Raw genomic sequence first — 72089 nt, 5'->3', positions numbered from 1 at the left:
GAGGCCATATCTGCATATGCTAGGCTCGTCAAGTTTAACCCGAGTATTCTGCGTGTGCAAAACTGGCTTGCACCCGTTGTAGATGGACGTAGAGCTTATCACACCCGATCATCACGTGGTGTCTGGGCACGACGAACTTTGGCAATGGTGCATACTCAGGGAGAACACTTCTTGATAATTAGTGAGAGATCATCTTAAAATGCTACCGTCAATCAAAGCAAGATAAGATGCATAAAGGATAAACATCACATGCAATCAATATAAGTGATATGATATGGCCATCATCATCTTGTGCTTGTGATCTCCATCTTCGAAGCACCGTCGTGATCACCATCGTCACCGGCGTGACACCTTGATCTCCATTGTAGCATCGTTGTCGTTACGCCATCTATTGCTTCTACGACTATCGCTACCGCTTAGTGATAAAGTAAAGCAATTACAGGGCGTTTGCATTTCATACAATAAAGCGACAACCATATGGCTCCTGCCAGTTGCCGATAACTTCGGTTACAAAACATGATCATCTCATACAATAAAATATAGCATCACGTCTTGACCATATCACATCACAACATGCCCTGCAAAAACAAGTTAGACGTCCTCTACTTTGTTGTTGCAAATTTTACGTGGCTGCTACGGGCTTAGCAAGAACCGTTCTTACCTACGCATCAAAAACCACAACGATAGTTCGTCAAGTTGGTGCTGTTTTAACCTTCGCAAGGACCGGGCGTAGCCACACTCGATTCAGCTAAAGTGAGAGAGACAGACACCCGCCAGTCACCTTTAAGCACGAGTGCTCGTAACGGTGAAACCAGTCTCGCGTAAGCGTACGCGTAATGTCGGTCCGGGCCGCTTCATCTCACAATACCGCTGAGCCAAAGTATGACATGCTGGTAAGCAGTATGACTTGTATCGCCCACAACTCACTTGTGTTCTACTCGTGCATATGACATCTACGCATAAAACCAGGCTCGGATGCCACTGTTGGGGAACGTAGTAATTTCAAAAAAATTCCTACGCACACGCAAGATCATGGTGATGGCATAGCAACGAGAGGGGAGAGTGTTCGTCCACGTACCCTCGTAGACCGTAAGCGGAAGCGTTATGACAACGCGGTTGATGTAGTCGTACGTCTTCACGATCCGACCGATCCAAGCACCGAACGTACGGCACCTCCGAGTTCAGCACACGTTCAGCTCGATGACGATCCCGGGCTCCGATCCAGCAAAGCTTCGGGGATGAGTTCCTTCAGCACGACGGCGTGGTGACGATGATGATGTTCTACCGGCGCAGGGCTTCGCCTAAACTCCGCGACGATATGACCGAGGTGGAATATGGTGGAGGGGGGCACCGCACACGGCTAAGGAACGATCCGTAGATCAACTTGTGTTGTCGTGCCTAGAGGTGCCCCCCTGCCCCCGTATATAAAGGAGCAAGGGGGAGGGGGCGGCCGGCCAGGAGGAGGCGCGCCAAGGGGAGTCCTACTCCCACCGGGAGTAGGACTCCCTCCTTCCTTGTTGGAGTAGGAGAAGGGGGAAAGAGGGGGAGAGGAGGAAGGAAAAGGGGGCCGCACCCCTTGTCCAATTCGGACCAGAGGGGGGCTGCGCGCCTCCTTCCTTTCGGCCTCTCTCCTCTATTCCCGTATGGCCCAATAAGGCCCATATACTCCCCGGCGAATTCCCGTAACTCTCCGGTACTCCGAAAAATACCCGAATCACTCGGAACCTTTCCGAACTCCGAATATAGTCGTCCAATATATCGATCTTTACGTCTCGACCATTTCGAGACTCCTCGTCATGTCCCCGATCTCATCCGGGACTCCGAACTCCTTCGGTACATCAAAACTCATAAACTCATAATATAACTGTCATCGAAACCTTAAGCGTGCGGACCCTACGGGTTCGAGAACTATGTAGACATGACCTAGAACTATTCTTGGTCAATAACCAATAGCGGAACCTGGATGCCCATATTGGCTCCTACATATTCTACGAAGATCTTTATCGGTCAAACCGCATAACAACATACGTTGTTCCCTTTGTCATCGGTATGTTACTTGCCCGAGATTCGATCGTCGGTATCCAATACCTAGTTCAATCTCGTTACCGGCAAGTCTCTTTACTCGTTACGTAATGCATCATCTCACAACTAACTCATTAGTCACATTGCTTGCAAGGCTTATAGTGATGTGCATTACCGAGAGGGCCCAGAGATACCTCTCCGACAATCGGAGTGACAAAACCTAATCTCGAAATACGCCAACCCAACATGTACCTTTGGAGACACCTGTAGTACTCCTTTATAATTACCCAGTTACGTTGTGACGTTTGGTAGCACCCAAAGTGTTCCTCCGGTAAATGGGAGTTGCATAATCTCATAGTTACAGGAACATGTATAAGTCATGAAGATAGCAACATACTAAACGATCATGTGCTAAGCTAACGGAATGGGTCAAGTCAATCACATCATTCTCCCAATGATGTGATCCCGTTAATCAAATGACAACTCTTTTGTCCATGGCTAGGAAACATAACCATCTTTGATAAACGAGCTAGTCAAGTAGAGGCATACTAGTGACACTATGTTTGTCTATGTATTCACACATGTATTATGTTTCCGGTTAATACAATTCTAGCATGAATAATAAACATTTATCATGATATAAGGAAATAAATAATAACTTTATTATTGCCTCTAGGGTATATTTCCTTCAAAAAGCTAGCTCTCCAATTTCATCTAGGATGGGTGCTATCACCGAGTGTTCGGTGTAGCGAGAGTTCCAGAGGTTAACTGCCTCTAGACAGTCGGTCTCCATGATCACATGTGTATAGCCTCAAAGTGTTGCCAGTAAAACTCCTTCCTTGAGTTCTAGAGCCTCAGCGATGACAGGATCTGTCACCCCCGGGATCGGCTTGCACCATGCGCCCTTGAAGCCCGATGTCGAACGAGCGATGCCACCCGCCCCTGCGTTGCCAACATCGAGATGAGTAGCTGCATCAGTTTTGATTTTGATGTATCCATCATTGGGAGGTCGCCAACCAAAACCAGGCAACATAGAAACTTGCTGCTTCAGGAGCTCGAGTAGAGCAAGATCCTCACGAATCCGTTTCACTGAAAAGACAGGATCTATGCCATCCCGCTCATGTGTTAGTCGATTTCGGGATGTCCAAATAGCCCACATGACCGTAACAAGGATCGCTCGTTCCTTATCAGAAAATTGTTGATCACATAAAATGTCCTTGGTCCAAGTCTGTGGATGAAGCCTTGGCAAGTTGATGTCGAAGAGCAGCCGGGTTTCCTCCCAGAACCGGCGAGCATGTGAGCAATGCATGAGTGCATGCTCCAAATCTTCTTCCCTTGCCAAGCAAACCTTGCATATGCTAATCTGTTTCATATGACGATGTTTGAGAGTGCACTCATCCGGTAATATCCCTCTCATCACACGCCACCAAAACACCTTGACTTTAGGAACTACTTTGAGCTTCCAAATGTCATTCCACACATGTTGTTGATCCACTGAAGTGCGGGTAACATGCCCCTCATCTCGAGCCTGTCGCTCTTTTTAATTCACGAGAGCATGATACGCCAATTTAACAGAGTAAATACCTGATTTCTCAAAGGCCCATGCATAGATATCTTCGCCCCCACCATTTCGCAGTGGAATGTTCAGAATGGTTGCAGCATCCGGCGCGATGAAGATATCCCGAATCAGCTCCGTCCTCCATGTCCAGTTCAAAGGATCTATCGGTTCATTCACGGTTTGCACCGTGGCGTTAGCTGGACGTAGCATAGGATGTTGGGGAACATTGCAGAAAATAAAAAATTTCCTACGGTTTCACCAAGATCCATCTATGAGTTCATCTAAGCAACGAGTGATAGGAGAGAGATTGCATCTACATACCACTTGTAGATCGCGTGCGGAAGCATTCAAGAGAATGGGGATGATGGAGTCATACTCGCCGTGATCCAAATCACCGATGACCAAGTGCCAAACGGACAACACCTCCGCGTTCAACACACGTACGGAGCGGATGACGTCTCCTCCTTCTTGATCCAGCAAGGGGGAAGGAGAGGTTCAGGAAGAAGGCTCCAACAGCAGCACGACGGCGTGGTGATGGTGGAGAGGCAGTACTCCGACAGGGCTTCGCCAAGCACTTAACGGAGGAGGAGAGGTGTTGGGGAGGGGAGGGGCTGCGCCTTGGATGTTGTGTGCAGCCCTCCCCTCGCCCCTCTATTTATAGGGGAAGGGGGAAGGGGGCCGGCCCCCTCTAGATGAGATCTAGAGGGGGGGCGGCGGCCAAGGGAGGGGGCTTGCCCCCCAAGCAAGGGGGGCGCCCCCACTAGGGTTTCTCCCCCAACCCTAGGCGCATGGGCCCAAGGGGGGGGGCTCGCCCAGTCCTCCAGGGGCTGGTTCCCTGCCCCCTACAGCCCATGAGGCCCTCCGAGAGGGGTGGCCCCTCCCGGTGGACCCCCGGAACCCCTACGGTGGCCCCGGTACAATACCGATATGCCCCCGAAACTTTCCGGTGACCGTATGACAACTTCCCATATATAAATCTTTACCTCCGGACCATTCCGGAACTCCTCGTGACGTCCGGGATCTCATCTGGGACTCCGAACAACATTCGATAATCACATACAAGTCTTCCTAATAACCCTAGCGTCACCGAGCCTTAAGTGTGTAGACCCTACGGGTTCGGGAGACATGCAGACATGACCAAGACGGCTCTCCGGTCAATAACCAACAGCGGGATCTGGATACCCATGTTGGCTCCCATATTCTCCTCGATGATCTCATCGGATGAACCACAATGTCGAGGATTCAATCAACCCCGCATACAATTCCCTTTGTCAAACGGTACGTTACTTGCCCGAGACTCGATCGTCGGTATCCCAATACCTCGTTCAGTCTCGTTACCGGCAAGTCACTTTTACTCGTACCGTAATGCATGATCCCGTGACCAAACACTTGGTCACTTTGAGCTCATTATGATGATGCATTACCGAGTGGGCCCAGAGATACCTCTCCGTCATACGAAGTGACAAATCCCAGTCTCGATCCGTGTCAACCCAACAGACACTTTCGGAGATACCTGTAGTACACCTTTATAGTCACCCAGTTACGTTGTGATGTTTGGTACACCCAAAGCACTCCTACGGTATCCGGGAGTTACACGATCTCATGGTCTAAGGAAAAGATACTTGACATTGGAAAAGCTCTAGCAAAACGAACTACACGATCTTGTGCTATGCTTAGGATTGGGTCTTGTCCATCACATCATTCTCCTAATGATGTGATCTCGTTGTCAACGACATCTAATGTCCATAGTCAGGAAACCATGACTATCTGTTGACCAACGAGCTAGTCAACTAGAGGCTTACTAGGGACATATTGTGGTCTATGTATTCACACGTGTATTACGATTTCCGGATAATACAATTATAGCATGAATAAAAGACAATTATCATGAACAAGGAAATATAATAATAATCCTTTTATTATTGCCTCTAGGGCATATTTCCAACAGTCTCCCACTTGCACTAGAGTCAATAATCTAGTTACATTGTGATGAATCGAACACCCATAGAGTTCTGGTCTTGATCATGTTTTGCTCGCGGAAGAGGTTTAGTCAACGGATCTGCGACATTCAGATCCGTATGTACTTTGCAAATATCTATGTCTCCATCTTGAACATTTTCACGGATGGAGTTGAAACGACGCTTGATGTGCCTGGTCTTCTTGTGAAACCTGGGCTCCTTGGCAAGGGCAATAGCTCCAGTGTTGTCACAGAAGAGTTTGATCGGCCCCGACGCATTGGGTATGACTCCTAGGTCGGTGATGAACTCCTTCACCCAAATTGCTTCATGCGCTGCCTCTGAGGCTGCCATGTACTCCGCTTCACATGTAGATCCCACCACGACGCTCTGCTTGCAGCTGCACAAGCTTACTACCCCACCATTCAACATATACACATATCCGGTTTGTGACTTAGAGTCATCCAGATCTGTGTCGAAGCTAGCGTCGACGTAACCCTTTACGACGAGCTCTTCGTCACCTCCATAAACGAGAAACATGTCCTTTGTCCTTTTCAGGTATTTCGGGATATTCTTGACCGCTGTCCACTGTTCCTTGCCGGGATTACTTTGGTACCTTCCTACCAAACTTACGACAAGGTTTACATCAGGTCTGGTACATAGCATGGCATACATAATAGATCCTATGGCTGAGGCATAGGGGATGACACTCATCTCTTCTTTATCTTTTGCCGTGGTCGGGCATTGAGCCGAGCTCAATCTCACACCTTGCAATACAGGCAAGAACCCTTTCTTGGACTGATCCATTTTGAACTTCTTCAAAATCTTATCAAGGTATGTGCTTTGTGAAAGACCTATGAGGCGTCTTGATCTATCCCTATAGATTTTGATGCCTAATATGTAAGCAGCTTCTCCAAGGTCCTTCATTGAAAAACACTTATTCAAGTAGGCCTTAATGTTGTCCAAGAATTCTATATCATTTCCCATCAAAAGTATGTCATCTACATATAATATGAGAAATGCTACAGAGCTCCCACTCACTTTCTTGTAAACGCAGGCTTCTCCATAAGTCTGCATAAACCCAAACGCTTTGATCATCTCATCAAAGCGAATGTTCCAACTCCGAGATGCTTGCACCAGCCCATAAATGGATCGCTGGAGCTTGCATACTTTGTTAGCATTCTTAGGATCGACAAAACCTTCTGGCTGCATCATATACAGCTCTTCCTTAAGATAACCATTAAGGAATGCCGTTTTGACGTCCATCTGCCATATCTCATAATCATAGTATGCGGCAATTGCTAACATGATTCGGACGGACTTCAGCTTCGCTGGAAGGCTCTCGTAGTCACCCTGAAGCTTCTCGATAACCCTTGGACAAGTCGAGCTTTATAAGGTAAATACATCGGGTCTCTCTTAAAGATCCATTTGTTTAATCGCTGGCATCTGGCAAGTCTTCAAGTCATACTTGTTTTGGATTCTCTCGGTGCATGGCTTCCTTTGTTTGAATCTGGCCCATCGCTTCTTCATAGTTCGAAGGTTCACCGTTGTCTAGCAACCATGATTTCCAGGAAGGGTTGCCATAACCACTCGGGTTGTGGACACGTGTCCTTGTGGACCTACCGAAGTTTCAGTAGCACTTGAATCCGAAGTACCTTGATCATCATCATTATTTCCTCTCCAGTCGGTGTAGGCACCACAGGCCACATTTTCCTGAGCTGCACTACTTTTCAGTTCAAGAGTAGTACTTCATCGAGTCTACTTTCCTCTCCACTTATCCTTTCGAAGAAACTCTTTTTCCAGAAAGGATCCGTTCTTTGGCAACAAAGATTTGTCTTCGGATCTAAGGTAGAAGGTATACCCAATGGTTTCCTTAGGGGTATCCTATGAAGACGCATTTTCCGACTTGGGTTCGAGCTTTTCAGGTTGAAGTTTCTTGACATAAGCATCGCATCCCCAAACTTTTAGAAACGACAGCTTAGGTTTCTTCCCAAACCATAATTCATACGGTGTCGTCTCAACGGATTTAGACGGTGCCCTATTTAAAGTGAATGTAGCTGTCTCTAGAGCGTATCCCCAAAATGATAGCGGTAAATCGGTAAGAGACATCATAGATCGCACCATATCCAATAGAGTGCGATTACGACGTTCGGACACACCGTTACGCTGAGGTGTTCCAGGCGGCGTGAGTTGTGAAACGATTCCACATTTTCTTAAGTGTGTACCAAATTCGTGACTTAAATATTCTCCTCCACGATCCGATCGTAAGAATTTTATCTTTCGGTCACGTTGATTCTCTACTTCATTCTGAAATTCCTTGAACTTTTCAAAGGTCTCAGACTTGTGTTTCATCAAGTAGACATACCCATATCTACTTAAGTCATCAGTGAGAGTGAGAACATAACGATATCCTCCGCGAGCCTCAACGCTCATTGGACCACACACATCAGTATGTATGATTTCCAATAAGTTGGTTGCTCGCTCCATTGTTCCGGAGAACGGAGTCTTGGTCATTTTGCCCATGAGGCATGGTTCGCATGTGTCAAATGATTCATAATCGAGAGACTCTAAAAGTCCATCAGCATGGAGCTTCTTCATGCGCTTGACACCAATGTGACCAAGGCGGCAGTGCCACAAGTATGTGGGACTATCGTTATCAACTTTACATCTTTTGGTATTCACACTATGAATATGTGTAACATTACGTTCGAGATTCATTAAGAATAAACCATTGACCATCGGGGCATGACCATAAAACATATCTCTCATATAAATAGAACAACCATTATTCTCGGATTTAAATGAGTAGCCATCTCGCATCAAACGAGATCCAGATACAATGTTCATGCTCAAACTTGGCACTAAATAACAATTATTGAGGTTTAAAACTAATCCCGTAGGTAAATGTAGAGGTAGCGTGCCGACGGCGATCACATCGACCTTGGAACCATTCCCGACGCGCATCGTCACCTCGTCCTTCGCCAGTCTCCGCTTATTCCGCAGCTCCTGCTGTGAGTTACAAATATGAGCAACGGCACCGGTATCAAATACCCAGGAGTTACTACGAGTACTGGTAAGGTACACATCAATTACATGTATATCAAATATACCTTTAGTGTTGCCGGCCTTCTTGTCCGCTAAGTATTTGGGGCAGTTCCGCTTCCAGTGACCCTTCCCTTTGCAATAAAAGCACTCAGTCTCAGGCTTGGGTCCATTCTTTGACTTCTTCCCGGCAACTGGCTTACCGGGCGCGGCAACATCTTTGCCGTCCTTCTTGAAGTTCTTCTTACCCTTGCCCTTCTTGAACTTAGTGGTCTTATTGACCATCAACACTTGATGTTCTTTCTTGATTTCAACCTCTGCTGACTTCAGCATTGAAAATACTTCAGGAATGGTCTTCACCATCCCCTGCATATTGTAGTTCAGCACAAAGCTCTTGTAGCTCGGTGGGAGCGACTGAAGGATTCTGTCAATGACCGCCTCGTCCGGGAGGTTGATCTCCAGCTGGGACAGGCGGTTGTGCAACCCAGACATTTTGAGTATGTGCTCACTGACAGAACTATTTTCCTCCATCTTACAACTATAGAACTTGTCGGAGACTTCATATCTCTCGACCCGGGCATGAGCTTGAAAAACCATTTTCAGCTCCTCGAACATCTCATATGCTCCGTGTCGCTCAAAAGGCTTTTGGAGCCCCGGTTCTAAGCTGTAAAGCATGCCGCACTGAACGAGGGAGTAATCATCAGCATGTGACTGTCAAGCGTTCATAACGTCTTGGTTCTCTGGGATGGGTGCTTCACCTAGCGGTGCTTCTAGGACATAATCTTTCTTGGCTGCTATGAGGATGATCCTCAGGTTCCGGACCCAGTCCGAATAGTTGCTGCCATCATCTTTCAGCTTGGTTTTCTCTAGGAACGCATTGAAGTTCATGTTGACATGAGCGTTGGCCATTTGATCTACAAGACATATTTTGCAAAGATTTTAGACTAAGTTCATGATAATTAAGTTCATCTAATCAAATTATTTAATGAACTCCCACTCAGATTGACATCCCTCTAGTCATCTAAGTGTTACACGATCCGAGTCGACTAGGCCGTGTCCGATCATCACGTGAGACGGACTAGTCATCATCGGTGAACATCTCCATGTTGATCGTATCTTCCATACGACTCATGTTCGACCTTTCGGTCTCTTGTGTTCCGAGGCCATGTCTGTACATGCTAGGCTCGTCAAGTTAACCCTAAGTGTTTTGCATGTGTAAAACTGTCTTACACCCGTTGTATGTGAACGTAAGGATCTATCACACCCGATCATCACGTGGTGCTTCGAAACGACGAACTTTAGCAACGGCGCACAGTTAGGGGGAACACTTTCTTGAAATTATTATAAGGGATCATCTTATTTACTACCGTCGTTCTAAGTAAACAAGATGCATAAACATAATAAACATCACATGCAATTATATAATAGTGACATGATATGGCCAATATCATATAGCTCCTTTGATCTCCATCTTCGGGGCTCCATGATCATCTTCCTCACCGGCATGACACCATGATCTCCATCGTCGTGTCTTCATGAAGTTGTCATGCCAACTACTACTTCTACTTCTATGGCTAACGCGTTTAGCAATAAAGTAAAGTAATTTACATGGCGTTCTTCAATGACACGCAGGTCATACAAAAATAAAGACAACTCCTATGGCTCCTGCCGGTTGTCATACTCATCGACATGCAAGTCGTGATTCCTGCTACAAGAACATGATCTCATACATCACAATATATCATTCATCATTCATCACAACTTCTGGCCATATCACATCACATGACAATTGCTGCAAAAACAAGTTAGACGTCCTCTAATTGTTGTTGCATCTTTTACGTGGCTGCAATTGGGTTCTAGCAAGAACGTTTTCTTACCTACGAATAACCACAACGTGATATTGTCAACTTCTATTTACCCTTCATAAGGACCCTTTTCGTCGAATCCGCTCCAACTAAAGTGGGAGAGACAGATACCCGCTAGCCACCTTATGCAACTAGTGCATGTCAGTCGGTGGAACCAGTCTCACGTAAGCGTACGTGTAAGGTCGGTCCGGGCCGCTTCATCCCACAATACCGCTGAAGAAAAATAAGACTAGTAGCGGCAAGCAAGTTGACAAGATCTACGCCCACAACAAAATTGTGTTCTACTCGTGCAATAGAGAACTACGCATAAACCTGGCTCATGATGCCACTGTTGGGGAACGTTGCAGAAAATAAAAAATTTCCTACGGTTTCACCAAGATCCATCTATGAGTTCATCTAAGCAACGAGTGATAGGAGAGAGATTGCATCTACATACCACTTGTAGATCGCGCGCGGAAGCGTTCAAGAGAACGGGGATGATGGAGTCGTACTCGCCGTGATCCAAATCACCGATGACCAAGTGCCGAACGGACAGCACCTCCGCGTTCAACACACATACGGTCAGCGTGACGTCCCTCCTTCTTGATCCAGCAAGGGGAAAGGAGAGGTTGATGAAGATCCAGCAGCACGACGGCGTGGTGGTGGATGCAGCAGGATTCGGCTGGGCTTCGCCAAGTGCTTGTGGGAGGGAGAGGTGTAGCAAAGGGGAGGGAGGCGCCAGTGTCAGGGTGCGGCTGCCCTCCCACCCCCTGTTTATATAGGGACCCGGGGCGGCGGCCCTAGGAGATGGGATCTCCTAGGGGGCGGCGGCCAAGGGGGAAGACTTGCCCCCAAGGCAAGTGGAGGCGCCCCCTCCCTAGGGTTCCCAACCCCAGGCGTAGAGGGGCCCCAGGGGGGGGGGGCGCACCAGCCCACCAGGGGCTGGTTCCCCTCCCACTTCAGCCATAGGGCCTCCAGGATAGGTGGCCCCCACCCGGGTGGACCCCCGGGACCCTTCCGGTGGTCCCGGTACAATACCGATATGCCCCCGAAACTTTCCGGATGACCGTATGACAACTTCCCATATATAAATCTTTACCTCCGGACCATTCCGGAACTCCTCGTGACGTCCGGGATCTCATCCGGGACTCCGAACAACATTCGATAATCACATACAAGTCTTCCTAATAACCCTAGCGTCACCGAACCTTAAGTGTGTAGACCCTACGGGTTCGGGAGACATGCAGACATGACCGAGACGGCTCTCCGGTCAATAACCAACAGCGGGATCTGGATACCCATGTTGGCTCCCACATGCTCCTCGATGATCTCATCGGATGAACCACGATGTCGAGGATTCAATCAACCCCGCATACAATTCCCTTTGTCAAACGGTACGTTACTTGCCCGAGACTCGATCGTCGGTATCCCAATACCTCGTTCAGTCTCGTTACCGGCAAGTCACTTTTACTCGTACTGTAATGCATGATCCCGTGACCAAACACTTGGTCACTTTGAGCTCATTATGATGATGCATTACCGAGTGGGCCCAGAGATACCTCTCCGTCATACGGAGTGACAAATCCCAGTCTCGATCCGTGTCAACCCAACAGACACTTTCGGAGATACCTGTAGTACACCTTTATAGTCACCCAGTTACGTTGTGACGTTTGGTACACCCAAAGCACTCCTACGGTATCCGGGAGTTACACGATCTCATGGTCTAAGGAAAAGATACTTGACATTGGAAAAGCTCTAGCAAAACGAACTGCACGATCTTGTGCTATGCTTAGGATTGGGTCTTGTCCATCACATCATTCTCCTAATGATGTGATCTCGTTGTCAACGACATCTAATGTCCATAGTCAGGAAACCATGACTATCCGTTGACCAACGAGCTAGTCAACTAGAGGCTTTCTAGGGACGTATTGTGGTCTATGTATTCACACGTGTATTACGATTTCCGGATAATACAATTATAGCATGAATAAAAGACAATTATCATGAAGAAGGAAATATAATAATAATCCTTTTATTATTGCCTCTAGGGCATTTCCAACATAGGAGACATCTTGATAGTGGAAGGAATCCATTTATCCTCCCATATTGATATGGACGAGCCGTCGCCCACTCGCTTCACCAGACCAGCCTGCAATGCTTCACGGCCCGCCACAATTGCCCTCCAATTGGCAGATGAGGACTTGGGAACCGAAGCGTGTAGGAAATCTGTGTCCGGGATATCGCCCTTTCATCACCTTGGCACATAGGGAGTTAGGGTCATCATAAAGCGCCACCCGTGCTTCCCTAGTAAGGCCAAGTTGAACATACAAAGATCGCGGAAACCCATTCCGCCCTTGCACTTGGGCGTGGCCAGCTCATCCCATGCGATCCAATGCGAAGATCGTTTGTCTAGGGAGCTCCCCCACCAGAATTTCGCCATGCTGCAAGTTAGACCTTTGCACACCTTCTTTGTCAAAAGAAAACAACTCATGCTGAAGGTAGGAATCGCCTGAACAATGGACTTGATAAGTGCTTCCCGGCCGGCGCATGAAAATAGACGTTTGGACCAGCTTTGCATTTTCCCTCTTGCTCGATCGCCCAAGTGTTCAAACATTCCACCGTTAATCTTACCAACGGTTGTAGGTAGGCCAAGATATCACTCTGAAAACGCCTTGACTTGGACACCCATCAGTTGCTTCAAAGTTTGCCTGAGATCTGTGGGGGTGTTCGGACTGAAGTAGAAGGCACTTTTACTTCTGTTTACACATTGTCCAGAAGCATCGCCATAGATCTCAAGAATCTGATTAAGCCTTGTTGCACTTTCCGTATTCACCTTGATGAAGATGAGGCTATCATCAGCGAACAAGAGATGATTCACCCATGGAGCTCTGAAGTTTACACGAATACCTCTGTCAACGTAGTTGCCATAGTTCTTCAAGAGAGAGGAGAAACCCTCGGCACAAAGAAGGAACAAGTAGGGAGATATTGGACATCCTTGCCAAAGCCCTCTGGATGGTGAAAAATATGGTAGCAGCTCTCCATTCACCCGGACTGCAAAGCAAACTGAAGTGACACATTTCATGACCAACCTCACCAGATTGACCCCAAAACCAAGTTTCAAAAGGATTAACTCCAAGAAATGCCATTCCACCCTATCATAGGCTTTCATCATGTCAAGCTTGACTGCACAGGTGAAATTTTTCCCTTTCTTTCATCTCTTCATCGTATAAACACTTTCAAAGGCAACTAGGACATTGTCAGTGATCAAATGGCCCGGGACGAAGGCACTTTGTTCTTCACTTATTATATCATCCATGCACATACGAAAGCGGTTAGCGGTCACCTTGACAGCCACCTTGTATAAGACAGGACAGAGTGCAATGGGACGATACTGTGAAATATTTTGGGGATGACGTATGATACGTCCATTTTGCATCATGCTTTTATATCAATATTTATTGCATTATGGGCTGTTATTTCACATTATGTCACAATACTTATGGCTATTCTCTCTTATTTTACAAGGTTTACATGAAGAGGGAGAATGCCGGCAACTGGAATTCTGGGCTGGAAAAGGAGCAAATATTGAAGGCCTATTCTGCGCAACTCCAAAAGTCATGAACCTCCACAGAATATCTTAAAATAAATAAAGAAAAATCGTCGCCAAAGATGAAGGCCCTGGGCGCGTGCCCCTACCTCGTGGGCCCCCTGGTGGCTCTCTGACGCCCATCTTCTCCTATATGAAGTCTTTCGATGAGAAAAAAATAGAAGGCAACCTTTCGAGACGAGACTCCGCCGCCACGAGGCGGAACCTTGGCGGAACCAATCTAGGGCTCCGACAGAGCTGTTCTGCCGGGGACACTTCCCTCCGGGAGGGGAAATCATCACCATCACCATCACCAACGCTCCTCTCATCGGGAGAGGGCAATCTCCATCAACATCTTCACCAGCACCACCTCATCTCCAAACCCTAGTCCATCTCTTGTATCCAATTCTTGTCTCCATGTCAGGGATTGGTGCTAGTAGGTTGCTAGTAGTATTGATTACTCCTTGTAGTTGATGCTAGTTGGTTTAATTGGTGGAACATCATATGTTCAGATCCTTTATGCACATTATTACCCCTCTGATTATGAACATGAATATGCTTTGTGAGTAGTTACGTTTGTTCCTGAGGACAAGGGAGAAGTCTTGCTATTAGTAGTCATGTGAATTTGGTATTCGTTCGATATTTTGATAAGATGTATGTTGTCTAGCCTCTAGTGGTGTTATGTGAACGTCGACTACATAACACTTCACCATTATTTGGGCCTAGAGGAAGGCATTGAGAAGTAATAAGTAGATGATGGGTTGCTAGAGTGACAGAAGCTTAAACCCTAGTTTATGCGTTGCTTCGTAAGGGGCTGATTTGGATCCATATGTTTCATGCTATGGTTAGGTTTACCTTAATACTTTTGTTGTAGTTGTGGATGCTTGCAATAGAGGTTAATCATAAGTGGGATGCTTGTTCAAGTAAGAACAACACCCAAGCACCGGTCCACCCACATATCAAATTATCAAAGTACCGAACGCGAATCATATGAGCGTGATGAAAACTAGTTTGACGATATTCCCATGTGTCCTCGAGACCGCTTTTCGTATCATAAGAGTTTGTCCAAGCTTGTCCTTCGCTACAAAAAGGATTGGGCCACCTTGCTGCACTTTATTTACTTTTGTTACTTGTTGCTTGTTACAATTTATCCTATCACAAAATTATCTGTTACCACTTATTTCAGTACTTGCAGAGAATACCTAGCTGAAAACCGCTTATCATTTCCTTCTGCTCCTCGTTGGGTTCGACACTCTTACTTATCGAAAGGACTACGATAGATCCCCTATACTTGTGGGTCATCAAGTGTGACGCCCCCAATTCAATCGTACACTAATCATGCACGCAAACGTGTACGATCAAGATCAGGGACTCACGGGAAGATATCACAACACAACTCTAAAAATAAAATAAGTCATACAAGCATCATAATACAAGCCAGGGGCCTTGAGGGCTCGAATACAATGCTCGATCATAGACGAGTCAGCGGAAGCAACAATATCTGAGTACAGACATAACTAAACAAGTTTGCCTTAAGAAGGCTAGCACAAACTGGGATACAGATCGAAAGAGGCGAAGGCCTCCTGACTGGGATCCTCCTAAACTACTCCTGGTCATCGTCGGCGGCCTGCACGTAGTAGTAGGCACCCCCAGTGTAGTAAGAGTCGTCGTGGACGGTGGCGTCTGGCTCCTGGGCTCCGGCATCTGGTTGCGACAACCAGGTAGAAGGGAAAGGGGGAAAAGAGAGAGAAAAGCAACCGTGAGTACTCATCCAAAGTACTCGCAAGCAAGGATCTACACTACATATGCATGGGTATATGTGTAAAGAGGCAATTCGGTGGACCGAACTGCAGAATGCCAGAATAAGAGGGGGATAGCTAGTCCTATCAAAGACTACGCTTCTGGTAGCCTCCGTCTTGCAGCATGTAGAAGAGAGTAGATTGAAGTCCTCCAAGTAGCATCGCATAGCATAATCCTACCCGACGATCTTCCCCTTGTCGCCCTGTGGAAAAGCGATCACCGGGTTGTGTGTGGAACTTGTCTGGGTGTGTTTTATTAAGTATCCGGTTCTAGTTGTCATAAGTTCAAGGTACAACTCTGGGTCGTCCTTTTACCGAGAAACATGGCTATTCGAATAGATAAACTTCCCTGCAGGGGTGCACCACATAACCCAACACACTCGATCCCATTTGGCCGGACACACTTTCCTGGGTCATGCCCGGCCTCGAAAGATCAACACGTCGCAACCCCACCTAGGCACAACAGAGAGGTCAGCACGCCGGTCTAAATCCTATGCGCGTAGGGGTCTGGGCCCATCGCCCATTGCACACCTACACGTTGCGTACGCGGCCGGAACCAGAACTAGCCCCCGTAATACAAGAGCGGGCTTACGCTCCAATCCGGCGCGCGCCGCTCAGTCGCTGACGTCACGAAGGCTTCGGCTGATACCACGACATTGAGTGCCCATATCTGTCCCGTGTAGTTGGTTAGTGCGTATAGGCCAGTGGCCAGACTCAGATCAAATATCAAGATCTCGTTAAACGTGTTATTATGAAGTAACCGCGAACGCCGACCAGGGCCAGGCCCACCTCTCGCCTAGGTGGTCTCAACCTGCCCTGTCGCTCCGCCTCAAGGTAACAGTCGGGGGCCGTCGGGAACCCAGGCCCACCTCTACCGGGATGGAGCCACCTGTCCTTCCAGCCCCCCCACATCGGAATCACTTGCGGGTACTCAACGAGTTGACCCGACTTTAGTCATCATCTGTATAGTATATGTATAGTATATACCCGTGATCACCTCCCGAGTGATCACGGCTCAATAGTATAGCAAGGCAGACTGACAAGAATGTAAAGCCAACGATGATAAAGTAGCATCCTATACTAAGCATTTAGGATTGCGGGTAAGGTATCAATGACTGTAGCAACAATGACAGGCTATGCAACAGAATAGGAGTAACCGAACAGTAACATGCTACACTACTCTAATGCAAGCAGTATAGAGAAGAATAGGCGATATCTGGTGATCAAGGGGGGCTTGCCTGGTTGCTCTGGTAAGAAGGAGGGGTCGTCAACTCCGTAGTTGAACTGGGCAGCAGTAGCGTCGGTCTCATAGTCTACCAGAGAGAAAAGGGGGAAGAAATAATGAATACAATGCAAACAGATGCATAACAATGCATGACATAACAAGTAACGGTGACGGGTGTGCCCTAACGCAATAGGAGGTGATACCAGTGAAGGGGGGAAACATCCGGGAAAGTATCCCCGATGTTTCGCGTTTTCGAACAGATGAAACGAAGGGGAGAAAGTTGTGTGTTTGCTATGCTAGGGATGTGTGGCGGTCGAACGGACTACGTATCCGGATTTGTCTCGTCTTTCGGAGCAACTTTCATGTAGAAAGTTTTTTCATCCGAGTTACAGATTATTTTATATGATTTATTGAAGTTTAAATGTTTTCTAGATTTTATTTAATTCGAAAATAAAATAGTAAATACTTTTGTCACCTAGTGTTACACTAGCCTATGAGTATGCCAGTGGGGCCACTGCGGTGGGTTGACCCAGTCAAAGGTTGAATGGTCAAATGATGAACAGTGAAGGCGGGTCCCACATGTCATTGTCTAGGGTTAACTAGACTCTAGGTAAATTACATTAACTAATAGTGGGGGCCACTATCATTGGTTAGCAGTTAACCTAACTAGTAATCAGCCCCTAAGCTAATTTGCACCGGCCGGCTGTTGGGGCTTTGCACAAACACGCACACAAGCATGTGCCCGGCCATGGCCATTAGTATCAGCGTAATAGCAGGCAGCTAGCAAAGCAGAGCAACAGTAGCAAAACATCAGCAGAAGCAGCGGCTAGGTAGCAGCAGGAACAAGCAGTAGAGTAAGAGAAGCAGCAACGCACAAGGCAGCCGCAAGAGCAGCAAGCAGCGGCAGCTAGTAGAAGAAGCACCTAGCGGCAACAGCAATCAGCAGTAGCAGCGGTCGCGGTGCAACGCGGGAGCACGCATGGGGGCGAGGCCACGCGAAGGCGGGCACGCGCGTAGGCGTGGCCGGGCGCAACCGGTCGTGGCCAGAGGCCAGCGAGCGCGGGCACGGCGTGACGGCGCGAGCAGCGGCAAGCAGCAGTAGGTAGAAAGCAGCAGCAACACGCATCAGGAACAGAGGAGCAGCAGTGTGCATGTACGCGGACACTAAACTTTTGCCATGGTGGACAAAGCTCACGGAACAGATCGAGCCGGAGAAGAGGGGGAATCGGACCAGGAGCTCACCGCGGAGGCACACGGAGGCCCGTTGGTGGCTTAGGAGCTGCAGAGGCGACGGACCGATGAAGAGCAGCGACGACGACCGAGGAAGAAGATGGCGTCGATCCGGTCGATGAGGTGGCTCCGGGCTTGAACGCGCCCCCGTAGCCAAAGAGGACGACGGCGGCGGTCCTCCAAGGCGCCTTGGCTGGCCGTGGGGAGGCCAGAGCAGTGGGAATCGACAACGACGGTCGGCGGTGTACGTGACAAAGATGATTGCGTTGGCGTGCGCACGGGCCGCTCCGGCTTGAGCTGGTGCCCGGGACGGATTAAGCTGACAGCGAAGGATGTCCTGGACTCCTTCTCCTACGACGGCGACGGCGGTGGCCACGACAACAGTGACGACGAGCACGGTCACTGCATGAGCTTTTGAGCTCGATTTCGAGCAGATGGGGAGGGGGCACGATGGGGAAACATGGGGGGAATCGGATGAGAGAGGGCTAGGGTTTCGGGAGGACGCCTTATAGGTCGAGGGGAGGCTACGTGAAGGCCATCCATGGCCAAGACGACATGGATGCACGCCACGCCCTCCCTTCCTCCTGTAGCGGAAGGATGGGGATGACTAGGTGGGTTGGGCTATTTTTCTGGCTAATGGGCCACAGGGCCCAGTAGATTAGTTTTGGGTTTATTTTTCTTTTGTCTCGGCCTTTTGTTTTCTATTTCTTTACCATTTTATTTTTAGTTCCGTTTTATTTTAGTTTTATAAAATTACCACTAGCACCTAAACTATTATTTATAAATATACTAGTGCCACATTAATTCTTATCCCTAAATAAAATAGTTTAACTATTTTATAATTTATAAAAGGCATTTTTTAATTGTTTTGCTACGGTTTTATTAAATTTTAGGACACTCAAACACTCTTAAAGATGTTGATTTCTCCACCATTATTACTTATGCAATATTTGGCACAACCTGAACATTTTAGTTTTTAATATTCAAAAACCATTACCGTTTTACTTGATTTTGAATTTGAATTTGAATCGGTTTGGAATCAGCGCAAGTTTATCAACAGTAACCAAAGTGACGTGGCATCATTAGCAGAGGTTCACTGTAGCTCAATTATCCGGGCGTCACAATTCTCCTCCACTACAAGAAATCTCGTCCTGAGATTTAAGAGGTGGTTAAGGGGGAAGGTGCTGGCTACGAAATTCTTGCGAGTGTTCCTAGTCTTGGTTGCTCTTCTCGAAGAGGTCGATACATTATGTTGATGTTTTCGTTTCTCTGCTTCAGGTCATCATGATGAAGTCGGCATCCTTTCTTCGGGATCTCCATCATCCTACGATCGCGACCAAGGGGAAAAACTCCGGAAGAACACATCTCCACAAAGTTGGGCATCAGACGGTGAACTCAATGGGAAATACATAAGGTACCCCACGAGTTGTATTTCTGTGAATTCGCTGAGTGCAATATATGATGGTACCAAAGTTTCAAACGGGTAGGCAACCATTCGATGACTAGACAGAAGCTGGAATTGGGGTTTGAACAACGAGAATAACATGTTATTTGATTCCAGGATGAATAATGGTATAGCAGTTAGCTCGTGAATCACATACGAAGCCAGGTGCAAAGGATACATTAGAATCTGGGTTGTAAAGAAGAGTCAGGTTTCGATCCAGTGGACATGTGGGTTATGGGCCCACCATGTGGGTTGAAAGTAGGAAGGGTGGTGACATCTTTCACAGCCGCGACAAGGAGGCATGTCAGCGAACAGCTTGTCAGCTATGCCGGCAACAATGTCGGTACCAAGGACGGGGAACGAAGAGAGCAATTTTTCTCGCTTGTTGAACGAGGTGAACCAATTGGCAAAGTTATCACCCATCCGTGGTCACCGGAATGTCATCAACAATAGTAACAGGATCTTACAGACAGAGTGGTACAGCAAGGTGCCTACCTAAACAGGGAATTATATCTGCTTAGTTAAGTCAGATTCAGAAAAAGTTAATCAAAAGAATGGAAAGGAAAACGCGATTATCAGATTAAACAGAACAATGGAAAGGAAAATTGTGATTACACACAATTATTAGGAGTATATCCTTCTCATGTACAAGCAGAACATGGCATACATGGTAGGAGAGCAAGTACCCAACCATTCCGATAAGAGGCAAGGATTAATCAAGATGTTACCCATACAATGGTGTTTGGATAACAGACCAAGAAACATTTAGCATTGCGCCTCCAATGTTCTTGTTAAAGATCGGGGTATCATAGTCATGCTTCGAGGTAGCAATGATATGGTGTTTCAATCAAGGGCCAGACTTTGGATACACAAATGATCCATCAGGAGCAACTTATAAAATAAGTCTTACAATTTCCTCCAGAAAGAAATGGATATCCTTGCAAAAGAAATTATAATGATAGGTCCTCCAGCCAGGGGGGTGCTAGGAAATGACATCATATTACTGGGTCATCTAAGAACCAACATCATAAATCCTGGAAAGTTGTCCCAACCATCATATCTGACCAAGATTCAGATCTGATTGGTGTCATGATACCTCAAACTCAGGATGTCCGAGAAGAAAAGGTGCAACACAAATTGATGAGAAGACATTGTAAGATTCTCGGGAAATGAATTATGGAAGCAAGTTCCTGAAACAATAGTTCATCATTAAACCAAGGAGAGGATGAGGAGGTGGCTGATGGACTCAGCGACATAGCATCAAGATTTCCAAAAAGATGGATTTCCACAATTATGTGAACAAGGAGATAACATTTGTCATATCAAATAATATAATGATGTATGCTCGAGGAAAAACATACACACTTAAACATTGATTGAAAGTTTCACCCGAAATATGGGCTTAGGGTGCATGATCAAGTTAGAATGGTGATCCAATAAACAAAGTCTAAGAATTAACGGTTGACCATTTACTTGAAAGCAATAGGGTCGCTAGAAGTTTTGAATTCACACATCATAGTTCAATTGTCGGGTTTCCGGTTAGAAACAACACGGGGACCAAGGAATGAACGGAGATGGCAGGAAGTATCACTTGTACCAAGAGTGCATAAGAGGTGGTGAAATTCTCATGACATTATTGACACAAAAGATGGTAATACTTCAAGGTAAAGAAGAACAATTGCTGGATAGCATGGATCTCAAGGTATAACACAAAACTAGAAGAACTTTTGTGTTGGGAGGGAAATCAATAATGTTGTCAATGTTAACACAAATCATCGAGGGGGCAAGCATGGAATTTCTCAGTGGGAACTCATGGTACGTCTCGGAAGAAGTGAAAATGTTGACGATGATCAGGACACATTTATGAAGTGGTTTCAAGAAGATGTAATCGATCGGCAATGACATCAAGTTGAAGGAATGATGAAGCGAAAGGTTATTGGAACCATGGGTACGACACAAACTCGAAATCAAGTTTGTTGTTTAAGGAGAAATGATATGACGAGGAAGATCAACATAAGATTAGCTCACCGTCGAAATTTGTGCTCCGGGAAGAACTAGATAGCACAGTTAAATTTAGCACGATAATGATGTAGCCTATAAGGCTAGGAATGACCGGATTGAGTTTAGAATTTCCTAGTAAAAATATTAGGGGTATTTGATTTGTAGTGCGGAATAATTTCACTAGTCGGTGTCCTCGGTTGATAACAACCCAGAACCCGTAGAGTGACTACAACAAGGAAAGACGTTACTTCAACAAAATTAGTAAGATGTGATGCAATGACAAGACATGTTCGAGATACCAGGGGGTAATACTCGAAGGTAGAACATGATAGAAGTATAACCGGGTCATTGACTCGTGACAGTAGATACTTTAACCTCGCTAAAAATAGATGAGGCACTGGAATGAATTCCCATCAGATATATCAGATCAGGACAGCATGGTCGGAACCATAACTGTAAGGAATCAATTCAAGAATACCGAAAGAATCATACAGCTAGATAATCATTTTGCAAGAAGCTTCCGAGATGGTCTACATCATTTGCATGGGCATGAACACAAAGTTCAAGGTCGACTCCCACTTCTTTAATGCATATCATTTCATTCACCTCTCGCTTTGATATAACTGTAGTGTTGGAATTTTATCTGGTAGAACACCAGAAGAGTATGACTTGTGAAAACTTTCGGGTTCTCACGGATTAGGGGAAAGCATAGGTTCAACCCATCGGGCATCTTAGTAACATATACCACAAGTTTCAAAAGTAAATACACAAGCTCGAAAGCAGAGCATGGTTGGCCAAGCAGAGGATACAATTTACAAAAGGCATTATATACCCGTGGAAAGGCTCACAAGGTTATAGAATATGAAGGACGATGTCGGATGAAATCCAACAATGGATCGCGCGATCCACAACGGAGCTGATGTGAGTATCGGTACTCAATCAGAGGAAGAAAGAATGCACGGGCATCAGATTATAGAACATCTGAATAATTCGATGCTTACATAACAAAGGAATTATGATTTCCAAAACAAGGGTTCAGAAGCAGACGCTCTGATCAAGGATGGATAAGTTGGATAGACCAGAGGCACAATTGACGACAAATAGTTTGGTCCAGAACCAGCTCATGTTCAGAATGACGTCTGAGCCAGAAAGATAATTTAGAAGGGTCGATTGATGATTGTGTGCATTCGCACACATGTTGAATCAATAGGATCAAAATGACAGTGTCAAAAGATACTAGTGAATATTGCTAGTGATATGGGAGCATCCATAATGTAAGCATACAAGTATTTGCGGAGGAATAGTTTGAAGAGGATGCTCAGAAGGTCGGATAGTATTTCAGAGTATCTTATGAAGCATACGAACAACTGGGGATAAACGGATACTCAATAAGTGCGAGGAAATTTCAATAGGGGTATTCATGTGGTAAAGAACTGCATCGCAGTAAGCTTAAAGGATTTTCGGAACAACGGAGAGCAATTTAAGGCATCTTGTAATAACAAGAGCAACTGAGGATGAAGGTATGAACGACAATTGTAGGTAGTTATCCATAAGGGTTTATCGGTGGTAGGGGGTTGTAAAGTCGATGGGCACAAGGGTCTCGGAAAAACCTTGAAGAGTATCTTCGGAATCTTCTGGTGCAGCAAGCGATCATCTGGAGTGAGGGGCTCTCCGGGAGAAAGTATTTTCGAGAACCTAAAGTTAGTATTTTTAGCAAAATCATTTAACCCAAATAGAGGAAAGATTAGAGTCCCAGAGTATAGGTCAAGGAATAAAAGATCCTAATACCACCCAATGGCGACGTGGGTTTGTAAGACACACAGCCATGTTAGTAAAAGTTTTGCAATGACTAGACTCAACTTCGGCCAAGGAGTTTGGAAGGGGGATTTCTACAGGCAGTCGGCTCTGATACCAACTTGTGACGCCCCCGATTCAATCGTACACTAATCATACACGCAAACGTGTACGATCAAGATCAGGGACTCACGGGAAGATATCACAACACAACTCTAAAAATAAAATAAGTCATACAAGCATCATAATACAAGCCAGGGGCCTCGAGGGCTCGAATACAAGTGCTCGATCATAGACGAGTCGACGAAAGCAACAATATCTGAGTACAAACATAAGTAAAGAAGTTTGCCTTAAGAAGGCTAGCACAAACTGGGATACAGATCGAAAGAGGCGCAGGCCTCCTGCCTGGGATCCTCCTAAACTACTCCTGGTCGTCGTCAGCGGCCTGCACATAGTAGTAGGCACCCCCAGTGTAGTAAGAGTCGTCGTCGACGGTGGCGTCTGGCTCCTGGGCTCCGGCATCTGGTTGCGACAACCAGGTAGAAGGGAAAGGGGGAAAAGAGGGAGAAAAGCAACCGTGAGTACTCATCCAAAGTACTCGCAAGCAAGGATCTACACTACATATGCATGGGTATATGTGTAAAGAGGCAATATCGGTGGACTGAACTGCAGAATGCCAGAATAAGAGGGGGATAGCTAGTCCTATCAAAGACTACGCTTCTGGCAGCCTCCGTCTTGCAGCATGTAGAAGAGAGTAGATTGAAGTCCTCCAAGTAGCATCGGATAGCATAATCCTACTCGACGATCCTCCCCTCATTGCCCTGAGGAAAAGCGATCACCGGGTTATCTGTGGAACTTGTCTAGGTGTGTTTTATCAAGTATCCAGTTCTAGTTGTCATAAGGTCAAGGTACAACTCCGGGTCATCCTTTTACCGAGGGACACGGCTATTCGAATAGATAAACTTCCATGCAGGGGTGCACCACATAACCCAACACGCTCGATCCCATTTGGCCGGACACACTTTTCTAGGTCATGCCCGGCCTTGGAAGATCAACACATCGCAGCCCCACCTAGGCACAACAGAGAGGTCAGCACGCCGGTCTAAATCCTATGCGCACAGGGGTCTGGGCCCATCGCCCACTGCACACCTGCACGTTGCGTACGCGGCCGGAAGCAGAACTAGCCCCCTTAATACAAGAGCGGGCTTATGTTCCAATCCGGCGCACGCCGCTCAGTCGCTGACATCATGAAGGCTTCGGCTGATACCACGACGTCGAGTGCCCATATCTTTCCCGTGTAGTTGGTTAGTGCGTATAGGCCAGTGGCCAGACTCAGATCAAATACCAAGATCTCGTTAAGCGTGTTATTATGAAGTAACCGCGAACGCCGACCAGGGCTAGGCCCACCTCTCGCCTAGGTGGTCTCAACCTGCCCTGTCGCTCCACCTCAAGGTAACAGTCGGGGGCCGTCGGGAACCCAGGCCCACCTCTACCGGGATGGAGCCACATGTCCTTCCAGCCCCCCCCCCCCCCCACCCCCACATCGGAACCACTTGCGGGTACTCAACGAGCTGACCCCACTTTGGTCATCATCTGTATAGTATATGTATAGTATATACCCATGATCACCTCCCGAGTGATCACGGCCGAATAGTATAGCAAGGCAGACTGACAAGAATGTAAGGCCAATGATGATAAACTAGCATCCTATACTAAGCATTATTGCGAGTAAGGTATCAATGACTGTAGCAACAATGACAGGCTATGCAACAAAATAGGAGTAACCGAACAGTAACATGCTACACTACTCTAATGCAAGCAGTATAGAGAAGAATAGGCGATATCTGGTGATCAAGGGGGGGGGGGCTTGCCTAGTTGCTCTGGCAAGAAGGAGGGGTCGTCAACTCCGTAGTTGAACTGGGCAGCAGTAGCGTCGGTCTCATAGTCTACCAGAGAGAAAAGGGGGAAGAAACAATGAATACAATGCAAACAGATGCATAACAATGCATGACATAACAAGTAACGGTGACGGGTGTGCCCTAACGCAATAGGAGGTGATACCAGTGAAGGGGGAAACATCCGGGAAAGTATCCCCGGTGTTTCGCGTTTTCGAACAGATGAAACGAAGGGGAGAAAGTTGTGTGTTTGCTATGCTAGGGATGTGTGGCGGTCGAACGGACTACGTATCCGGATTTGTCTCGTCTTTCGGAGCAACTTTCATGTAGAAAGTTTTTTCATCTGAGTTACAGATTATTTTATATGATTTATTGAAGTTTAAATGTTTTCTAGATTTTATTTAATTCGAAAATAAAATAGTAAATACTTTTGTCACCTAGTGTTACACTAGCCTATGAGTATGCCAGTGGGGCCACTGCGGTGGGTTGACCCAGTCAAAGGTTGAATGGTCAAATGATGAACAGTGAAAGCGGGTCCCACATGTCATTGTCTAAGGTTAACTAGACTCTAGGTAAATTACATTAACTAATAGTGGGGGCCACTATCATTGGTTAGCAGTTAACCTAACTAGTAATCAGCCCCTAAGCTAATTTGCACCGGCCGGCTGTTGGGGCTTTGCACAAACACGCACACAAGCATGTGCCCGGCCATGGCCATTAGCATCAGCTTAATAGCAGGCAACTAGCAAAGCAGAGCAACAGTAGCAAAACATCAGCAGAAGCAGCGGCTAGGTAGCAGCAGGAACAAGCAGTAGAGTAAGAGAAGCAGCAACGCACAAGGCAGCCGCAAGAGCAGCAAGCAGCGGCAGCTAGTAGAAGAAGCACCTAGCGGCAACAACAATCAACAGTAGCAGCGGTCGCGGTGCGACGCGGGAGCACGCATGGGGGCGAGGCCACGCGAAGGCAGGCATGCGCGTAGGCGCGGCCGGGCGCAACCGGTCGTGGCGAGAGGCCAACGAACGCGGGCACGGCGTGACGACGCGAGCAGCGGCAAGCAGCAGTAGGTAGAAAGCAGCAGCAACACGCATCAGGAACAGAGGAGCAGCAGCGTGCATGTACGCGGACACTAAACTTTTGCCATGGTGGACAAAGCTCACGGAACAGATCGAGCCGGAGAAGAGGGGGAATCGGACCAGGAGCTCACTGCGGAGGCACACGGAGGCCCGTTGGTGGCTTAGGAGCTGCAGAGGCGACGGATCGATGAAGAGCAGCGGCGACGACCGAGGAAGAAGATGGCGTCGATCCGGTCGATGAGGTGGCTCCGGGCTTGAACGCGCCCCCGTAGCCAAAGAGGACGACGGCGGCGGTCCTCCTGGGCGCCTTGGCTGGCCGTGGGGAGGCTGGAGCAGTGGGAATCGACGACGACGGTCGGCGGTGTACGTGACGAAGATGATGGCGTTGGCGTGCGCACGGGCCGCTCTGGCTTGAGCTGGTGCCCGGGGCGGATGAAGCTGACAGTGGCGGATGTCCTGAACTCCTTCTCCTACGACGGCGACGGTGGTGGCCACGGCAACAGTGACGATGAGCACGGTCACTGCACGAGCTTTTGAGCTCGATTTCAAGCAGATGGGGAGGGGGCACGATGGGGAAACATGGGGGGAATCGGATGAGAGAGGGCTAGGGTTTCGGGAGGACGCCTTATAGGTCGAGGGGAGGCTACGTGGAGGCCATCCATGGCCAAGACGACATGGATGCACGCCACGCCCTCTCTGCCTCCTGTAGCGGAAGGATGGGGATGACTAGGTGGGTTGGGCTGTTTTTCTGGCTAATGGGCCACAGGGCCCAGTAGATTAGTTTTGGGTTTATTTTTCTTTTGTCTCGGCCTTTTGTTTTCTATTTCTTTACCATTTTATTTTTAGTTCCGTTTTATTTTAGTTTTATAAAATTACCACTAGCACCTAAACTATTGTTTATAAATATACTAGTGCCACATTAATTCTTATCCCTAAATAAAATAGTTTAACTATTTTATAATTTATTAAAGGCATTTTTTTAATTGTTTTGCTACGGTTTTATTAAATTTTAGGACATTCAAAAACTCTTAAAGATGTTGATTTCTCCACCATTATTACTTATGCAATATTTGGCGCAACCTGAACATTTTAGTTTTTAATATTCAAAAACCGTTACCGTTTTACTTGATTTTGAATTTGAATTTGAATCGGTTTGGAATCAGCGCAAGTTTATCAACAGTAACCGAAGTGACGTGGCATCATTAGCTGAGGTTCACTGTAGCTCAATTATCCGGGCGTCACATCAAGACTCTTTTCTGGCGTCGTTGCCGAGGAGTGAAGCGCCTTTGTTAGGTGGAATTTGGTAAGGAAAAATTTATTTAGTGTGCTGAAATTTTCTGTCACTTGTTACTATGGAAAGTAATTGTCTGAGGGACTTGTTCGGGATATCTTCACCCCATCCGGTAGAGCAAAGAGTTGCTCCTCAACCTACTCAACCTACTGAACCTATTGAAAATGAAACTCCTTTTGAGATTCCTTCGGGTATGATGGAAAAACTGCTAGCTAACACTTTTACAGGAGATGGAACAAAGCATCCTGATGAACATCTATGCTATGTGGATGATGTTTATGGACTATTTAAGCTTGCAGGTATACCCGATGATGTTGTTAAGAAGAAGGCCTTCCCTTTATCTTTGAAGGGAGACGCATTGACATGGTATAGGCTATGTGATGATATGAGATCATGGAACTATAAAAGATTGAAATTAGAATTTCATCAAAAGTATTACCCTATGCATCTTGTTCATCATGATCGCAATTATATATATAATTTTTGGCCTCACGAAGGAGAAAGCATCGCTCAAGCTTGGGGGAGGCTTAAATCAATGTTATATTCATGCCCCAATCATGAGCTCTCAGGAGAAGTAATTATGCAAAGTTTTTATGCTTGGCTTTCTGATAACAATCGCACCATGCTCGATACTTTTTGTGCTGGCTATTTTATGATGAAGACTATTGAATTTAGATGGAATTTATTGGATAGAATTAAACACAACTCTAAAGATTGGGACCTCGACGAAGGTAAGGAGTCAGGTATGACATCTAAGTTTGATTGTGTTAAATCTTTTATGGATACCGATATTTTTCGTAAGTTTAGCACTAAATATGGACTTGACTCTGAGATAGTAGCTTCTTTCTGTGAATCTTTTGCTACTTATGTTGATCTCCCCAAGGAGAAGTGGTTTAAATATCATCCTCCCATAGAAGTAAAAGTAGCTACACCTATTAAAGTTGAAGAAAAGACTGTCACTTATAATGATCCTATCGTTCCCACTGTTGGAAATATGCCCTAGAGGCAATAATAAATGGATTATTATTATATTTCCTTGTTCATGATAATTGTCTTTTATTCATGCTATAATTGTATTATCCGGAAATCGTAATACACGTGTGAATACATAGACCACAATACGTCCCTAGTAAGCCTCTAGTTGACTAGCTCGTTGGTCAACAGATAGTCATGTTTTCCTGACTATGGACATTAGATGTCATTGACAACGGGATCACGTCATTAGGAGAATGACGTGATGGACAAGACCCAATCCTAAGCATAGCACAAGATTGTGTAGTTCGTTTTGCTAGAGCTTTTCCAATGTCAAGTATCTCTTCCTTAGACCATGAGATCGTGTAACTCCCGGATACCGTAGAAGTGCTTTGGGTGTACCAAACGTAACAATGTAACTGGGTGACTATAAAGGTGCACTACAGGTATCTCCGAAAGTGTCTGTTGGGTTGACACGGATCGAGACTGGGATTTGTCACTCCGGATTACGGAGAGGTATCAATGGGCCCACTCGGTAGTGCATCATCATAATGAGCTCAAAGTGACCAAGTGTCTGGTCACGGGATCATGCATTACGGTACAAGTAAAGTGACTTGCCGGTAACGAGACTGAACGAGGTATTGGGATACCGACGATTGAGTCTCGGGCAAGTAACATACCGTCTGACAAAGGGAATAGTATATAGGGTTGTTTGAATCCTCGAAATCGTGGTTCATCCGATGAGATCATCGAGGAGCATGTGGGAGCCAACATGGGTATCCAGATCCCGCTGTTGGTTATTGACCAGAGAACCGTCTCGGTCATGTCTGCATGTCTCCCGAACCCGTAGGGTCTACACACTTAAGGTTCGGTGACGCTAGGGTTATAAGGAAGACTTGTATGTGATTACCGAATGTTGTTCGGAGTCCCGGATGAGATCCCGGACGTCATGAGGAGTTCCGGAAGGGTCCGGAGGTGAAGATTTATATATGAGAAGTTGTCATACGGACACCGGAAAGTTTTGGGGACATATCGGTATTGTACCGGGGCCACCGGAAGGGTTCCGGGGGTCCACCCCTCTTGGTGGGCCACATGGGCCGCGTGGGGCAGGGCACCAGCCCCTGGAGGGTTGGGCACCCCCCCCTTGGGCCCATGCGCCTAGGGTTGGGGGGAACCCTAGTGGGGGCGCACCCCCCTTGCTTAGGGGGCAAGCCCCCCTCCCTGGCCGCCGCCCCCCTCTAGATCTCATCTAGAGGGGGCCGGCCCCCTTCCCCCTTCCCCTATAAATAGAGGGGCGAGGGGAGGGCTGAACACCTGATCCAAGGCGCAGCTCCTCCCCTCCCCAACACCTCTCCTCCTCTGTTGAGCGCTTGGCGAAGCCCTGTCGGAGTACTGCCTCTCCACCATCATCACGCCGTCGTGCTGCTGCTGGAGCCTTCTTCCTCAACCTCTCCTTCCCCCTTGCTGGATCAAGAAGGAGGAGACGTCGTCCGTACCATACGTGTGTTGAACGCGGAGGTGTTGTCCGTTCAGCACTTGGTCATCGGTGATCTGAATCACGGCGAGTACGACTCCATCATCACCGTTCCCTCGAACGCTTCCGTACGCGATCTACAAAGTGGTATGTAGATGCAATCTCTCTTCCATGACTTGTTGCTTAGATGAACTCATAGATGGATCTTGGTGAAACCGTAGGAAATTTTTTAATTTTCTGCAACGTTCCCCAACAGTGGCATCAGAGCTAGGTCTATGCGTAGTTCTCTATTGCACGAGTAGAACACAATTTTGTTGTGGGCGTAGATCTTGTCAACTTGCTTGCTGCTACTAGTGTTTTCTTGCTTCAGCGGTATTGTGGGATGAAGTGGCCCGGACCGACCTTACACGTACACTTACGTGAGACAGGTTCCACCGACTGACATGCACTAGTTGCATAAGGTGGCTAGCGGGTGTCTGTCTCTCCTACTTTAGTTGGAGCAGATTAGATGAAAAGGGTCCTTATGAAGGGTAAATAGAAGTTGACAAAATCACATTGTGGTTATTCGTAGGTAAGAAAACGTTCTTGCTAGAACCCAATTGCAGCCACGTAAAAGATGCAACAACAATTAGAGGACGTCTAACTTGTTTTTGCAGCAATTGTCATGTGATGTGATATGGCCAGAAGTTGTGATGAATGATGAATGATATATTGTGATGTATGAGATCATGTTCTTGTAATAGGAATCACGACTTGCATGTCGATGAGTATGACAACCGGCAGGAGCCATAGGAGTTGTCTTTATTTTTTGTATGACCTGCGTGTCATTGAAGAACGCCATGTAAATTACTTTACTTTATTGCTAAACGCGTTAGCCATAGAAGTAGAAGTAGTCGTTGGCGTGACAACTTCATGAAGACACAATGATGGAGATCATGGTGTCATGCCGGTGACGAAGATGATCATGGAGCCCCGAAGATGGAGATCAAAGGAGCTATATGATATTGGCCATATCATGTCACTACTATATAATTGCATGTGATGTTTATTATGTTTTATGCATCTTGTTTACTTAGAACGGCGGTAGTAAATAAGATGATCCCTTATAATAATTTCAAGAAAGTGTTCCCCCTAACTATGCACCGTTGCTAAAGTTCGTCGTTTCGAAGCACCACGTGATGATCGGGTGTGATAGATCCTTACGTTCACATACAACGGGTGTAAGACAGATTTACACATGCAGAACACTTAGGGTTAACTTGACGAGCCTAGCATGTACAGACATGGCCTCGGAACACAGAGACCGAAAGGTCGAACATGAGTCGTATGGAAGATACGATCAACATGGAGATGTTCACCGATGATGACTAGTCCGTCTCACGTGATGATCGGACACGGCCTAGTCGACTCGAGGGATGTCTAATCTGAGTGGGAGTTCATTAAATAATTTGATTAGATGAACTTAATTATCATGAACTTAGTCTAAAACTTTTGCAAAATATGTCTTGTAGATCAAATGGACAACGCTCATGTCAACATGAACTTCAATGCGTTCCTAGAGAAAACCAAGCTGAAAGATGATGGCAGCAACTATTCGGACTGGGTCCGGAACCTGAGGATCATCCTCATAGCAGCCAAGAAAGACTATGTCCTAGATGCACCGCTAGGTGAAGCACCCATCCCAGAGAACCAAGACGTTATGAACACTTGGCAATCATGTGCTGATGATTACTCCCTCGTTCAGTGCGGCATGCTTTACAGCTTAGAACCGGGGCTCCAAAAGCGTTTTGAGAAGCACGGAGCATATGAGATGTTCGAGGAGCTGAAAATGGTTTTCCAAGCTCATGCCCGGGTCGAGAGATATGAAGTCTCCGACAAGTTCTATAGTTGTAAGATGGAGGAAAACAGTTCTGTCAGTGAGCACATACTCAAAATGTCTGGGTTGCACAACCGCATGTCACAGTTGGAGATCAACCTCCCAGAAGAGGCGGTCATTGACAGAATCCTTCAGTCGCTCCCACCGAGCTACAAGAGCTTTGTGTTGAACTACAATATGCAAGAGATGGTGAAGACCATTCCTGAAGTATTCTCAATGCTGAAGTCAGCGGAGGTTGAAATCAAGAAAGAACATGAAGTGTTGATGGTCAATAAGACCACTAAGTTCAAAAAGGGCAAGGGTAAGAAGAACTTCAAGAAGGACGGCAAAGATGTTGCCGCGCCCGGTAAGCCAGTTGCCGGGAAGAAGTCAAAGAATGGACCCAAGCCTAAAACTGAGTGCTTTTATTGCAAGGGGAAGGGTCACTGGAAGCGGAACTGCCCCAAATACTTAGCGAACAAGAAGGCCGGCAACACTAAAGGTATATTTGATATACATGTAATTGATGTGTACCTTACCAGAACTCGTAGTAACTCCTGGGTATTTGATACCGGTGCCGTTGCTTACATTTGTAACTCACAGCAGGAGCTGCAGAATAAGCGGAGACTGGCGAAGGACGAGGTGATGATGCGCGTCGGGAATGGTTCCAAGGTCGATGTGATCGCCGTCGGCACGCTACCTCTACATTTACCTACGAGATTAGTTTTAAACCTCAATAATTGTTATTTAGTGCCAAGTTTGAGCATGAACATTGTATCTGGATCTCGTTTGATACGAGATGGCTACTCATTTAAATCCGAGAATAATGGTTGTTCTATTTATATGAGAGATATGTTTTATGGTCATGCCCCGATGGTCAATGGTTTATTCTTAATGAATCTTGAACGTAATGTTACACATATTCATAGTGTGAATACCAAAAGATGTAAAGTTGATAACGATAGTCCCACATACTTGTGGCACTGACGCCTTGGTCACATTGGTGTCAAGCGCATGAAGAAGCTCCATGCTGATGGACTTTTAGAGTCTCTAGATTATGAATCATTTGACACATGCGAACCATGCATCATGGGCAAAATGACCAAGACCCCGTTCTCCGGAACAATGGAGCGAGCAGCCAACTTGTTGGAAATCATACATACCGATGTGTGCGGTCCAATGAGCGTTGAGGCTCGCGGAGGATATCATTATGTTCTCACTCTCACTGATGACTTGAGTAGATATGGGTATGTCTACTTGATGAAACACAAGTCCGAGACCTTTGAAAAGTTCAAGGAATTTCAGAATGAAGTAGAGAATCAACGTGACCGAAAGATAAAGTTCTTACGATTGGATCGTGGAGGAGAATATTTAAGTCACGAATTTGGTACACACTTAAGAAAATGTGGAATCGTTTCACAACTCACGCCGCATGGAACACCTCAGCGTAACGGTGTGTCCGAATGTCGTAATCGCACTCTATTGGATATGGTGCGATCTATGATGTCTCTTACCGATTTACCGCTATCATTTTGGGGATACGCTCTAGAGACAGCTACATTCACTTTAAATAGGGCACCGTCTAAATCCGTTGAGACGACACCGTATGAATTATGGTTTGGGAAGAAACCTAAGTTGTCGTTTATAAAAGTTTGGGGATGCGATGCTTATGTCAAGAAACTTCAACCTGAAAAGCTCGAACCCAAGTTGGAAAAATGCGTCTTCATAGGATACCCTAAGGGAACCATTGGGTATACCTTCTACTTAAGATCCGAGGGCAAGATCTTTGTTGCCAAGAACGGATCCTTTCTGGAAAAAGAGTTTCTCTCGAAAGGAGTAAGTGGGAGGAAAGTAGAACTCGATGAAGTACTACCTCCTGAACCGGAAAGTAGTGCAGCTCAGGAAAACGTTCCTGTGGTGCCTACATCGACTGGAGAGGAAATTAATGATGATGATCAAGGTACTTCTGATCAAGTTGCTACTGAACTTCGTAGGTCCACAAGGACACGTTCCACACCAGAGTGGTATGGCAACCCTGTCCTGGAAATCATATTGTTAGACAACGGTGAACCTTTGAACTATGAAGAAGCGATGGCGGGCCCAGATTCCAACAAATGGCTAGAAGCCATGAAATCCGAGATAGGATCCATGTATGAAAACAAAGTATGGACTTTGACTGACTTGCCCGATGATCGGCGAGTGATAGAAAACAAATGGATCTTTAAAAAGAAGATGGACGCGGATGGTAATGTCACCATCTATAAAGCTCGACTTGTCGCTAAGGGTTATCGGGAAGTTCAAGGGATTGACTACAATGAGACTTTCTCTCCCGTAGCGAAGCTTAAGTCTGTCCGAATCATGTTAGCAATTACCGCATACTATGATTATGAGATATGGCAGATGGACGTCAAAACGGCATTCCTTAACGGGCATCTTAAGGAAGAACTGTATATGATGCAGCCGGAGGGTTTTGTCGATCCTAAGAATGCTAACAAAGTGTGCAAGCTCCAGCGATCCATTTATGGGCTGGTGCAAGCATCTCAGAGTTGGAACATTCGTTTTGATGAGATGATCAAAGCGTTTGGGTTTATGCAGACTTACGGAGAAGCCTGCGTTTACAAGAAAGTGAGTGGGAGCTCTGTAGCATTTCTTATATTATATGTAGATGACATACTTTTGATGGGAAATGATATAGAATTCTTGGATAGCATTAAGGCCTACTTGAATAAGTGTTTTTCAATGAAGGACCTTGGAGAAGCTGCTTACATATTAGGCATCAAGATCTATAGGGATAGATCGAGACGCCTCATAGGTCTTTCACAAAGCACATACCTTGATAAGATTTTGAAGAAGTTCAAAATGGATCAGTCCAAGAAAGGGTTCTTGACTATACTGCAAGGTGTGAGATTGAGCTCGGCTCAATGCCCGACCACGGCAAAAGATTAAGAAGAGATGAGCATCATCCCCTATGCCTCAGCCATAGGATCTATTATGTATGCCATGTTGTGTACCAGACCTGATGTAAACCTTGCCGTAAGTTTGGTAGGAAGGTACCAAAGTAATCCCGGCAAGGAACACTGGACAGCGGTCAAGAATATCCTGAAGTACCTGAAAAGGACAAAGGACATGTTTCTCGTTTATGGAGGTGACGAAGAGCTCGTCGTAAAGGGTTACGTCGACGCTAGCTTCGACACAGATCTGGATGACTCTAAGTCACAAACCAGATACGTGTATATGTTGAATGGTGGAGCAGTAAGCTGGTGCAACTGCAAGCAGAGCGTCGTGGCGGGGTCTACATGTGAAGCGGAGTACATGGCAGCCTCGGAGGCAGCGCATGAAGCAATTGTGGTGAAGGAGTTCATCACCGACCTAGGAGTCATACCCAATGCGTCGGGGCCGGTCAAACTCTTCTGTGACAACACTGGAGCTATTGCCCTTGCCAAGGAGCCCAGGTTTCACAAGAAGACCAGGCACATCAAGCGTCGCTTCAACTCCATCCGTGAAAATGTTCAAGATGGAGACATAGATATTTGCAAAGTACATACAGATCTGAATGTCGCAGATCCATTGACTAAACCTCTCTCGCGAGCAAAACATGATCAACACAAGAACTCTATGGGTGTTCGATTCATCACAATGTAACTAGATTATCGACTCTAGTGCAAGTGGGAGACTGTTGGAAATATGCCCTAGAGGCAATAATAAATGGATTATTATTATATTTCCTTGTTCATGATAATTGTCTTTTGTTCATGCTATAATTGTATTATTCGGAAATCGTAATACACGTGTGAATACATAGACCACAATACGTCCCTAGTAAGCCTCTAGTTGACTAGCTCGTTGGTCAACAGATATTCATGGTTTCCTGACTATGGACATTAGATGTCATTGACAACGGGATCACGTCATTAGGAGAATGACGTGATGGACAAGACCCAATCCTAAGCATAGCACAAGATCGTGTAGTTCGTTTTGCTAGAGCTTTTCCAATGTCAAGTATCTCTTCCTTAGACCATGAGATCATGTAACTCCCGTATACCGTAGAAGTGCTTTGGGTGTACTATACGTCACAACGTAACTGGGTGACTATAAAGGTGCACTACAGGTATCTCCTAAAGTGTCTGTTGGGTTGACACGGATCGAGACTGGGATTTGTCACTCCGGATTACAAAGAGGTATCACTGGGCCCACTCGGTAGTGCATCATCATAATGAGCTCAAAGTGACCAAGTGTCTGGTCACGGGATCATGCATTACGGTACGAGTAAAGTGACTTGCCGATAACGAGACTGAACGAGGTATTGGTATACCGACGATCGAGTCTCGGGCAAGTAACATACCGTCTGACAAAGGGAATAGTATACAGGGTTGTTTGAATCCTCGACATCGTGGTTCATCCGATGAGATCATCGAGGAGCATGTGGGAGCCAACATGGGTATCCAGATCCCGCTGTTGGTTATTGACCGGAGAACCGTCTCGGTCATGTTGCATGTCTCCCGAACCCGTAGGGTCTACACACTTAAGGTTCGGTGACGCTAGGGTTATAAGGAAGACTTGTATGTGATTACCAAATGTTGTTCGGAGTCCCGGATGAGATCCCGGATGTCACGAGGAGTTCCGGAAGGGTCCGGAGGTAAAGATTTATATACGGGAAGTTGTCATACGGACACCGGAAAGTTTCGGGGACATATCGGTATTGTACCGGGGCCACCGGAAGGGTTCCGGGGGTCCACCGGGAGGGGCCACCCCTCTTGGTGGGCCACATGGGCCGCGTGGGGCAGGGCACCAGCCCCTGGAGGGCTGGGCGCGCCCCCCCTTGGGCCCATGCACCTAGGGTTGGGGGGGACCCTAGTGGGGGCGCACCCCCCTTGCTTGGGGGGCAAGCCCCCCTCCCTGGCCACCGCCCCCCCCCTCTAGATCTCATCTAGAGGGGGTCGGCCCCCTTCCCCCTTCCCCTATTAATAGAGGGGCGAGGGGAGGGCTGAACACCTGATCCAAGGCGCAGCCCCTCCCCTCCCCAACACCTCTCCTCCTCCGTTGAGCGCTTGGCGAAGCCCTGTCGGAGTACTGCCTCTCCACCATCATCACGCCGTCGTGCTGCTGCTGGAGCCTTCTTCCCTCCTTCCCCCTTGCTGGATCAAGAAGGAGGAGACGTCGTCCGTGCCGTACGTGTGTTGAACACGGAGGTGCTGTCCGTTCAGCACTTGGTCATCGGTGATCTGAATCACGGCGAGTACGACTCCATCATCACCGTTCCCTCGAACGCTTCCGTACGCGATCTACAAAGTGGTATGTAGATGCAATCTCTCTCCCATGACTCGTTGCTTATATGAACTCATAGATGGATCTTGGTGAAACCGTAGGAAAAATTTTAATTTTCTGCAACGTTCCCCAACACCCACTTCTTATGTTGAGAAACCACCTTTCCCTGTTAGAATGAAGGATCATGCTAAAGCTTCAACTGTTGTTCGTAGAAGCAATATTAGAACTTATACACCTCCTGAGCAAGTCAAAGTAGAACCCAATATTGCTATTGTTAAAGATCTATTGTCTAATAATATTGATGGGCATGTTATTCAATTCTGCGGTGAAACTGCTAGAATTGCTAAACCCTGTGCTACAGATAAACATAGACCTGTGGTAGGCGTGCCTGTTATTTCTGTTAAATTAGGAGATCATTGTTATCATGGCTTGTGTGATATGGATGCCAGTGCTAGTGTTATACCTATTATCTTGTATGAAGAAATTATGCATGATATTGCACCTGCTGAGTTAGAAGATATTGATGTTACAATTAAACTTGCCAATAGAGATACTATATCTGCAATGGGAATTGTTAGAGATGTTGAAGTCTTGTGTGGAAAAACCAAATATCCCGCTGATTTTCTTGTTCTTGGTTCTCCACAAGATAGCTTTTGTCCCATTATATTTGGTAGACCCTTCTTGAATATTGTTAATGCTAAGATAGACTGCGAAAAGAATGTTGTTACTATTGGCTTGGATGATATGGTTCATGAGTTTAATTTCTCTAAATTTAGTAAACAACATCGTGAGGAAGAATTGTCTAGTAAGGATGAAATTATTGGTCTTGCTTCTATTGCCATACCTCCTAGTGATCCTTTAGAACACTATTTGCTAGACCATGAAAATGATATGTTCATGAATGAAAGAAGGGAAATAGATGAAGTATTCTTTAAACAGGAACCTATTCTGCAACACAATTTGCCTGTTGAAATCCTAGGGGATCCTCCTCCACCCAAGGGTGATCCCTTGTTTGAGCTTAAACCGTTGCCTGATAATCTTAAATATGCTTATCTTGATGAAAAGAAAATATATCCTGTCATTATTAGCGCTAACCTTTCAGAGCATGAAGAAGAAAGATTATTGAAAACTCTGAAGAAGCACTGTGCCGCTATTGGATATACTCTGGATGATCTTAAGGGCATCAGTCCCACTCTATAGGAGGTTCCTTGGTCACGCCGGATTCTATAGGAGGTTCATTAAGGACTTCTCAAAAATCTCTCGGCCTTTGACTAATTTATTACAAAAAGATGTACCATTTGTCTTTGATGATGATTGTGTAGAAGCATTTGAAATACTTAAGAAAGCATTAGTCTCTGCACCTGTTGTTCAGCCACCTGATTGGAATTTACCCTTTGAAATTATGTGTGATGCTAGTGATTATGCTGTAGGTGCTGTTCTAGGGCAAAGAGTTGATAAGAAATTAAATGTTATCCATTATGCTAGTAAGACTCTAGACAATCCTCAAAGAAATTATGCTACTACCGAAAAGGAACTTTTAGCAGTTGTATTTGCTTGTGATAAATTCAGACCCTATATTGTTGATTCTAAAGTAACTATTCACACAGATCATGCTGCTATTAAATATCTTATGGAAAAGAAAGATGCAAAACCTAGACACATTAGATGGGTTCTCTTGCGGCAAGAATTTGATTTGCATATTGTTGATAGAAAAGGAGCTGAGAACCCCGTTGCAGACAACTTATCTAGGTTAGAGAATGTTCTTGATGACCCACTACCTATTGATGATAGCTTTCCTGATGAGAAATTGAATGTCATAAGTACTTCTCGTAGCACTCCATGGTATGCTGATTATGCTAATTATATTGTTGCTAAATTTATACCACCTAGCTTCACATACCAACAAAAGAAAAAGTTTTTCTATGACTTGCGACATTATTTTTGGGATGACCCACATCTTTATAAAGGAGTAGATGGTGTTATTAGACATTGTGTACCTGAGCATGAACAGGAACAGATCCTACGCAAGTGTCACTCCGAGGCTTATGGAAGACACCACGCTGGAGATAGAACTGCACATAAGGTATTGCAATCCGGTTTTTATTGGCCTACTCTCTTCAAGGATGCCCGTAAGTTTGTTTTGTCTTGCGATGAATGTCAAAGAATTGGTAATATTAGTAGACATCAAGAAATGCCTATGAATTATTCACTTGTTATTGAACCATTTGATGTTTGGGGCTTTGATTATATGGGACCTTTTCCTGCCTCTGATGGATATACACATATTTTAGTTGTTGTTGATTACGTTACTAAGTGAGTAGAAGCTATTCCAACTAGTAGTGCTGATCATAACACTTCTATTAAAATGCTTAAGGAAGTTATTTTTCCGAGGTTTGGAGTCCCTAGATATTTAATGACTGATGGTGGTTCACATTTTATTCATGGTGCTTTCCGTAAGATGCTTGCTAAATATGACGTTAATCATAGAATTGCATCTCCTTATCACCCGCAGTCTAGTGGTCAAGTAGAATTGAGAAATAGAGAGCTCAAATTAATTTTGCAAAAGACTGTTAATAGGTATAGAAAGAATTGGTCCAAGAAACTAAATGACGCATTGTGGGCCTATAGAACTGCATATAAGAATCCTATGGGTATGTCTCCTTACAAGATGGTTTATGGAAAAGCATGTCACTTACCTCTCAAACTAGAACATAAGGCATATTGGGCTATTAAAGAGCTCAACTATGATTTCAAACTTGCCGGTGAGAAGAGGTTATTTGATGTTAGCTCACTTGATGAATGGAGAACTCAAGCTTATGAAAATGCCAAGTTGTTTAAAGAAAAGGTTAAAAGATGGCATGACAAAAGGATACAAAAGCGTGAGTTTAATGTAGGTGATTGTGTATTCCTATACAACTCTCGTTTAAGATTTTTTGCAGGAAAACTTCTCTCTAAATGGGAAGGTCCCTACGTTCTCAAGGAGGTCTATCGTTCTGGTGCCATAAAAATCAACAACTTCGAAGGCACAAATCCGAAGGTGGTAAACGGTCAAAGGATCAAACACTATATCTCAGGTAATCCTATAAATGTTGAAACTAATATTATTGAAACCGTAACCCTGGTGGAATACATAAAGGGCACCTTCCAGACCGTTTTAGACTCCGAAAAGGAATAGGTATGTGGTACGTAAGCAAACCGACTCCAAAACAATTTTTAAGGCAATATTTCTCCGTTTTGGAATATTTAGAAAAATAGAAAAATAAGTGGCATTCCGGGAAGGACACGAGGCCTTCACGAGGGTGGAGGGCGCGCCCTACCCCCCTGGGCGCGCCCCCTACCTCGTGAGCACCTCATGTGCCCTTCGGACTCCGTTTTCTTGCACGATACGTATTTTGGTCGGTAAAAATTCATTATATATACTCCCGAAGGTTTTGACTCCCGTATCACACAAGTATCCTCTGTTTTCGTTTCGAGCTGTTTCTGTTGCAGATTTGGAACAAGATGTCGTCCCAAGATTTGGAGGGAGAGAGCTACATGGCTGATTATATTGCAAACCCAAAAGTATATGGGGATGTGGAACATTATGGCTGGACCACGGAGGAAGAAGAAGACTATGATCCAAAGAGGAAGGAGGAAACAACCTCCGACGAAGAGGACTATCCACTACCTCAACCTGGTGATATGCATGTGGAGTTCAAGAAGTCAAGCCTCCATAAGGTCCAATCTATCTCGCCTCTTTTTTGCAGGACAACAAGGCAGCACTATGCAAAAAGATAATGAAACTTGAGCTCGAGAATGAGGATCTGAGGGAGGAAAATTTTAGCCTCAGAAGCAAGCTAGAGAAGAAAAATGCGACAACTCCATCATCAACAACACCTCCACCGCCAACAACAAAGAAAGAGACATAATCACATGGGTATGGGCACTCCCCTTGGCAACTGCCAAGCTTGGGGGAGGTGCCCTGGTATCGTATCACCATCACAACTCCTATCTTTACCGTTTTTCTTAGTTCGATCCTATTAGTAGTATCTTGATTTAGTAGAATAAAAGGTATGGCATGATCTAGTTTTGAGTTTGCTTTATGATCCTTCTTTGTAATCGAGTCCGTGAGCTATATAATAAAGATTAGTGTTGAGTCAAGGGCTTGATTATTTTGCTATGATCTTGGGTGATTAGAAGAAAAAGAATAAAAAGAATCAAAGAGTTCATATTGATCTTATTGAAAGTAATGACTTCACATAGAAAGAGTATGATGATTAAAAAGTTGTTGGGAGTTGGCAAATATAGCTTTGGTCATCATTGCAATTAATAGGAAGTAATAAGGAAAGAGAGGTTTCACGTATAGATATATTATCATTGACATCTTTTATGATTGGGAGCACTCATTAAAATATGACATGCTAAACAGCTGAGGTTGGACAAGGAAGACAACATAATGAGTTATGTTTTCTTATATCTGAGATAAAGTATGTTGTCATGGATCCTCTAACGTGTTGAGCTTGCCTTTCCCCCTCATGCTAGCAAAATTCTTAGCACCAAGTAGAAATACTACTTGTGCTTCCAAATACCCTTAAACCAGTTTTGCCATGAGAGTCCACCATATCTACCTATGGATTGAGTAAGATCCTTCAAGTAAGTTGTCATCGGTGCAAGCAATAAAAAATGCTCTCTAAATATGCATGACTTATTAGTGCAGAGAAATAAGCTTTGTACGAACTTGTTGTGGACGTAATAAAAGCGACGGACTGCATAATAAAGGTCCACATACAAGGAGCAATATAAAGTGATGTTCTTTTGCATTAAGATTTTGTGCATCAACCCTAAAAGCGCATGACAACCTCTTCTTCCCTCTGTGAAGGGCCTATCTTTTATTATTATCCTCTACCTTATGCAAGAGTCACGGTGATCTTCACCTTTCCTTTTTCATTTTATCCTTTGGTAAGCTCAGCATGTTGGAAAGAACATGATATATATATTTAATTGGATGTGGGGGAGCATGAATTATTATTGTTGACATTACCCTTGAGGTAAGAGGTTGTGGGGTGAAACTATAAGCCCCTATCTTTCTCTGTATCTGATTAAAACTCCATAACCACAAGTATTGCGTGAGTGTTAGCAATTATGAAGGACTAAGTGATAGTTGAGTATGTGGACTTGCTTTTAAGCTCTGACATAGACTCTTTCCGATGTTATGATAAATTGCAATTGCTTCAATGACTAAGATTATAATTGTTGGTGCTCGATAAGGTTTCTGATTCATACTTTGGCTTTGTGAAAAGATCATCACTTGAACATGAGTAATCATATGACAAAATCTATTTATGTTGTTGTTATGGAAATAATCATGATGCCTTCATGTCCGTATTTTATTTTTATCAACGCCTCTACCTCTAAACAAGAGGACATATTTATTGTTATCGACTTTTCGCTTGAGGACAAGCGAGGTCTAAGCTTGGGGGGAGTTGATACGTCCATTTTGCATCATGCATTTATATCAATATTTATTGCATTATGGGCTGTTATTTCACGTTATGTCACAATACTTATGGCTATTCTCTCTTATTTTACAAGGTTTACATGAAGAGAGAGAATGCCGGCAGCTGGAATTCTGGGCTGGAAAAGGAGCAAATATTGAAGGCCTATTCTGCGCAACTCCAAAAGTCCTGAAACTCCACGGAATATCTTAAAATAAATAAAGAAAAATCATCGTCAAAGATGAAGGCCAGGGGGCCCACACCCTGCTCACGAGGGTGGGGGGCACGCCCCCCTGGGCCCGCCCCCTACCTCGTGGGCCCCCTGGTGGCTCTCCGACGCCCATCTTCTCCTATATGAAGTCTTTCGATGAGAAAAAAATAGAAGGCAACCTTTCGGGACGAGACTCCGCCGCCACGTGGCGGAACCTCGGCGGAACCAATCTAGGGCTCCGGTAGAGCTGTTCTGCCGGGGACACTTCCCTCCGGGAGGGGAAAATCATCATCATCGTCATCACCAACGCTCCTCTCATCGGGAGAGGGCAATCTCGATCAACATCTTCACCAGCACCATCTCATCTCCAAACCCTAGTTCATCTCTTGTATCCAATTCTTGTCTCCAAGTCAGGCATTGGTGCTAGTAGGTTGCTAGTAGTGTTGATTACTCCTTGTAGTTGATGCTAGTTGGTTTAATTGGTGGAAGATCATATGTTCAGATCCTTTATGCACATTATTAACCCTCTGATTATGAACATGAATATGCTTTATGAGTAGTTACGTTTGTTCCTGAGGACAAGGGAGAAGTCTTGCTATTAGTAGTCATGTGAATTTGGTATTCGTTCGATATTTTGATAAGATGTATATTGTCTAGCCTCTGGTGGTGTTATGTGAACGTCGACTACATAACACTTCACCATTATTTGGGCCTAGAGGAAGGCATTGGGAAGTAATAAGTAGATGATGGGTTGCTAGAGTGACAGAAGCTTAAACCCTAGTTTATGCGTTGCTTCGTAAGGGGCTGATTTGGATCCATATGTTTCATGCTATGGTTAGGTTTATCTTAATACTTTTGTTGTAGTTGCGGATGCTTGCAATAGAGGTTAATCATAAGTGGGATGCTTGTTCAAGTAAGAACAACACCCAAGCACCGGTCCACCCACATATCAAATTATCAAAGTACCGAACGCGAATCATATGAGCGTGATGAAAACTAGCTTGACGATATTCTCATGTGTCCTCGGGACCGCTTTTCCTATCATAAGAGTTTGTCCAGGCTTGTCCTTTGCTACAAAAAGGATTGGGCCACCTTGCTGCACTTTATTTACTTTTGTTACTTGTTGCTCGTTACAATTTATCCTATCACATAACTATCTGTTACCACTTATTTCAGTACTTGCAGAGAATACCTAGCTGAAAACCGCTTATCATTTCCTTCTGCTCCTCGTTGGGTTCGACACTCTTACTTATCGAAAGGACTACGATAGATCCCCTATACTTGTGGGTCATCAACGTACCTTTGGGATGAAAGTGATCGATGTATCATTTATGCCCGTGGGTAGTTCACCACCATTGAGAAAATCCAGCACCACTTTGGTTACATCTTCTCCCAATAGCTCCCAGTGGCGCTAGAAAAAACCCGCCGTGAAACCGTCCACGCCCGGCGCCTTGGATGGAGCCATTTGGAAGAGAGCATGGCGAACTTCGGGTGGTTCGAACGGCTTGCATAGGAGGTCATTCATAGCCGGAGTAACCCGGGTAGGAACATGTGATAACAGCGCATTAGCATCATGGACGCCTTGCGACGAGTATAGAGCCTGAAAAAAGCTGAAATTTCCTCTTTCACTCCTGTTCCGTAACACAAACAGAGCCATCTGCTCTTGTGAGAGAAGCTATTCGGTTAGTACGCTGCCTCTATCTTGCTTGTGCTTGGAAATAAGCCGTGTTGCGGTCTCCCACGCGCAACCACGAAACTCGAGATCGTTGCCGGAGCCAAACCTCTTGAAGGCGGAGAGTATCTCTGAGTTGGAACACAATTCTTTTCTCCTCTTCTGTTGGGCCACGGCCAACTGAGTGGTGTCGTAGCCGGTCTAGTCGTTTTTGCAGATTGCGTACCGATCTCGACAGGCTACTGAACTCTCGGGCTCCCCAGGGCTCGAGTTGCTGCTGGAGCTCCCCAAGGGAGTCCATTATTCCTTGCATACCAGGGTTGCGATCATGGCTGCGCCAAGAGGACGCTATAAGCTCCTCGTAATCCTGGTGTGACTGCCAAACATTCTTGTAACGGAATTGCTTTTGCTTGAACGATCGATGTGGGAGTGCATGGTGCCTGAATTCTGTCACAACAAAGCAATGATCTGACTCCACTGCATAAGTCTGAACGCTTCATTGGCAAAGGCCCCGTCGAGCCTGGCCTTGACATTGGCATCTCCGGCTTGACCATTGTCCCATGTGTATGAAACACCTGACCAACCTAGATCTTGGAGAGCACACTCATCGGTCACTTCACGAAAATTCCTCATCTGCCACTCAGGACGGGCTGAGAGACTAAAGTGTTCATGGGGATAGAGGGTTTCGTTGAAGTCACCGATGCAAAGCCATGCATCGTGAGGCATGGCATGCAGAGTACGCAAAAAGCGCCAACTATGGTGGCGATCTGCTGCTTCCGGCGCTCCATAGAACCCCGTGAAGCGCCGGCTGACCGTGCTATCTGCATCTTCCTGTACCAATACATCAATATGATTCTTGCTGTAATTCTTCAGTTCCACTTTCACCTCATTGGACCAGAACAGTCCTAAGCCTCCGCTTAGACCGTCGCTGTCCACAACAAAACTGCCTGCAAACCCTAGAGTGTGCCGCAGATCCTCAACTCTCTTGCCTCTTATCTTAGTCTCCATGACAAAAACCAGAGCAGGCCCTTCTTGCCTTGCAATATTGCGAAGCTCACGAACTGCCTCGGGGTTCCCAAGCCCTTGGCAGTTCCAAGGCACGGTTACAAATAGAACAACTAATCAAGAATGTTATTATGCAATATACGAAAATACTCAAAAAAAGAAAAGAACAAAAAAAAAATTCGAAACATCAGTAGCAGCAATGTCCGTTTCCGGGCTCTGAAGCAAAACGGAGCAACGCGACGGCGAGCTTTGCGAGCTTGAACGCGTCGTCGTCCTCCGCCGTCAGCGGCGAAGCCGCGCTGCTCTTCTCGAACCCGCCCTCGCACTCCTTGGCCGCGGCCGCGGCCTTCTCCAGGATCGCTGTCGCCTCGCCGAACCTCCCGCCATTGACCGCGGCGGTGCACGCAGGCCCGTCGTCCACTATGCCGCCGTACAGCGACTGGCACGACCGGAGGCACCGCGCCAGGGCGGCGTCATCCGCCTTGACCTCCACGCCGCTGCCACCGAGCAGGCGGTCGATCTTGGCCTCCGTGCTGGTGGCGTTGGTCGCGAGGAGGTCCACGGCGACGGCGGCGAGGTCTTGGTAGCCGCCGGCGCCGCCCGCGGAGCCGAGGGCACCCAGGCAGAACGTGACGTCGAAGTAGGTGCTCCCGCCGCCGACGGTCTTGCATGCGGCAAGTATCATCTGGTCGCTGGCCGACCGCGCAGGCACAGGTGCTTCGGCAGCCGCAAGGAGGACGGAGAAGAGCAGCAAGATCACGCCCATCACGCTCATCACACTACTAGAGGAGGAACAGGAGAAGGAAGCCATTGCCTGAGAAGGATTCCGTCTTGTGTATGTGTGGAAGATGGCAGATGAACATGTGAGGTGTTGGAAGATTGATTAATTGCATATATTTTTACTTTTCGATTTGATATCTGTATTTGGCCACCACGCTCATCACGCGAGTATCATGGAGTGTTCTTCATGCTCGTACTGATATCGTGTGTACTTTTGGATTTACATCTACGATCGGCCTTAAAATTGCCCCGGTATTTCAGAGAAATGGTACTTCAAACCGTCGGGAAAGCCAAAGAAACTTGTTCAACACGTGGCTAGGAGCCTAGCACCACAGAAGAGGAACTGCCAAACGACTACGCGTCGATGCAAATGAGTCACGCTATCTTGCCATAGTGGTTTTCCTTTTAAGCATTTTGAGACAAACATAACTAACCAGTGAGCCATCACAGCAAGCAATGGACCTGTCAGCTACAGCTAGCCTTTCTAAGTTTCATCGTCGGTGTGTGTATCCATCTCATCACGTTGCATGTGACCACACACATTGTTGCTCCTCACTCTACCACCCACGAATAGCTATATTCGTTTTCCTTTCTTGTGATTTGAGGAACTATTCCGGCCTGCAAATCGAGTACGAGACAGAATACTATGCATGCAAGTGTACACACAAAGAAGTGCTCCAAGAGGTGGTAATAATGAGACTCGCAAAATAGGTGATGATAATGGAGGCAAGATGCCAACCAAAGGGGGGCAATTATGAGCGGGTGGCATTTCTTGTCCATCTATTTCTTATGAAAAGGGAATGAAAGTAAGACACAAGCAAACATGGCATGGGTCTTTTCCTACAAATCGGGCCATAGAGAGAGACTGTGGTCCAGAAACGACCACGTGGATGGATGTAATCCTTGACGAAGGATGTCTCCTACAATATGAAATTTATAGGCATGACACACATGACAGTCCATTAACTTTTGCAACAGAAAAAAAATGCTCTCACCAATGCTTTTGCTTAATAAGAGTGAGTAGACCTCTACGAGCTCCTCCGATTATTTCTTCGTTTGAGAGCGCGAGAATAAGAATGTTGTTCCTACACACGTCTCCCTAATATGTTGTGTCTTAGGGCATTTTTGTATACTGGAATTGAATTGGGTCAATTGAATTAGGTAACCGATTCGTGGTAGGGTCTCTATCTCTTTTGTTTTGACGGCTTTGAAATCTGAAAACAAATTCAGTTTCAATTTTTCTAAGATGCTATTTGTAAAAATTGCCCTCTCCCTTGTGGCCACTAGTCTTCACTCACCCAATCACCCTTATCTTCACCAGCGGTGTGGCCAGCCCACTCAAGAAGGTTATTATTTACAGTCATGGATTTGTTGCCCACATCAATTATCGATGTTGTGCCCATCCAAGATTTTAGAAAATGTCAACAAAGAGTAGTTTGGGTGGGCATCATGCCTTATTACTCTACTTGTATACAATACGTTCCAGGGTGCAAGCAAAAGTTCACCGTCCAGCTATTCTTCAGCTGCAACTTGCAGTAGCAGTTTTGCCCCTTTAGCCTCCATATGCTGTCACCCTTCTTTTTTTTACGAAAGCACATATCGTCATCCTAACTTCTGAATTCTATTATTCCACAGCCCAAAAAACAGCATCTAAACCAATAGATGCATTCACCCTAAACTAGGGGGAAACTGGAAATCCAACTACAAAATTCGCTAACCGGAGTCAAATTCATGTCAAAATTAAAAAGCACAATTGACCATCCCCAAGCGTACCAGCCATGGGGCATTGCATGAACAGGTGATCAACCGTTTGACTGAATTCCAGACATCCCAACTAACCTCCGAACAACGCCAAGTCCATCGGCCATATCCAGTCTAGCCCGGGAAGCAACGACCGAGGGTGTGCTCGTTGCCCATCGGCCACCGCCACTCGCTCCGCCGCCGGATCAACATCCAACGGCTGATACGTTATGTGTACCTCACTACCTCTTGAGAACATGTTATCAGAAAGTTCTGGATGCCCTTAACTACGTTACATACAAATGCGCTTGATACATAGCTCCAAACGCTATACAATGACTCACATGGCAGTGATACACCTAGTTACATTTTTTGGGACTCACTACCGGAACAGGGCTCTAAGCCGACAGCCCGCGAGTCCGGTAGTGACTCTTAAGTTTTGCACTGACCTATATCCAGATTTCCCTTATAACAGGGATTCATTTAGGCTGGCGGTGTTGGTATTTACAACCCAGGATTCTGGGGCATGGTACGTTCTTTTCATCAATATGTTAAGTGGACAGGAACATCAGCATGAAAATATAAATCATAAAAAAATGACGGTCAACAGTTTACAAGCTACAGCATTGCTAGCTGAAAAATGATAGCAAATATTTTTCTTCCCAAAAGTGAAAACTGAAACATAATTTGATCTGTTCTAATCCACATCCATATTTTCCTTGGGTAATTTTAGCTCTCCATTTAATGCTTCCGCTTCCTTGGAATGCATCCTTTTTTCTCAGAAGCATTTCCATGTTTTCCCTCTGGTTTTATGTTGCACCTGACCATTTCCACTTCCAGAACATCGAAGAGGGGAAGAGCTATAATCTGGTAATGTATATCAGATCACTAGAATCTGTGGAGTTGACTGCTTCACTCACATGTTCAGATGGACTGTAAAATATAGCAGCAGCTGTCATAGTGTATATATCTTCCCTAGCACTGAGATAAGATGATTTTCCAATTTGTTAATTGTTTCACTAAGACTGAAAGGATTAAATACGGTGTGGTTACAGAGATACAAATGTGTCAGATTGGAGAAAGATAGAGATGCAATTATTAGCTAAAGGAACGTGCAGAACTTCAAGACTTGAGTTGACAACTTCCAAAAGGGGAGTCATATGGATCGATCAAGTGTCGCTCATACCTTCAGAGACATACAAGGTGAATTGCATTTTTATCCTCTATCTTGCTATTCGGTACTGGCAATCACAAATGCGTGATGTGATCTGGAAGCAGTTTGCATAGATTCAATATGGAAGTATATTACCTCAAATTGTTATACAATATAGAAAATGCAGGCTTGCTATGTTACCTAGCAAGAATTTGTTCAAGGAAAATCAAGTATCAGAACAATAACTTGTCTAACCATAAGCGAAAATCAATAATGATCGAATTGTTGGTACAACAGTTCTCATTGCTGCTTAATAAACCCAAAGCAGATAACTTTCTCTTGAACACGTACCAAAAGTGTCTCATTGTGCATAAAGAAAGCGCAAAGTACACGGCCAACGAAGTGAAACCGAAACAAAAGCTAAAACAACGGAAGAGAAAAACAAAAATGAGAAAACGTCTAAGCTAGGTCAGGCTAAGCCAAACTGAGACAGTAGCAGTCGCCACTGCCTGTGCCAATCTCAGGTCACGAGGGTGGTAGTGCAATTTTTTTCTAGAAATCTGGTAATAATAATAATTTAATCTACCTTATCAAATGCTTCTAAGTATGGATTTACATGACCTTAATCATTATTTTGTTGTACATATACAGGGCCATGGCTTTCGCAAGGAACTCATACACATGCTTATGGATTTAAAACCACGGTTCCTACGATTTCCTGGTATTTCATATGCTTTTCAAATTAAGATCAACTAATAAATGCTGCACGTTTATGTTCTAAACTTCTAACATGTTTATGAACTGTTTATATCCAGTGGCTCTCACAAACTTTTGGTGGGTATTCCTTTGTATTTTTTAGATCATATTCAGCCACTAGGATTTGGTAGGAACTAATTAAGCAACCAACCTCAAACCGGAATATGCCTAGACTGACAATCATAAACTTTATTACGTCTGCCAAAGGAACTACTAATGACAGAAGCACAAAACTGTAGAAGTACACTGTAGTCTCCTTTGTACTGCATACCTTTTGTTCTATAGAATGCATTTTTTATGGTTGCGAAATCAAGTGAAAACTGACAAGGTTTGATGTGCGGGATAGAGTAGGACTCTATTGTACCATGTAGTCATGTACTGTGTTTATATATGCCCCATTAGCCATATAAACAGCTGACCTTATTATATAACAGCGTTGAACATATCTGATCAAATAGATCTTTAATATTCTCTTATGTATCAAGTTGGCTGACCCCAAAAACAGATCTTGCATCTGGTGTACCCAGCAGACAATTTTTATCTTGTGGTAGTTTTTTATGTATCATGTAACTTTTATTACTCCCGGCCTCTTCATCATAAAATTCATATGCACAAATTTATCTTGTGGTATAGTCCAAGATATGGATAACACGAAAATCTAAAACTAATTTACCAGAAGAAACTGTAATTGAGCACAAAGTTCTTATCATTTTTAGTGTCTTCTGCAACGTTCTTTTTTACATAATCGTTCTGTTTAGGTTGATTTGAGATGATATGCTTAACACAGAAGTACATCATTGCCTGTTTAAAACTGTACAACTTATTAATCTTCCTAGTCCAGATTAGAGTGATGATGCTAATTTACTTGACACTGTATGCTTAACACAATAATTTGAAGAATGTGTAGAAGGTTCAAATTTGTCGACAAGTTAATCCAGAATGCAAGTTAAACTGAAAATGACTATCTTACCCCTGATATCATATGTTGCCATATTTCTCTGTATTTTTCATACGGATGCCATATTTCTCTGTATTTTTTTTCATATGGATGCCATAGTGGGTACTTTATTCTAGAAACAAATGAAATTTTGTAATCAGATTTTTAACAATTCTTCAATCATACGTATAATGATATTTCACACCATTTTTTATAGGTGGTACCTTTGTTGAAGGCAAATTGTTAAGAAATGCTTTCAGATGGAGGGAAACTATCGGTCCATGGGAAGAGAGGCCTGGGCACTATGGAGACGTTTAGAATTACTGGACAGATGATGGTCTTGGGTATTATGAGCTTCTCCAGGTATGCTGATTAATCTCATATGAATTTTCTAGGTGTAACCATATCTAAACTCATACATTGAGTGTGAGATGTCTATGAAAGCTTGCGGAAGACCTCGGTGCCGAGCCAATCTGGGTTTTTAATGCTGGTAAATAGTACTCTCGCTATTTTTCCATTAATCCTACTTTAACATATCTTGAATAATCACTTGCGTACTGATTAATTTTTTGAACTTTTTTATCTTAAATTTAAGGGATCAGCCGGAATGATCAAGTTGATACCACTGCCCTCGCACCTTTTGTAAAGGTATTTTTTTTATGGAGTAGATCTTTCCCTGTATGGATCACACTTAGTGCAGTACAGTTTAATGTTTTTTTACTGGGTGCATACACAAAAAGAACACATGGCGCCTCTTTTCAGAACATGTTTATGAGCATATTAGATCCAGGTAAGTTAGGTGGTCTTGTCAAAATAACAGCTGTACATGCTAGTTTACTGGTATGGTATCTGAATGATAACAACATATAGACATATAGTGTGTATACTCGATTGAGCATTGCTCAAAGGGAAGATAGTTAGCATAATGAAAAGCCAAATTGGCACAATGGAACATAGTGTGTCACCTATGTCACTGTCAATGTTCATAAAAAAAAGTTAGCCCGTCTGTTTTTTCCCTCGTAGCAGGTGCTATCGATCTAACAAGAGCTCTTTTGAAATTGTACTGGTATATTATATATTTGTGAAAAAGCATCAATATCTTTAGAAAGGTCAAAGTGGCCTCTTATCCTCTACAAGGTAATAAATCATCCTAGCCATTATATCAATATAAATGGACGATCCAGAACAATTTGGGAGCATCTTAAAATTTCTCATCTTACAAATATTTAGGCCTATGCATTTTTTATGATTTTAAGTTCTTTGTTTTCTTCCCTTGCTATAGGATGTATTGGACAGCCTTGAGTTCGCTAGGGGAAGTGCAAAATCGACATGGGGATCCGTTAGAGCTGCAATGGGGCATCCTGAACAATTTCCGCTGAAGTATGTCGCGGTTGGGAATGAAGATTGTGACAACACCAAACCATTTTACCAGGGTAAATTTTTATTAGTAATTAACATGCATAAACTGTAAAGGTAATGTTTGCTATTGAATATCTTAGTAGTTTGAAGTGATGTGATGGCCATTTGCCAAGTCTAATTGGCAATTCCTCGACATGACTTTTTTTTGCCGAGCATATCTAAAACCACATTTTACTTCTTCATTTCCCCTTTTTAGCCATCATTGAATTATGGAGTTGATTATGATCATAGCAATGCCATGAAAAAAATGGAAGAAAAATTGAGCCATCCACTTTACCAGTTTATGGTCCACTAGACCACTAACATTGAATTTGCACATAAATTAAGCTATTCCATCATAGCTTACAGAATTACAGTGGCCTTCACTTGTTTTGCTGGAATACTAAAGAGTGAAGAGCTAGCTTAGAATTTCCCATGTTGCACGTGATGCCCTTAAATTCTATTTAACAGGACATTACCTCAAGTTCTACAATGCCATACGAGAGGCCTATCCAGATATTCAAATTATTTCAAACTGCGATGGCTCATCTGAGCCACTTGACCATCCTGTGGATTTATATGATTTCCATGTGAGTTTTTCTGCTTGCAAATTGGTTTGTCATTTCTTTCTGTTTAACTTTCACTATCAAATATCAATGGTTTCTTAAATACTCTGTCTTCTTTTCTGTAGATATATACCAATGCCAATGATCTTTTTCTCAAGAAAGATAAGTTTAGCAGGACATCACGTACTGGGCCTAAGGTATGTCTTAGTTTCTAAGGGCGTATGGAATTGTTTATGTTGGTAATAGATGTTTCATGGACTTACGTTTCTGACTTTATGGAGTGTTTTGAGGTCACTATCTTTTTTTCTTATTGTGCAATTGAAGTTGACATCTACATATAGCGATGTACTCCCTCTGTCCGAAAATACTTGTCATCAAAATGGATAAAAATGTATGTATCTAAAACTAAATTATGTCTAGATACATCTTCTTTTATCCATTTTGATGACAAGTATTTCCGGGCGGAGGGAGTATATATGAAAAAATTCTATTGAACTCGCCGTACTAGATTTTTACATTTCCCATACAGTTTTCTTAGGTTTTTTAGGAGGAAGATCTTAACTGATTCATAGTGACAAGCATGACACTGTTACCATGTTCTAGAATTGCGTATTCTGTAGACTGAGGGTATCTGATGCCTAACTTTGCTACACTCTTATTTCAGGTATTCGTTAGTGAGTATGCTGTTACTGATGAAGGGGATGCCGGCAAGGGAAGCCTTCTAGCTTCATTGGCAGAGGCTGCATTTCTAATTGGATTAGAGAATAATAGGCAATGCCTCCTTCTTTTTTTGAGGTTTTGGGGAACATCACTAATGCAAAGGGTTGTCTTTCTATCGTAAGTTTTGCTGGGTGTGTCTTTGATAGTTGTGCATGTGGTCGAGAAACTATGAAATACATTCGTTGAACAATGAATAATCTTCTAAATATTGATAACAATAATGCCTTAACGTGAGTTAATGACTGGGTTTAATAAGTTAATGAGATTGTTTTGTGTCATTTTCTTTTGCAGTGATATCGTCCACATGGCATGTTATGCTCCACTCTTCGTAAATGAAAACGACCGCCAGTTAGCACTGACAGCCTTCTGTGTGTGTTTTCGTACTAGCATTCTTATTTAGGACGGTTTCAGTGATTATATCTGAATATAATGATCAGATGGAACCCAGATGCGATAGTCTTCAACTCCTGGCAACAGTATGGGACTCCTAGTTACTGGATGCAGACATTTTTCGGCGAATCAAGTGGTGCTGTGATCCATCCAGTGAGACTCAATTCCAGCTACTCTGGTTCATTGGCAGCATCTGCAATTACCTGGCAAGACAATGAGGATATCTTCCTGAGGATAAAGGTAAACCCTGTTGTCCCAATTTCCTCCCATCCTGCATGTCATTGCTTCGCTTCATTAGACAAAGGGTAGTAAGCTTGCCTTGATGTTTGAATTGGCCCAATCCACATATGACAATACAGGATTGCTTCAACATTTATGTATTTGCATGAAAAAATCACAGACATGGTTTATACTGCTGGAGTAACATGTCTAGCTTTTAGAAATTAGAACTCCGTACCGATCTTCATGTGATCTTCTGCAGATTGTGAACTTTGGGCCGAACGCTGTGAACCTCACATTATCTGCAACCGGACTGGAAGCTGGTGTCAATACGTCAAGATCAGCTGTCACCGTTCTCACATCCAACGATACGTTGGATGAGAACTCGTTCGATGACCCACTTAAGGTAAGATGGCGCCTTTGCTTTGCTTTGCTTAGGGTCTTTTTGTTTCATACGGTATATGCACTAGAATTTTTTGTAAAACATGTATCTTGCAACTGATGCAGGTTAAGCCGGTAAAAAGTGGTCTACCCAGTGCTGCAGAAGAGATGCAGGCCATGCTGGTTCCTCACTCTTTCACTTCATTTGATCTGGCTCTGGATGAGTACGGCGAGCTCGTAGCTGACATGTGAAGAAGCAATGGCGAGAGGTTTAGGCGAGGTGGAAAACAAGATGATTTACACGAGGCATTCATCGATCAGGTCTGGTGCATGGATTCCAGAAAGCAAGCAAAATGTGAAGTTGTCTTCCCTGGTTCATTGGAAGTATATAGATAAATAAATATAGGTTTGGTTTTTCTGGTATTTGTACTGGTATCCACGACACGACTTGTTGACGTTCCGCAAGCATATATCAGAATGAATGAAAAAGTTCCCACGATGATATCTTTGTTAATCTGCTTTCTCTTGTTGACCTGTCGCAAACACACATATAAAAAAATAATTGTCATTGGCTTGAACTATGTTGGAAGCACAATTTAGTTCACTGATGTTGGACTTAACTTGTGTGAAGCCATATAGCCTGGAAAAATAATCAGGAATGGTGTCTGTCTTGCTGACGAAACAAGGTATAGTGAAGAGTGTAGGCAGAGATGTAGAGGGAGCTGTAAAATGATGCACATAAGCCTGCCCATCCAAACTTGGTCAGGAGCAAGTGTGATTTTACCAGTTACTCGTAGATGCTATGAGCAAACCTTTGGAGTAGAAATTCAGGTTCAGATGGGTCACATCGCTGGACCTGGAAGGAGGAACGATGGACGACGCCGATTGAGGTTGATGCCCTCAGCCAGCACGGCGACTGGAGCAGGAGGCTCAGGGTTGGTCACGTAGGACTTGGATTTGCGACAGGGATGAGCAGACAGAGCACGGATGGATGGCCACGTCTGACGTCTGACGGAGGCCGCCGCTCCACGGGCACGGGGGGTGGGAGAGAAGGAAAGGAACGAGGCGACAGGTCGTGGTTAGGTAGGGTGGCGGGAGGGGCGGACGGGGAACGGTGCGGATCTCCCCATCCTGCGGATCTCCCCATTTTGGGTCTCACCTCCGCCTCGTTCTGCTCACTCTGCTTTCCCTCGCGCCGATACTACCGCCGCCGCCACCACTGGTCGCGCCGTCGCCCCCGTCCTCTGCAGCCACCAGGCTCCGCGCCTCTCCCCTTGTCCTCCTTCCTCGCGCTTGCCCGCGACCACACGCCGCCAGGCAGAGCTCGCTCCTATCCACCCAGATAGAGCGCATCCTGTTCGACGAAATGCCCACCTCGCAGCCGTCCCTTGTTTCTCCAGTCGCACCCGCAGCTGCACACATGATAAATTCGTGCGCGTTGTTCCAGTAGAAGTTGGCATTGCGCTCTACTTCATAGTGCAGATTCAGTTTTTTCTTCTCAGTTGGGTAAGGATTCTGTCTGTTAGCATACACGCAAAGATGGCATCCAAGCTATTCAGTCCAAAACATCTGCGCGTCTTCTCCCCGAGGCCGCAGATGCTGGATGAGGCGTTCTGCTACGGCCCGTTTAACCGTAGCATGCAGAGGAGGTGGAAGAAGCCGGTGGACTCAGCGCGGACTCGCCTGGAGGGCAGAACAAGGGACCACAGGCTGGACAAGCTGATGATCCAACTCAAGAACCTGAGGCTGGCCTTGGACTTGCACGCCGTCATATCCCAGCAGAGGAACGGCTACGCGTCTCTCCAGCTACTTCTGAGGTGGAGGCGTGAGATCGGCCTCAACACCGAGATCGGCGCTTTCCTTAAGAAATACCCCCGCATTTTCGAGATCTATGTGCACCCTGTCAAAAGGAACCATTGCTGCAGGATCACCCAGAAGATGGCTGATCTGGTCGCGGAAGAAGATGCTGTTCTCAGGGAAAACGAAACCGCTGTGGTTCAGCGGCTCAAGAAACTGCTCATGATGTCTACGGACGGAACTCTCAATATGCATGCGTTATGGCTCATAAGGAAGGAGCTTGGTCTGCCTGATGACTACAGGTCTTCTATGCTGCCAAACCATCTGTCTGATTTTTCTCTTGAAACCCCTGATACTCTGACATTGATCACCAGGGATGAGAATCTAGCTGTTGCTAGTGTCGAAGAATGGAGGGACAAGGAGTATACAGAAAAATGGTTGGCAGAATATGAGACCAAATATGCTTTTCCAGTAAACTTCCCTACAGGCTTTAAGATTGAGAAAGGTTTTAGGGAAAAGCTTAAGAATTGGCAGAGGCTTCCCTACACCAAACCTTACGAGAAGAATGATTTGCATCCAATCACCAACGCTGAGAGGCTTGAGAAACGTATTGTTGGTATTCTTCATGAACTCTTAAGCTCGACAGTCGAAAAGATGCTGCCACTGGAGAGGTTGTCACACTTCAGGAGACCATTTTTGATGGAGGTAAACTTGCGGGAACTTCTTCTTAAGCACCCTGGCATTTTCTACATCTCGACTAAAGGAAGCACGCAAACTGTGCTTCTTAGGGAGAGTTATAATAAAGGATGTTTGGTTGAGCCAAACCCTGTTTATAGCGTGCGAAGGAAAATGCTAGAGCTGATTTTGGCCGGATGTCGGGGCATTGTTCAAACTGAAAATGCCATCTCGCTTGTTGAGGAGGATAGCCAGGGAAGCAGTCATGGGTCACAGAATCACACATGCCAGGTGGATAACATGAATTCCATGTCACAGTTTGAAAGTGACTCCTCTGTAGAGTCATTTTCTTGAGGAGTCTTGCTGTGACTCAGGCGGAATAGGATTCGATGAATTAATGCAGTAATGGGAGGATCTGAAGCATTCAGAAGACAACAAACAAGCTTTTGGTGCTCTCTGAAGTACAAGTGTCAGGCAGGGGTTCCTAACTTTGGTACTGAAGAAACTCCCATCAGATTTTTCTTCTTGTATTCACATGCATTGCTTTTCTAGGATAATGCATCCTTTCCACTGAAGTTTCTTTCTTTGAGGCTATTCAACGAAGCTTGTTGCTGGCAGAAAAGTGCATTCGCTAGACTAAATTACTTGTAGTGTTTTTGTGTAAAATTTAAATGCTGCATATGTTGTAGCTCGCATTCATGCTGAATTAAAAGAATTATCGGTGACTACATTTCTAGCTGATTTCATTGCCTGCTTTCTTATTATGCTGCAGCTTATTATAAACGTCTTCTAATTTACTTTATTCAAGTATATTTATCTGGTAGACTTCTAGTTTAAAGACACTGGTAAAGGTACAGTGTGAACATGGCAACAGAGACAAAAAGAAAGAAGCGGATAACACCCACTTTTATGTTACTATTTACATTGATAAAACTAAGGTTCAGTCTGCAGATGTCGTGATAGACGATACAAAAGTAAATTACAGCCTTCTGTCTTTCTTTCAGAGTTCGTCTTACAGCAAGTGCTCAGGCGTTCATCCACTGCTCTGAAGCAATGTAACCTGTAAAAATATCACACCTTCAGAAGATAAACGTGGGAAACTTTGATTTTTAAGGTCAAACCAAAGCATGTAAATTAACCCTTCTAACTAGCGAAATTAGCACCTGTGTGCAATCCATTGACACATTTTTCTGTAACAGCAACCCACTTCTCCAAACTGATCATGGATTTCTGCTTGGCTGTAAATTTATCACAGATACTGTGGACAATTTCAAAGGAAAGAAGGAATGGCAAGTTTCCCTCCATTGAACATCAATCAATCTAGAAATAGGTAAAGGAAGGCGTATCACAGGGGTATTTTTCTTTTTTCTATTCACTTCCGTGGGGTTCTAAATTGAAAACATGAACACAAACGAAATCGTATTGAAATTACATAAAAAAAGAAAAGAGAGGAGTAGCTCTTGGTTTAAAGAAAAGGGAGGAGATGGATCGAATTCAGTCTTTTTCCTTGTTTGCTTCTTTCACCATCCTGCAGGAGGTTCCTCCTAGGCTTGGGTTAACTAGACCCCGGCCTTTGTGGACAGCGTCTGTTGCGCTGTAGTAGTGTTTCTCTGCTCTTGAAGAAGAGGAGGCATGGCTGTAGAGACTAGCGGGCAGAATATGTATACAACTTGAGCACTTGTCATCTTGTTGTGAATGATGCTCCTGTTAATTTCTTTTGCAAACTTGCATGATCCTGCTACTTATTATTCACTGATTTGGATATTTGTAATGGGTTGACGATATCTCAAGTGTTGTGGCTGACTTTAGTGACTGAGATCAACAATATCTCACATTTGTGAAACACTGAACAATATTTACTTTGAACAGGCTAGACCAGGATATGCCTTGATTCAATTTTGGATGTGCTATTTGACGGGCTTTGTTGTTCGTGTGATATTTCATTGACTGTTAAAGTTGCAGGACACGCAGGGTTGGTGAGCAGGGTACAAGGGGTGGAAAAGAAATTAGATGCTGCCACCTTGCTGGACAGCGACTGCCCCTGTTTAAAGCTGACTTGATCCTTGATATTCTTGAAATGTCACAATCAAGCATCGCCATGCGGCTCTATATTCATTGATGAGTCTCAAGCTCAGACAGATGAACTATCGCGTTGGACAAGATGCATCGCTCAGCTTGTGGACTTTTAATCTATTTCAGGTAACAAAGTCCAATTAGTAGTCCCTTTATTCTGCACTATATCGTTTTTACAAGTCCCAAACCTGCATGTAGATAAGAAGTATTACAACCGTGGTTACTAGTGGATTTAACGAAGACAACGGGAGTCTTGCTGTGACTCGCACAAATTAGTAATTGATGAAATAATGCAGTAATGGGAAAACCTGAAGCTTTCAGCAGACAACAAACAAGCTTCTGGTGCTCTCTGAAGTACAAGTACTCGGGCAAGGTTCCTAAATTTGGTACTGAAGAAACTCCCATCAGATTTTTCTTCTTGAATTCATATGCATGGCTTTTCTAGGATAATGCATTCTTTCCGCTGAAGTTTCTTTCTCTGAGACTATTCAACGAAGCTTGTTGCTGACAGAAAAGTGCATTAGCTAGACTACTTAATTGCTTGTCGTGTTTTTGTGTAAAATTTAAACGTTGCATATGTTGTAGCTGATAAATTGAAATTTTAAACGCCACTTATGTTAGTATACAAAATGTAAAAATGTAAATTACAGCCTTCTATCCTTCATTCATTTCTCCATTGATCAGAGTTGTCTTACAGCAAATGCTCAGGCATTGGCCGCTGCTCCAAAGCAATGTAACCTGTAAAAATATTGCACCTTTCAGAAGATAAACAGGGGAAACTTTCATTGAAATCTGAAACCAAAGCATGTAAATTTATATTATAACTAGCGAAACAGTTAGCCCCTGTGGGCAATCCATTGACACATTTTGCTGTAAGAGCAAACCACTTGTTCAGGCTGATCATGGGTTTCTGCTTGGCTGTGAATTTGTCGCAGATACAGTGGACGTTTGCTTCTTTGACCATCTTCCAGAGGGTTCCGCCTAGGCTTGGGTTAACTGGACCCCGGCCTGCCTTTGTGGACAGCTTCTATTGCGTTGTAACAGCATTCCTCTGTTCTTGAAGAAGAGGAGGTGTTGTAACAGTATAAAATCACAAGTTTTGAATACACTTTAGCAACAAGCCAAGCTTCACTTTCTCAAAAGTTTGCTGAGGAGAGCGACTCCCCACCTGAATATTTCATTGCTGTCCAGGTTGCAGCACACAGAAGGGGTTGGTGAGCAGGGGTACAAGGGGTCGAAAAGAAGTTAGATGCTGCCACGTAGCTGGACAGCGACCGTCCCTGTTTAAAGCTGATCTGTCCTTAATATTCTGGAGATGTCACAATCAAGCGCCGCACCATGTGGCTCTATGTTCATTGATGAATCTCAAGCTTAGACAGATATAAACTAGTGTGTTGGACAAGATGCATCCCTCAGCTTGTGGACTTTTAATACATTTCAGGTAACAAAGTCCAATTAGTAGTCCTCCTCTTCTACAGCATATCGTTTTTACAAGTCTCAACATGCATGCAGACAAGAAGTATTCCAACCATGGCTACCGGTGGATTGGACCAAGACAAAGGGGAGCATCTGGAACTTCATCGCCTACTCAAACTCATCCTCATCCCGGCCCTGCAGGCAGCAGCTCAGATAATCTCTGCAACCAACCATGGCTACCCCCTTCCTACCCACCCTGCTCCTATCCTTGCTTGTTCTACTTCTACCAGCCGTGGATGCTGGTGGCGCGGCACCTCCCGGCGGCGACGTCCTGGCGCTGAAATCCTCCCTCGCCGTCGAGGATCACGAGACCAGCTTCCTGCGGTCACCCGACGGTACGTTCTCCTGCGGCTTCCATAGCATCTACAGCGGCGCCTTCACCTTCTCCATCTGGTACTCCGACTCACCCGGCGAAACCGTCGTCTGGAGTGCCAACCGCGGCCGCCCCGTGCTCTCCAGGAGGTCAGCCGTCACCCTGCGCAAGGACGGCAACATGGTCCTCACCGACGACGGCACCGTCGTGTGGCAAACTGAGGGCAACCTCCCGAATGTCCAGTATGCACAGCTTCTTGACACCGGAAACCTCGTGCTGAATAACACAAGCGGCACCATTGTTTGGCAGAGCTTCGATTCGCCGACAGACACCTTCCTACGCACCCAGCGAATCCCTGCCACGGCAAAGTTAGTCTCTACCAGCCGGCTGCATGTTCCTGGTCACTACACCTTCCGTTTTAGTGACCAATCCATGCTGTCTCTCTTCTACGATGACACCAATGTTTCTGACATATACTGGCCTGATCCTGATTACCAGTACTATGAGAATAACAGGAACCTCTATAACAGTACTAGGATGGGGAGCCTTGATGATTATGGGGAGTTTTTTGCCAGTGATTTCGCGTGGCACCGGCCTCTTGTTGCCTCTGATAGAGGCTATGGGATTAAGAGAAGACTTACCCTTGATTCTGATGGTAATCTTAGGATATACAGCTTGAGCAATGAATCAGATTCAAACAGGAGATGGACAGTTTCATGGGTGGCTGTCTCTCAGCCATGCATGATACATGGCATGTGTGGTCCATATGGGATCTGCCACTACTCCCCTGCACCAACATGTTCTTGCCCACCTGGTTATGCAATGAGGAATCCTGGCAACTGGACACAGGGATGCGAGCTTATCGTAGATACCATCGGATGTGGGGACAGTGAACGGAATGCGACATTTTTGCAGCTTCCAAACACTGATTTTTGGGGATCTGATCAGCAGCGCATCAACGAAGTGTCCTTGGAGGATTGTTGGAACGTATGCTTGAGTGATTGCACGTGCAAGGGTTTTCAGTACCAACAAGGAAATGGCACATGCTATCCAAAGAATCTTCTTTTCAATGGAAGGAGTTTCCCAACACCTACTGTGCGAACGATGTACATCAAGCTCCCCACAAGTTTCAATGTTTCAAATACCCCAATTCCACAGTCCAATGTGCTCAACACTAAAATACATCGTCTTGAATGTGATCATGTGAGCAAAACAATCATAGAATCAGTGCCAGACATGGTTCGTGAAGATGGCAGTGATGATCCAAAATGGCTCTATCTATATGGGTTCATTGCTGCATTTTTTGTCATTGAGGCTTTCTTCTTCGCGTTTGCATGGTTCTTCGTTCTACGGAGAGAGTTTAGGTCATCGCAATTATGGGCGGCTGAGGAAGGCTACAAGGTGATGACTAGTCATTTCCGGATGTATAGTTACAGAGAGCTGGCCAAGGCGACTGAAAAGTTCAAACATGAGCTTGGATGGGGAGGTTCAGGTATTGTCTACAAGGGAACCTTGGATGATGAGCGAGAGGCGGTCATAAAAAGGCTGGAAAATGTAACACGGAACAGGGCAGAGTTCCAGGATGAGTTGCATGTCATTGCAAGGATTAACCATATGAATCTGGCAAGAATATGGGGGGTTTGCTCAGAGAGATCCCATAGAATGCTGGTCTTGGAGTATTTTGAGAACGGCTCATTAGCTAACATACTATTCAGCAACAAAATCTTGCTGCAGTGGGGTCAGAGGTTCAACATTGCTTTAGGTGTTGCAAAGGGGCTGGCCTATCTTCACCATGAGTGCCTAGAGTGGGTCATCCACTGCAACCTGAAGCCGGAGAACATTCTGCTGGATCAGGATCTAGAGCCTAAGATCACCGACTTTGGGTTCGCAAAGCTGCTCAGCAGAACGGGGCCTAATCAGAATCTGTCTCGGGCGCGAGGAACCTTGGGCTACATGGCTCCGGAGTGGGTCACAGGTTTACCGATAACAGCGAAGGTTGATGTGTACAGCTACGGAATCGTGCTTCTTGAACTAGTGTCAGGAACAAGAATTCTCGACTTTGTTGTTAATTTGGAGGAGGATGTCCATGTGGTGCTCAAGAAGTTCATTAAGATGCTTTCTTACAGGTTGGAAGGGGATGAACTGTTGTGGTTAACGGAGTTTGTAGATGTCAGACTGGACGGCGATTTCAACTACCTGCAAGCGAAAGAGTTGATCAGGATAGCCGTTTCATGCCTGGAGGAGGACAGAAAGAACAGGCCAACAATGGAATCAATAGTTGAGAGCCTCCTTTCAGTTGAAGAAGCTTCAGTTTGAACCTGAACATAGTTGTATCCTTGTGCATAGGTATTCCATATTATGTAGTAATTGAGTAATGATAGTAATACATGTACTAGTTGTTCATGTAATATATTCAGTCTTTTTGTTTCTGAAATCGCTTAGGCCCTCTTAGTAGTTATAAGAACATATTGTAAATCTGACAATGGTAAAACCAATGGTATCATCTGGTAACTGCTCGCCAGCTGATATAGGTGTTCTATGTATGACATTCTGTATCAAAGATTTTTCATCTGGCAACGGGAGGAAATGCAGCAGGACTGCACAAGTATCCTGATCCAGTTGACAATCTAAGTGATGTCCCAAATCAGCTATGATACCACTGTCAAACCAATAGATTTGGGCAAGAAGAACAATCCAAGTGCAGCTTGTCCAACATCTGCAACAGGTAAACTTCTACATTTCTGCTATAATGCATTAACAAAGACATAATTTGTGGGTTCTAATTTCTACTCCCTCCGGTCCATAATAAGTGTTGCAGTTTTGAACTAAGGTTGAGTTGTGACACTTATTTTGGATCGGAGGGAGTAAATAATATACTCCCTCCGTCCCAAAATTCTTGTCTTAAACTTGTCTAGATACGTGGCTTGATACATCCGTCTGCAGAGATGAGCTGTATACACACACACACTAACACATGTCCAAAATAAACTGAATCAAATTTCTGGATATTCATTATCTCTGGACTCATCATCTGTAGAGATGAGCGTCTGCACTACATTCTTCATACCGGGCCTTTTGTTTCTATCTTCCTCTAAACATGAGACAGCCAACTGGGCAAATATTTTAGCTTGCGCATGGTTAAATTCGCCATCAAGCCGTTCATCCACCAGGTCCGCAACCCATCCTCCATCGCCGCGCTTCGATCTGTCGACGATCATCTTCACCACGGTTCTGACATCAGTTTCAAGCCCCTCTTTCCCATCCACCACCCAATCCGAAACCCTCTGCCCTTTCATCAGTTCCAGGAGCACCACGCCGTAGCTGTACACGTCGACCTTCTCGGTGATGGGAAGGCTGGAGACCCACTCGGGTGCCATGTACCCCCTTGTTCCTCGGATCCGCGACAAGCCCGAGTCGGACCCGTCTCTGTTGAGCAGCTTCGCCAGCCCGAAGTCGGTGATCTTGGGCTCCATTTCATCATCCAGCAGTATGTTCTCCGGCTTCATGTCGCAGTGGATGATCCACTCCAGGCACTCATTGTGAAGGTATGCCAGTCCTTTGGCCACGCCGACGGCGATGTTGAACCTCTGCTTCCATCCCAGCAACCTGCCGGAATTTCCGGTGCTTTGGAACAGCACATTTGCCAATGATCCGTTGTGGACGTACTCGTAGACCAGAATCCGGTGCGCGCCTTCTGAGCAGAACCCCCACATCCTCACCAAGTTCATGTGGTAGATCCTGCCGATCGCGCTCAGCTCGGCTTGGAACACCTCCTCGCTCTGGCTCACGTCCTGCAGCACCTTGACGGCCACCGTCCTGTCGTCGTCCAGGACCCCCTTGTACACGGTGCCCGACCCGCCATGCCCGATCTCGGTGCGGAACTTCCTGGTGGCACTCTGCAGCTCTGAGTAGCTGTACGCCCGGAAATGGCTGGTGATCATCCTGTACCCTTCCTCCACGGCCAGCAGCTCCGATGGCCTGGACAGTATCCCTTTCTTGGAGAAGAGCCAGCACCCGAACGCTATCACAAACACCTCGATGACGAAGAACGCGGACAAGAATCCGTAGAAGTAGAACCATAACGACTTGCCCTGGTTGCTGCTCATCTTCGCCGTGCTGGAGACGTTGAGCATGACTACCTCCGGTGCCGCGGCATCGCATCCGGCAATGTCCTCCTGGATGGCGAGGCCATCATCGGTCTGCCATTGATGGACGTGCAGCTCCGGCACGTTGAAGTCGGCGGGGACCTTGAGGTAGGCCGTGCCGGGCAGGCCCGGGAACGTCCTGCCGTTGAACATGAGGCTCTTGGGGTAGCACTCCCCTTTGCCCTGCTTGTACTGGAACACCACGCACGACGGCTCGCCGGTGCACTGCTCCTCGCACGCGTCCAGCGACAGGAACTCGCTGTTGTTGAGGTCGAAGCCCCAGAAATCGGTGTGCGGCAGCGCCACGAACTTCACCTTCTCGTCGCGGCCGCCGGTGGAGTTGCTGAACGTCGGCCGGCAGCCCCTGCTCCAGTCGCTCCGGTCGGCGCGCTCGTGGCCGGGGGCGCAGACGCAGGCCGGTGAAGGCGTGTAGAGGCACAGCGCGTTGATGCCGCACACGCCGTGGATGATGCAAGGGTTGGAGAACGCCATCCACGACACGGTCCACGTCTGGTCGCCGGCGTCCAAGCTGTACAGCCGGAGGTTGCCGTCGGTGTCCAGCGTCAGCCTCCTCCTGACCCCGGCGCCGCCCAGATCGGCGGCATCGAACGTCGCGTTATCGCTGGCCAAGAAATGCCCCGAGGAATCGAGCTCTGCCTCACGGCTGAAATTGTAGATCTTGCGGCTGTTCTGCCAGTAGCTGAAGTAGGGGTTGGGCCAGTAGATGCTGGACACCTCGCCGCCGTCGTCGTACACCATTGAGAGCATGGCGTAGTCGCTGAACCGGAAGCCGTAGTGCCCAGCCGCGAGGAGCCTGCTGGTGGACACGAGCCCGCTCCCGGCGGCGCCGCCGAGGCGCTGGGCGGGGAGCAGGGTGTCGGTGGGGTGGTCGAAGCTCTGCCACAGGACGGCCCCCCGGGCGTCCTCGACGGCGAGGTTGCCGGTGTCGCGGAGCCGCGCCCGCGCGGCGCCGTCGTGGGCGGTGGAGTTCCAGACGACCTCTCCGTCGTAGTCGGTGAGGACGAGCGCGCCGCGGCGGCCGTCGAGCGCGAGGCGGGAGCCCTGGCTGTGCACGGCGCGGCGCGCCGTGGCGCTGGCGGCGGCCGTCCAGACGACGGCGCGGTCGGCGGAGCGCGCGAACCAGACGGAGAAGGTGAAGACGGTGGGGGAGACGGCGTAGAAGCCGCAGGCGAAGGCGCCGTCCGGGGAGACGAGGAGGTCGGACGCGTGGTCCTCGACGGCGAGCGAGGCGCCGCGCGGCAGGCTGCCGCGCTCGCGCTGCGCCCCCGCACGGCCGGTGCCCGGGAGCGCGAGGGCGAAGAGCAGAAGCAGAGCACAGCCGCAGCCGCGAGCTGCGGCTGCGGTCATGGCCGTGCTGAGCTGAGCTGAGCTTGGTCGGTGATCAGGCCGGGACAAAAAAAATCGTTAGTGCTCTAGCTGCTTTGGCTGTCACCGCGGAAAGAATTGTTTGGCCCGGTACGGATCGGGAAAAGGATAGAGAAGTTAGCGGCGGCACGTAACGTAATCAAGCTCGACGCCGGTCGCCGGAGTTTGTAATATTTTATTTTATGCACGGGCAGTACTAGGACGAGGAGGAGAAAGGCCCGACTTGTTCCGGTAATGGGACCGTTTTTCCACACGCACATGTGCAAGCAAGCAAATACAGTAAGAAAAACACTTGACGTTGTTGGTGTTGGATCACACGTTCAGGCGCGAAGTCTAGCTCCTACTGTAGTTGGTTGATTATTAAGGTGGAAAAGCGAGGATCACGTTGAAAATTCGATCTTGGATATCGTACTAGTTCTCTGCCCGGTCGTAAGAGGCGCAGTAGCATCCAGAATTCCAGACTGAGCAAACTGTTGTCGTTGAAGCTCGCCGGAGCACCTCTTTCTCTCTCAGCTCGATCACTCTCTCAAGAAAAAACCGAGACAGGGGAGATATTGTGCAGGCCAAGTTCTGCTGCTTTTCTCTTCTTCTCTTTCTTTTATTCAATGGTCCTAAAACGTGTCATGATGCTTGCAGTAAACTCCATCGTGCCCATGCCATCACACGGACAAAGTTGTGCAGCAGGCCTACTACCTATTCTGCGGAGCACACATCAAAACATGTCCTTGTTAGCTAACAGAAATCTTACACTGAAACCTGAAACATGTCCTTGTGTACCTAACGATTTTGGCTGCCATGGCATCGTTATTTGCGTAACCGAATTATCCCAACAATCGCCCCGTAATTTAGGTGCGCTGCCTGATGTCGAGGGTGCCGATCTTCAAGCACAGCTCCTGGAAGCGATTGCGCCCAAGCGGCTTGGTCAGAATGTCCGCCTTTTGCTCACCGAAGAGGATGAACTCGACCACCATCATGCCATTCTAAATGTTCTCAGTGATGAAATGGTAACGGAGGTCAATGTGTTTGCTCCTGCCGTGCAACACATGATTCTTCCCGAGCGGGATGGCGGATTTGTTGTCGATGAACATCTTGGCCGCCTTTGTGTCCTGGTTCATCAACTCGCCGAGCATGCGAGCTAACCTAATGACCTGACAGGCAATGGTGAAGCCGGCGATGTATTGTGCCTCGCACGAGGAGAGAGCAACCACCTGCGGGATTGTCTCATTATAAAAAGGACAAAGTGTCATATGGTGATATGGATGGATAAATATTGAGTTTTATTAGTAGTTGCCTCATTAAAACAGTTTAGATAAATTTCCTTGGAGATAAATCCTAGTAAGGCAAAAGTGTACCAAGCTACTTGCTCGGAAAAGAAAATTACAACCAGAAGAAAACTACAAAAGGAAAAGAAAACTTACGAAAGGGATAAAATACAAAAGGAAAAGAAATTACAAAGATTACAACTATTCTTTTGGTTGTTCATTGTCTAGATAAGGATTTTTGAACGTGGATAACAACTCGGTGTTATCCATAATGTGTTGGGCTCCCCCTGTTGCTTCCCCATCTTTCACAGTCATTATTGTCGTCACCAGTGGCGGAGCTACGTTGAAACAAAACAAGGCTATAGCCCGCCCAGTGAGCCTAGTGCTAAAACTGGGCCATGCGGATAGAAAATTTAGGCTTAACCTTCAGTTTGGCCCGCCCAACTTATTTGTTGTAGCTCCGCTACTGGTCGTCACCATATCACTCGTGAGACTGATTTAAGATGTGTGTGGGGTGGAGGTTACGGACGAGGGAGTGGGTCCTGCTGTCAGTGAGAGAGAGATAGGGAGTGACGTTGGCTGTTGGATTTTAAGGCCTTGTACAATGGGAGGTGCTTAGAGAGATGCTTAAAAAAATAAACCGGGTTTTTGTGAAGCACCGGTGCCTATTTCTACAGGAGAGACGCTTAGTTAAGCGTCTATCCTGTACAAATAAGCACCGGTGCTTAAGAAAAGTCTGGTTTATTTCTCTAAGCACCTTCCCTAAGCACTTTCCATTGTACAAGGCCTAAGAAGATGACCATGACTAAACTGGTGCCGCGTATTGATTCGGGAAAGGAGAATGGGTCATGGGCCTAATTGGAGAGAAAGGGGAGTTGGGTTGTGTTTGTTGTTGCGGCTGTTTTGGCCCAGGTGAATAGTTGGTTTAATCTAATTTGATTTAATTTGAACAGGAAATGTCATTTCATTTCCAAAATGATTCACAAAAATATTAGGCCCAATATATATCATAGGAAAAAAGTATTTCCAATGTACTTTTGCAAATTCATTTTTATGCAACGGGCCTTAAGAGCATCTACAGTCGAACTTGGCAAATTCGGCCCCTCAAACGTCCAAGGACGCGACCGGGCACGCCCGCGGGTGCATCCGGACGAGCCCTCATATTTCCTTCTGGGCATCCACATTTCTCAAATCCGGACTCTCAAATTCATGTAAATACATGCACGTCGATCATGCAACACAATGTCACACGTAAATAGCAATTGTTGGTACCAAACATAGATAGCGTTTACATAAAATTTATTTGAAGTGCCAAACTCAAGCATTGCCTCGTTGGTTGCCATTGTGGATCCACATGTGCTCCACAAGATCATTGAGTAGCTTCATGTGCACCTGCTAACCTCGAAGATTCTGATGCATCTGCAGAAAGTTCATAAGCGGAGCCGCATCTTGATCTTCCGGGATTTCAACTTGTTCTCTACACTAGTGCAGAACCGGCCTTTAGTGCCGGTTCGTAACGGGCTTTAGTGCCGGTTCGCCAACCGGCACTAAAGAGTGGGGACTAAAGGTCCCCTCCCTTTAGTACCGATTCGTCACGAACCGGCGCTAAAGTGCCACCACGTGGCACGAGCCAGGCCCGTTTGCGTGGAGGGCATTAGTACCGGTTGGTAACACCAACCGGTACTAAATGTTTGGGTGTTCTTTTAATTTTTCTTTAATTTTGTGTTTTCAATTTAATTTAGTGATTGTTTTACATTATAATGAGTTGTTAAATCATTAGGTGAAAGTACCGCGGATTAGTTTCGACTGGATGCATTATTGGATATCTCTACTAGCTATCTAGCTAGAGTATATGCCATATCCATATTATACTTGATCAACTATAATATATACGGATATGGCATATACTTGATCACTTAGGTATGATCCATCCAGCTGAAACTAATCTGCGGTTTTTTTATTAAATAATATAATAATTAACTAGCTATCTAATCACCACAAGCACTACTAGCTTAAAGAAGAAACATTCACTTGTACCAGAAGCAAAAATATTATCGATCAAGTTCAACATGATTGTCATGATATTATAAGCATTCATATATAACACCACAAAAGCAAATCACTTAAGTTCAGAACGAAGAACACAGACATGAAAGGACAAGTACTAATTAAGAGCAGCATGAAGAACTAGCTAAATCACTCCTGCTAGCTACTCTCTCTTTGGTAAAATAGCATAGAACATGTATAGCTCTCCTGATTGATCATACTGGAGCATGCCGATGAACCTGTCTCCTAATCGTGGGTTGCGCTTCTCATTGCTTCCCCCTAGTACTTCTCTGCAATCATTAACAATTTCCTCTAATCTTTCACTATTAAGCTTTCATCGCTTCTAGAAATCCTGAATGCATTCATGTGCAATGCAGAATATCTTGGTCGTAAGCTAACAATTGACATCTGACCTTTAGTCTCGATTCCCTGAGGCACAACTGTCATCGGGAGTCCCTGTTGAAAAACATTGTATAGTACTTAATTAATATACTTAGCAATGAAAGTTTAGCAAAAAAATTATGTATGCAAAATATGCACTGAGGACAAATAGTAAATATCTTACCATCATTTTTAAATAGATGTGACCGTAGTTCAGTATCATCACTATTGGTCGCACGTTTTGAGTACTAATATTTCTAAGTGCAGGAAGAAAATTTGTCTTGACAGTATGAAGATCCTCAAGCCATGAAACATAATGACTTATCTCCTCGCAGTTTAGTTCAGCTCCGGGACAGTAGTAGGTCCTGTCTACCAAGCGCCGGACATATTTGGTTGAATGGAGATAAGCTGTCAATAGAAATTAGTTGTCAGTTATTTTTGAATAAGCAATATCAAAGACAAAAATATAGTTGAGAAGAACTCACATAATGGTAGAACTGGAGGCGTCTGCACATCGACCCATATGTCTCTATTACCTTCAATATCATCTTCCGGACGAATATGAAAGGTGATAACCATACCAGGCTTAAATGCATAAGCCTTGCATAATGCTTGCCAAGTTTTGCATTCAAAATAGGTGCACGTGTGTGCATTGTATACTTTGACGTTGAAAGTATAACCATCATGCTCATTTTTCAGGTAAGCTCTCTTTACCTTCATAGTTTCCATATCTTTGAAACCTATCTTATCCAAGACAAAAATTCTTGCATGGCACGGGATGCGCTAGTAGAATAGTGAAAATTAAAAATTATAAGTCAGGCAAATGAAGCATATATAAGTCATGCTTAATTACGAAAACAGACTTGTCGTTGTGACTTACTGTATCGAATTCGAAAGTCTCATCCAGCTTGATGCTGAATCGCCTACCATCAACAAGGAAATTTCTGTCGCACTGGCCGCGCTGGTCTTCACAGTATTCGCACATAATGAAATTTTTTCCGTCATCAGACAACATTTCCTATGTTCATATTAGGCGAAACATTAATCACTTACTAATTCAATTAATTCAACTACTTCTATTAATTCAACTAAGCATTTACTAAAAATAAACTAGTTATATCAATTCAATTAGTTTAAAGTATTTACTAAAAATAAACTAGTTATATATATATATATATATTAATTCAACTAGTTCAACTAAACATTTACTAAAAATAAACTAGTTATATTAATTCAACTAGTTCAAACTAAGCATATACTAAAAATAAACTAGTTCTATATATTAATTCAACTAGTTCAACAAAGCATTTACTAAAAATAAACTAGTTCTATATATATATTAATTCAACTAGTTCAACTAAACATTTACTAAAAATAAACTAGTTGTATTAATTCAACTAGTTCAAACTAAGCATATACTAAAAATAAACTAGTTCTATATATTAATTCAACTAGTTCAACTAAGCATTTACTAAAAATAAACTAGTTATATATATATATATATATATATATATATATATTAATTCAACTAGTTCAACTAAACATTTACTAAAAATAAACTAGTTATATTAATTCAACTAGTTCAAACTAAGCATATACTAAAAATAAACTAGTTCTATATATTAATTCAACTAGTTCAACTAAGCATTTACTAAAAATAAACTAGTTCTATATATATATTAATTCAACTAGTTCAACTAAACATTTACTAAAAATAAACTAGTTGTATTAATTCAACTAGTTCAAACTAAGCATATACTAAAAATAAACTAGTTCTATATATTAATTCAACTAGTTCAACAAAGCAT

General features: G+C 45.2%; 4 protein-coding genes and 1 pseudogene across 9 annotated transcripts; 3 read left to right on the top strand and 2 right to left on the bottom strand.

The window, feature by feature from the left end:
- Positions 1-45662: 45662 nt before the first annotated feature.
- LOC123094688 (uncharacterized) lies at positions 45663-46610 on the bottom strand. Its single transcript, XM_044516632.1, has one exon. The coding sequence runs from the start codon at positions 46496-46498 to the stop codon at positions 45875-45877; it is 624 nt and encodes a 207-aa protein (XP_044372567.1). The 5' UTR covers positions 46499-46610; the 3' UTR covers positions 45663-45874.
- Positions 46611-48984: 2374 nt separating this feature from the next.
- Positions 48985-55243, top strand: LOC123094687 (alpha-L-arabinofuranosidase 1-like; annotated as a pseudogene).
- A 366-nt stretch (positions 55244-55609) lies between these two features.
- On the top strand, positions 55610-57929 carry LOC123091668 (protein ROOT PRIMORDIUM DEFECTIVE 1). Its single transcript, XM_044513257.1, has one exon. The coding sequence runs from the start codon at positions 56267-56269 to the stop codon at positions 57551-57553; it is 1287 nt and encodes a 428-aa protein (XP_044369192.1). The 5' UTR covers positions 55610-56266; the 3' UTR covers positions 57554-57929.
- Positions 57609-63675, top strand: LOC123091666 (putative receptor protein kinase ZmPK1). 6 transcript variants are annotated; one of them, XM_044513255.1, is made up of 3 exons: positions 57609-57692; positions 58455-58529; positions 59162-63675. In XM_044513255.1, the coding sequence occupies exon 3, from the start codon at positions 60921-60923 to the stop codon at positions 63375-63377; it is 2457 nt and encodes an 818-aa protein (XP_044369190.1). In that variant the 5' UTR covers positions 57609-57692; positions 58455-58529; positions 59162-60920; the 3' UTR covers positions 63378-63675. The 6 variants fall into 6 exon arrangements, with proteins under 6 accessions (XP_044369190.1, XP_044369188.1, XP_044369191.1 ...); XM_044513253.1 differs by having other exon boundaries at positions 57646-57692; positions 58455-59398; positions 59471-63675; XM_044513256.1 differs by having other exon boundaries at positions 57646-57692; positions 58455-59658; positions 60208-63675.
- Positions 63676-63776: 101 nt separating this feature from the next.
- Positions 63777-66731, bottom strand: LOC123091665 (putative receptor protein kinase ZmPK1). Its single transcript, XM_044513250.1, has one exon. The coding sequence runs from the start codon at positions 66572-66574 to the stop codon at positions 64055-64057; it is 2520 nt and encodes an 839-aa protein (XP_044369185.1). The 5' UTR covers positions 66575-66731; the 3' UTR covers positions 63777-64054.
- Between the last annotated feature and the right edge of the window lie 5358 nt (positions 66732-72089).

Source organism: Triticum aestivum, chromosome 4B (assembly GCF_018294505.1).
Source record: "Triticum aestivum cultivar Chinese Spring chromosome 4B, IWGSC CS RefSeq v2.1, whole genome shotgun sequence".
NCBI lineage: Eukaryota > Viridiplantae > Streptophyta > Magnoliopsida > Poales > Poaceae > Triticum > Triticum aestivum.
The sequence above is the reverse complement of the archived record's forward strand: the minus strand, read 5'-3'. Positions and strand labels throughout refer to the sequence as shown.

Bases quoted from the DNA above. Each gene is read 5' to 3' on its own strand.
- LOC123091665 (XM_044513250.1), bottom strand. From the start codon at position 66,574: ATGACCGCAGCCGCAGCTCGCGGCTGCGGCTGTGCTCTGCTTCTGCTC.
- LOC123094688 (XM_044516632.1), bottom strand. From the start codon at position 46,498: ATGGCTTCCTTCTCCTGTTCCTCCTCTAGTAGTGTGATGAGCGTGATG.
- LOC123091666 (XM_044513255.1), top strand. From the start codon at position 60,921: ATGGCTACCCCCTTCCTACCCACCCTGCTCCTATCCTTGCTTGTTCTA.
- LOC123091668 (XM_044513257.1), top strand. From the start codon at position 56,267: ATGGCATCCAAGCTATTCAGTCCAAAACATCTGCGCGTCTTCTCCCCG.